General features: G+C 42.4%; 1 protein-coding gene across 1 annotated transcript; it reads left to right on the top strand.

Moving 5' to 3' along the window:
• The first annotated feature begins 7,994 nt into the window (after window positions 1-7,994).
• On the top strand, window positions 7,995-55,544 carry Itgb1 (integrin subunit beta 1). The gene is made up of 16 exons (XM_059263779.1): window positions 7,995-8,181; window positions 28,814-28,880; window positions 30,797-30,882; window positions 33,083-33,305; window positions 36,212-36,382; window positions 36,925-37,163; window positions 39,362-39,517; window positions 40,448-40,543; window positions 40,830-40,919; window positions 42,848-42,988; window positions 43,376-43,575; window positions 45,078-45,316; window positions 45,519-45,741; window positions 47,324-47,556; window positions 48,811-48,977; window positions 54,387-55,544. The coding sequence occupies exons 2-16, from the start codon at window positions 28,814-28,816 to the stop codon at window positions 54,450-54,452; spliced, it is 2,397 nt and encodes a 798-aa protein (XP_059119762.1). The 5' UTR covers window positions 7,995-8,181; the 3' UTR covers window positions 54,453-55,544.
• Window positions 55,545-56,752: the final 1,208 nt, after the last annotated feature.

Raw genomic sequence — 56,752 nt, 5'->3', positions numbered from 1 at the left:
ACAAAGTTCTCTTCAGAGTATATCCAGAGTGGAACCTGTGGGTCCTGTTTCTATTTTCAATTATTCAAGGAACAACTGTCTTTCAGAGCAGTTGCCCTGTCTTCGTGCCCGCCAACCACACAATGACCCCAGTTTCCTTGCATCTTTGTCCTACTTGCTATGTTCTGGGGGTTTGTTTTGTCCTAATAACACTCATCTTCATGGAAAAGAGTTGTGACTTTACAGTAAGTGTAGAGAGAACTAATATAATTGTAGGCATAAAATTATGTTAGACACATAAGGGATGGTCACTGCCCTTGAGAAAGTTGGTACATATAAGGTCTCTAATAAATGTATGGAACTACAAAATCTGGAATGATTAGGCTGGATAATCTTCATGATGGTTGTATATCCTTTTACAGTGATATGTAACAATTATAACATTGTCCTTTACATGTTTTTAGGGTCCAAGTCCTAGCAGCATGCTCATGTCCTCAGTTCTTCAGAGAAACACTGAGATGGGTAAGGCGTGAGGAAACAGGAACTCGTTCTCTTGAGACTGAAGATTTCATAGAGGTAAGAACTTGTGGCTGCCTTGTTTTATTCCTCTGATCTTTCAGCTTTCACCCCAATATCTGGCTCCGGGTTTTTTATTAATAAGACTGTTTAGCAATTTGTATTACACTGAAACAGGAACTCGCTCTCTTGAGACTGGGGATTTCATAGAGGTAAGAACTTGTGGCAGGCTGTTCTGCTTCTCTGATCTTTCAGCTTTCACCCCAATATCTGGCTCTGGGTTTTTTATTATAAGACCTTTTAAAATTCATGTTACAGATGGGGATATTACATCATTTTTACTGCAAATGCTGATCCTGGAAACTGGGCTTACTCATACTGATAAATTGTCTTTTCATTCTTTCTCCCTGGAGAATGGCCAGGCTGGCCTCCACAGTGGTGCTGGAGCAGAGCAGACATTGTTTCTGCAAAGTTATCCAGAGGATCAGAGGAGGTAAGTGCCCTTAATAAGCATGTGAACTCTGGAGTCAGGTTGTCTGGGTTCTGATTTCAGTAACTTAGTATTGCTCTCTTGTCTCTTTTTTCCTGACTGATAAAACGCAGGTCATTCTAGTCCTATATCACTGCAGGGCATTTTCTCTATCTTGTTACACTTTAATAATTTCATTTTTGAATTCGAGACAGTTGGCCCAGCATGATGATACGTTTGAAATCCCAGCCCATAGGAAGCTGAGGCAAGAAGATTGTGAGTTCCAAACTAACTTGGGCCTCTCCATAAAAAAAACAAAACAAAACAAAACAAAAAACAGGCTGAGGATGTGCTCAGTTATATAGTGCTTGACTAGCCTGCATGATGCCGGAGTTTGATCCCTAACACCTCAGAAGATGGGCATGTGGTATACTAGGATCAGGAGTTCAAGGTCATCCTCAGCTACATAGCAACTTTGACACCAGGCTACATTACATGAGACCCTGTGTCAAATAAAACAACAAAAAAGTGGTTAATTTTTCAAGTTATTGAATCCATTCAATCAATTGCAAGAGCATGTTTTAAAAATACAAGATTCAGGGTAGAGAGATGGCTCAACAGTTAGGAGCACTTGCTGCTCTTCCAGAGGATCTGGGTTCAGTTCTCAGCACTCATATTGGAGGCTGGCAACAACTTGCAGCTTCAACCTCAAGGGATCTATGCCCTTTTCTGGCCTCCAACCACAACACACACACACACACACACACACACACACACACACACACACACACACACGCAGCAGGCATACATCTATACACATAAATAAAAATAATAAATAACTTTTACTTATGGTTCAGGACTGTCGAGAGAGCCTAACAGGTAAAGGCACTTGCTATGCAAGCCTGAAGATCTGAGTTTGATTCCTGGGGCCCATGTAAATGTAGAAGAAAACTGATTCCATAAGGTTGTCCTCTGTTCCACCTAGGCACCATGACACTGATGTACCATTCCCATATCACACACAATAATATACAAAGTTTAAAAAAGTATAAACTTTAGTTCTTTTAATTCTATGAAGTGGGTATTGTACATCAGCATGAAATTTTGATTGAAGAGTTTTTATTTCAGTAGCCAAACTCCAAAGTAAAGAGAAAAAAACAGTTTAATTGATATTTCAGTCACACGGGGTAATTATAGACAATGGAAGGTTTATCTTTTATTTTATTTTTTTTAAAAGATTTATTTATTTATTGTGTATACAGCATGTATGACTGCAGGTCAGAAGAGGGCACCAGATCATTACAGGTGGTTGTGAGCCACCATGTGGTTGCTGGGAATTGAATTCAGGACCTCTGCAAGAGCAGCCAGTGCTCTTAACCTCTGAGCCATCTCTCCAGCCCCAGTTTATCTTTTATTATAAATGGAGAATAGTGATAGAGGATTTTAGTATAAATGCAGGTAAACAAGGGCGAGTCAGGTATATGAAAATAGTCAAGAGCTGAACAGATCAAGAATTTTAGGCTGAGACCATTTCATCCTAGCTCAGGAAAACCACACACAGAGCCAAATTCTCTCCATTTAAAACCCCCCAGCTGCCTGTGCAGCAGTACTAACCAGGGCATTCTGGTGAATGAAGAGGGAGAGGCTGGTGACATCAGCCACTAGCCACACAGCAATCTTAAAGCAGACTGTCTCAGAGCCTGTGGTGCCAAGGACCGAGTGAAAATGCTAGGGCATTTATCCTTAAAAGTCTAATAAGTGACTTCTGCTCTTTTTTGTTTTAACTTTTTGTATCCATGTGTTGTGTGTGCGCGCGCGTGTGCGTGCACATACCTGTTCGTGCACATACCTGTTCATATATGTAGGATTTTGTGGCCCTGCTCTATCAAGTCTTCGCCTTGTTCCTTTGAGACAGACCTTTTCACTGAGCCTGGAGCTAGGCTAGCAATCCACAGTTATCTTCATGTCTCCATCTTCCACAGTCCTAGGGTGACAGGCTGGTGGGCAGGGCAGGCCCAGTATTTTGTTTGGGTGGTGGGATCTGAACTTGGGACCTTATGCTTGGATAGCGAGTGCTCTTGCCTACCGAGCCATCTCTCCAGTTCTTACTCTTTTTTATTTTTTACTTCTCTTTTGGTAGTGCTGGGACTGGAGCTTGGGGCCTCTCACTTGCTAGGCAAGTGCTCTACTGAGCCATGCACTGCAGCCCTCAATCTGGATCATTTTTAGATAGAATTTGTTGAAGGCATTTCACTTCTATTGTCTAAAATGACGACTTTGTTTTCAGTGCCTGAGACTGAACCCTGGACCTTGTGCATACTAAGAAGTTGCTCTACCATTGAGCCACACCCATGGCCCTTAAACTGAAAATCTGAAATAAAAAGCTCTAGTTTCCTTTTGAAGTTTTTTTTTTTTCTTTTTTAACTTTGGAAAAAAAAAAAGAAGCACAAACATCTCCTCAGTTATGTAGTTTGATCAGAGGTCAGTTCAATTTCTACATATAAATAATATGCAATGAAACTCTTATTATAAAGAAGTATTTGGAAGACCTAGCTAATGTATTGAAACTTTTCTCAGGTACCATTAATGGATATATATATAGCTCAAAGTCCCAGGGCAGTAGCAAAGATGTTTATTTAAGCACCTTGTTTATAGAAGCGACTATTTATATTTGTGCTTAAAATAATGTTTCTTAATATTTTGAAGCTAACATGTAGCTGAAATCAAAATAATGAAGATATGTATGTATATATGAAATTCTGCTTACAAATTTTGAGGCTTCAGTGGTATTTTATTTATTGGTCTGAAACAAGGACTTAGTGGGACAAGAATTCTCACTAATGTAAGATGTAAGGATTAATTTGGGGGCAGTGAATGCAGGGAGATGTTCCTAACAAATATATTTTTCTTTAGGAAAAGCAAGCCTTCCTACTTCTACTGAATCTATCCTAAAAAGAAGCCGTTTCTAATTCAGGATTGTAACTGCTCCATTTCTCCCAGATAATGTTAAGTTAAAAGAAGGAAGAAAGGACGTTGTCTCACAGTCAGTAGCCCTCTCTGCAGTCCTCATTTCCTGTAATGAGTGACCCTGGCTCCCAAAATAACTTCAGTGCTGTTCAAGTGCTCATGTTTGGCATATTCCTTCTTATTTAGGAAGGCACATTCCCTTCTACAGCTGGACAAACTCAGTGTTTGCAGAGAGCTGCCCCCAAACACTGCTCCCTCTAGGCCCTTAAAAATGTTCAGCATCTGAGTGCTGGCAAGGAATGCTCACACCCAGTGGAAACAAACCTCTGTGGCCCGAGCCAAGGAAAAGCAGGGATGCTATATATGGAGTGCAGGAAGCAGGGCCAGAGCTGACAGCCTTACTCATATGCCACCCGTACGCAAAGCCTTGCTTGAGTCAGGCACTACTAACTTACCTGGAAAGGGGGAAGACTTACTGATTAGCTGAAGCTGCAAGGATTGGAGCAGTCGTCTGCCGCTTCCCAGCATGCTCTTCGGTGTTCAGAGAAATGAAGGGCTGCCTAGTGCCTTAAGGCATGAGCAAGGCCTTGGGCTCTATCTCCACAATGGAAAACAAACAAAAACAAAATGAAACAAATACCACCACCACCAAATAAATAAACGGAAAGTTTAAAAAGTTAGCCAAGTACCCTGACACATAGGATGCATGCCCCACAGGTGGTTGTACAGCAGACGATCCACAGTTCCTCTTGTCGACCGTCTCCATCACTCAATGGAGACCTTCAAGCCCAAGTCAAAAACTTGCCAAATCAAGAAACTTCCAGTTTCTGTGCATTATATGACTTTTTGTATGTTATTTACTTATTCAGAGACAGAAAAAGCAGGAACTGAGAGGACTGTTTCACCTTTTTTAGTTTTGTGAAATGTCAGTAATTCCCAGAGCTGTTTTATCAGTGTGTGCGCGCGCGGTGGCTTCATAGTTGTTTTCATTTTTTTCCTCAGTGCTGGGTATGGACCCCACGGTGCTATTCTATAGAGCTATGCTCGACTCTCACAGTTTTAAAAAAGGGATTGTACTCTGGAGACAGGAGGATTAGGAGTTTAAGGCCAGCCATGGCTGCATAATGAGTTCAGGGCCAACGTGGACTACATGAGACCTTGACTCAAAAACAAAAAAGTGGTGGCGGGGGCCGGAGAGATGGTTCAGCGGTTAAGAGCACTTGTTGCTCTTCCAGCGGACCTGGGTTTGAGTCCTAGCACCCAATGGCACTCACTGTAACTCCAGTTCCAGAAGATCTGATACCTTCTGGAGACCCCAGGCACTAGGCATGCATGTGGTACACAGACACACATGCAGGCAAAAGAGCCATGCACACACATGCACATTTTTTTTAATAAAGAAAAAAGTGCTATATTTAGGACAGAGCAACCTGTTTCCATTTTGCAAATTTGTACACACATACAGAGGTGACCAAAGAGTAATTTTGTCTTCTTTACAAGAAAATAAAGTGTTCTTCATCTTAATAGAGATGGAGACATCGAGACACTCTGTGCATACAAGCAAGATGACTTTTGCATTTCCCCTGTACCCTGGCTTTCAGGATGGAGCATTAGTCTACCATGCTGGTTGTATGGGAGATTCTGGTGCTAGACATCACACTGGGTCCCAGTAGAGGGATGCTGGGTACAGCGACTAAAGAAGGACTATCCCTTATCTGAAAAATGTGGATTGTTTCTGACTGGAATTCAACAAGAAAGGGAACCTGTGGTTTGGAAAATACTGGCATGTCTCATCTGTGACCACCTCAAATAGAAACTGTCTGATAATTCCAAATCCCACCACTGCTCAGACACCACAGTCCATGAGCTGGATACAAAGACAGCAAAGACGTCCAGCAAAACACGACTGAGAGATCACTTCAAACCTTTGCAGGGTGAGAACGTGTCCAAGCTTGGACTCGCTCACCTTCCTAGCCCGAGGCTGGGCCTGTGCCTGCCAGTAGAAATCCTGATGACTTGGAAGAGAGTACTCTAGCACCTAGAGAAATGCAACCAATGAAGGATGCTGGGCAGGACAGGGACTGTTCTTTTATTTATTTATTTGGTTTTTTTCGAGACAGGGTTTCTCCGTGTTGTTTTGGTGCCTGTCCTGGATCTCTCTCTGTAGACCAGGCTGGCCTCCAACTCACAAAGATCCGCCTGCCTCTGCCTCCTGAGTGCTGGGATTAAAGGCGTGCGCCACCACTGCCCGGCTGGGACTGTTCTTTAAAATATAAAAAAAATAAATAAAAAAATAATACAATATATTTTGAAATTGTAGGACAGGAACTTTTGATGGCCCACATCACTGTTTCTTGTACATCACTCTTCACTAAAAGAATTGTGTCTCCACCCTTGAATTATTACTAAATAGGTGCCTCAGCTATTGCTGAAAATGACCAACACCACAGTAAGGCTTATACCTTGAAAAGGCCAGAGGCAGTTTGTATTTCCTGCCCAGGTAGCTTCAGTCCCCCAGGCACAGGGTAAATGGCCGTGGGTGTAACATGACCTCAAGCTTCTGCCACCACAACCCACAATTTCCCTGCCAAAGATGGACTGTGCCCTGGAACTGTGAGCTAAAATAAATTCTTCCATTGAATAGCTTTTGTCAGGTATTGCCCCAATAAAAGACAAGAAACTAGAACAATGCTCGTGCATTTTCGATAGCTAAGTAACTGTCCGCTTCTTAACATCTGTATGAATTCAAGGCCAGCTCCATTTCTGAGCAACTGTTGCGTTTATCAGTTTCTCCCTTCTTCAAAGCTCACGGCTTCCGCAATGGACATTGGACTCCTTCAGTTTAGGCTGACGCCCGGGGGAGCAGAACAAGACACATTTACTTCTGTGTCTCCTAAGTAGCTGTTGATAGCCGTGCTTGAGGAACTGATTTTTAGAGCTGCCTGTGAAGCCTGCTTAGGATCTTGTGGTAGATTGTTACCGCCTCCCCAAATCAAACACCCACGCAGTACAGGCCAAGCATGGATGAAATATGTTTATATAGTAGTTTCCTGTGCAGAGACCGGGCGAATGGTTTAACTCTGAAGTGGTAAAATCAATACCTTTAAAGGCAAGGGCATGGAGCTTTACCACTGGGCTGATGATGCAGAAGTAGCCTCTAAGCTCCGTCATTTACTAATTAGGAAAAAGGATGCTCATTTCTTGAGAGTTTAGTTCAACAATACATTTGATTGGCTGATGATGGGCAATATGTAACTTTTCCATAGTGATCATTTTCTATTGCATTTATTTGGGCAGCTCATTTCTTTTACTCTTCCAGAACAGAAACACTACTTCTCGGCTTCATAAACCTGGCAATGAGAGCTGTCTCTGCGGCAGGGCGCCCTGCTCCTGGCAGCTCACGCTGTTCGGGTAAGCTGCTGGCACCTGCCTGCCACACGGCTTTCGGTATGATGTGGCAAGACCCAAGCTTCAAGCTTCTCATTTAGATTCTGAGACTGGCCGGCTCCTTCTCAATGCTATTTTTTTTTTTTCCAGAGAAGGGAAAATGAATCCGTAAACACAAACATTTTTCCTTTTTCATACAAATGCACAAGCAGCTCCCAGGCGGGCAGGGTGGCAGAGCAGGGGTGGAGCGGGAGGGAGGCTGCACCCGCAGGGTGCCCGGGAGGCTCGAGAGCCGCCTGCAGAGCGCTACCACTCCATCCTCCTGGGCCCTCAGCGCACCCACAGGTCAGGCCCGGGGTCCCTGGCGACGGGACGCCGGCTTCGGCTGGGCCCTCCCGCCGGGCAGCCGGCGCCCTCGCTGCGGCATCGCCATGCCCTCTGCAGAGAGGGCCAGGCGGCCGGGCTCCTTTGTCTGCACCCAGCCCCACCTCCCTTCTTCCTGCCTCCTCCCCCTCCTCCGGGCGCGGCTGACGCGGCGCGGAGGAATGCGTTTCCGGAGGGAGAGAAAGGCCTGGCGGCCGGCCTGGGAGAAGGATCTCCGCGGCGGGGGCGGGGCCGGGCCGGCTTCCTGAGGGAGTCGGCGGGCCGAGACTCCGCCCACGCGCTGAAGAGCCGCGGAGACCCGCCGGAGCGGCCGAGCCCCGCCGACACCGCCCGAGACCATCCGAGAAGCCGAACCCCTCCGACACCGGCCCGAGACCCTCCGAAGGGCCGAGGCCCGCCGACACCCGCCCGAGACCCCCCGAGAGGCGGAACGCGGCGGAGCCCGGGCCGCGCGCGTGCCGGGCGGGCGCTGCGGAAAGGTAAGGCCGCGGGCGGGCGGACAGGCGGACGTGCGGGCGTGGGCTCCGGGCAGCCAGGGCTGGCCCGGCGTGTCTCATCGCGGCCTGGGCCGGGCGGAGTCCGGTCTCGGGGACTCGGCCGCTCGCCGCCACGTCCGGCTGCAGCTCTCCGCCCCGCCCGGCCTTGCCTAAGGGAGGGTCTCTCGGAGGGAGGGTCGCGAGCCCCGCCTGTCACCCCGGGGCGTGGCGGGGCAAGGGTGGCTAGGACCGGGGTGGCGGTGCCCAGGGACCCCTGCGGGGTTCTGCCCGCCGGGCCCCCCAGCGGGCGCCTTTCCCGAGCGAGCGCGGCGCGGGACCCCGGGAACCAGGCCGCGGCGTCCGAGGTCCGCGAGGCGGTGCCCGCCCGGAGCCTCGTGTCGTGTGGCTGCCTACCCTTTCTCATGCCTCCTAGTGACAGGCTGGGCTCATGACCGCCCTGATCCCGAACGCCACAGTGAATTTGAACTTTTAATTTGAAACCTAGCACTCGGTGGTAAAAATGAGTAAATAAATTGTACTGTTTCCGTTTCCTCGTCTGTAAAAGAGAGAAGGAGCTCCCGCACTAATGATAGTAATAATGGTGATACTAGTGACAGGGTCAGACCCAGCTTCCATGTACTGACCTCACTGCAGAGACCCCGATCCGTGGTGGTATCGGGACTGCTTATCTCCTTTTGCAAATGCAGAAACTGAGGTGCGTGCAGGAGTTTTAAGTAGTTGGGAGAGTTCATGGGTTCACCTCCAGAGCCCATGCTTGAACTTGAAGTAACCTCCTCACCTAATGTAAAATAAAGTAGGCATGGTATAGGACAAAAGGATTCCAGAGTAGTGCCAGTGTGGACTTAAAAAAAAAAAATACAAGACACAGTAAGTAAAATGTAAAACCTCAAGCTTAGACAATAATGCTCCGTGTGCACTGGTTCCTTTTCGTTGTTCCTTGGTACATTAAAAAGGTCTACAAACTTCTTAGAATGTTTTGGTAACATTAGGAAGGTTTCCTGGCTCAGCTATTCCGCGTGGATATGAAGAGGGTAGTATGACTAAGTTTATTTTTATTTTTTTTATTTTTGTTGTTGGTGCTCACAGAGTACAGAAATAAATGTTAGATGAATTTTGGTTAGAGTTCTTTTTTAACCCACACACAGCCATTGCAATAGGTCATATCTAGATAACCTGTGGGAAAGGCTAAGAAATTTCAGTTGAAAGTTAACTATTACACATCTATGTACACTAAGGCCAGAAGGGAAGACTTTCCGTATGATATTCATATTTATGAGCGATTATGTTACTCGTATTTATATATTATATATTCATATTTAGAACATATTATATATTTATTTACGAGTGATTATGACTTAATCTCAGTATGATATTCATGTTTATGAGTGATTGTGATTCATCAAGGATAAATGATTGAAGATGATAGAATGACAAATGTAAAACAGATGAAACGCTGGTAATGTGGTATATAAAAGCACTTGGGGAGAGTAGAACACACTGGAATGACAGTTTCTTATGTGAGTAGAAGGCAAATTCTAGCTTATCTGTATTGAATTCACAGGACTACTGTAGAAGAATCTGTGTTGTGGAAGTCTTTTTAAAAGGATGTGAAGTTGTGCACTGAGATGGTTTCTTTAATTTATAATTATTTTTGTGTGGGGGTGTAGTGACACTCAGGGGTGGAGGTCAGAGGATACATTTGTGAGATTTGTTCTTTTTTGTCCACCAAACATGGATTCCAGGGATTGAATTCAGATTGCCTGGCTCGGGAAAACGCTTTCATGTCCTGGGCCATCTCATTGGCCCAGGTTGTTACCTTTTTAAAAGTTTTCAATTTTATGTGGGTGGGCGTTTGCTTGCATGGAAGTTTGCCCTGGGCGTTGCAGCACCTGTGGAGGACAGGAGAGGGAGTCAGATCCCCTGGACCTGGACCACAGATGGTTCTCAGTCACTTTGTGGGTACTAGGAACAGAACCAGGCCCTCTGGAATAGCAGCTAGTGCTCTTAACCATGGAGCATCTGTTTTTCCAGCCCCCCTCCACTTTAATCTTCAGAATTCTGTACATGCAGAGTACAAGTACAGAATTAACAAAGTTGAAAAAGCACAGATTTAGTGCTTTTTTTTTTTTCTTTTTTTTTTGGGGGTTTTCAAGACAGGGTTTCTTTGTGTAGACTTGGCTATCCTGGAACTTGCTCTGTAGACCAGGCTGGCCTTGAACAAGTCTCAGAGATCCACCTGCCTCTGCTTCCCTAGTGCTGGGATCAGAGGCATTCTTCACCACCACTGGGCCCTGGATTTAGTGCTTTTAACAGCACCTGCCAACTGTCTTTTTAATTTTCTGATCAGCCTAATTTGAATCTGTCCTTAATCAACATCACTGAAATGAAAATGTAGTTCTGTGTTGATTAAATGTAGTTCTGTGTCTCATCACCTCTCATCACTATTTATTACAAGGAAAATTAATTGGTTTGACAGATTATCTTGAAAATTAATAAGTTTGTCCAGAATGCTTGCTGCCTAATGTAATTCCTTTACTATTTGGCTTTTTGTTAATAAAACCAGCCCTGGCTTATGGGCGGAGAGGGAGGTGTATAACACAGCATGTTGTCTGAAGAAAATATTTTTACTAGTGTTCTGTGAATGTCTTGCTCTTAACTATGCTGCCAGAGTGGTGAGATAAACATGTTTTGACTGGTGAGAGTTTCAGAGGATTTTTTTTCCCTCATGATTTAAATGTAAAATTCTTGATGTGTAAGAAGCCCAGCTGATTTGAAGATTCGTTGTGGGTGGGATCCACGATTATATTCTGTGAATATGTTAAAATAAGCATTTACCATTTATCTGCACATTAGTGAGTTTGAGAATGATTATATTCGTGTTTTCTGTTATATTACTATTTATCGTGACTTTAGTTATATGTTTTCAGAGTTTGTTTATTGTGTGTCAATTAGGTGGTAGTCAAGGATGTGAGGATAAGGGGAGGAAAGAGTAAGTGAGTTTTCTGGATCAGATCTGGAGTGGTAGCAATATCCAGTGTCAGAAAGCGCGGAGGTTAAGGGACAGTCCACGGAATACTGACAGGTTAGAGACTGCAGTAGGGAGGTGAGAAGAGCAGTGTACCTCGCTTTCAGGAGCTGCATGAAAAAGAACAAAGCTGTACTTTGTAAATTTCACACAGTTCGAAAACTTTACTTTTGGTGTGTGGCTTTAGAAGATAATAATTATCTTTACCAATGCATATGATCATGAAATGTGTACATGAGAAAAGAGGCTCTTTGAAATTTGAGGTGAGAAGAGCAGTGTACCTCACTTTCAGGAGCTGCATGAAAAAGAACAAAGCTGTACTTTGTAAATTTCACACAGTTCGAAAACTTTACTTTTGGTGTGTGGCTTTAGAAGATAATAATTATCTTTACCAATGCATATGATCATGAAATGTGTACATGAGAAAAGAGGCTCTTTGAAATTTACATGTAAGCAGACTGTCTTAGATGGAGTTTCAATTGCTGTGACTAAACACCATGACCAAAAAGCAAGTAGGGGAGGAAAGGGTTTATTTGGCTTACACTTCCATATTGCTGCTAATTATGGAAGGAAGTCAGGACAGGAACTCAAACAGGGCAGGAAGCTGGAGGCAGGAGCTGATATAGAAACCATGAAGGGGTGCTCCTTACTAGCTTGCTTCCCATGGCTTGCTCAGCCTGCTTTCTTACAGAACCCAGGACCATCAGCCCAGGGATGATACCACCCACCATGGGCTGGGCCCTTCACCACTGATCACTAATTGGTAAAATGCCTTACAGCTAGATCTCTTGGAGGCCTTTCCTCAACTGAGGCTCCTTCCTCTCTGACTCGAGCTTGTGTCAAGTTGACACACAGAACCAGCCAGTACACAGACATACACGCATGCATATCTGTATGATATACATGCATGTGCATATTATATATTGTAAGAATTTTTATAAATATAAGAATATATGGGTATGTATACATACATTTCTTACAGGACCAGTCTCATTATACCAAGGCTTCAAAATACAGGTTTTTAACCCCAGGGATATGCAAAATGACTCATTGGACTGTAAGGAAGAACATTTTAGACAATCTGTTTATAGCTTCTAAATGTTCAAAGTGTTTGATTGTGTTATTGTATTGCTATAGAAATAGGTGTATTTTAATTTAATGGGCATGTAGATACTCCTAATTTTTTTTGGTGACAAAGGAAGATTGAAAACTTAGCGATCCCAAGTGGTCGCAGGTGGGGAAACAAGAATTACACTGTTTAGGACGGAGAATTGGTGAGATGGGTTCATGTTGACAGAAACAGAAAGGGCAATGGCTAGGGGTGCCTTTGCCCAGGGACACAGTGGACCACAGGAGGGTAGGCTCTACAATGCTGAGCTTTTTAGAGGTGACCCCAGGGCATAGGTAGAGGTATGTAGTTTGGGACTGGGAATTATTCATCTGCCAATACTGGTTGACAGTGTAGGCTGCGGATAAAAGCACCAGAGTGTAGAGTAGGAAAGGGGCCCCTGAGAGGGAATCGGGACTCTTTGGGGTGGCTGGGGGAAGAGGAATAGGGAAAGCAGTTCACTCTCCCAGTTTCTTCTCTGAACTTTTGCTTCCTTTGCCAGCCATTTTAGAGAGTATATAGGGATTTGTGGGGTGTTCCAACAATTAGCGTGTTTAAATTAAAGGCTATCCTATTTCCTTTTTTTTTTATAAAGATTTTTTTATTATATATACAGTATTCTGCCTGCATGTATGCCTGTGTACCAGAAAAGGGCACCAGATCTCATTACAGATGGTTGTGAGCCACCATGTGGTTGCTGGGAATTGAACTCATGACCACTGGAAGAACAACCAGTGCTCTTAACCTCTGAGCCATCTCTCCAGCCCCAACTATCCTATTTCTACATCCCTTCCCCAGAGCAGTGACCAGAGCCCCAGTTTGACTTAGGAGAGGCTTCTCCCTGGGAAACCTGGGTTCAGAGAAGTCTCTGCCCTGGATTTCTGTGACGTTGGTGCAGCACTCCTGAAGGCTTTGGTTTCACATCTGCACTCTGCTCTCACTCTGAGATGAGAGGTAGTTGTTGACTGATCGAAGCACTGCAGAATACAGTTTTTTGTTCTTTCATGAGAAACCATTTTCTTTAAATTTTTTAAAAATTATTTTTAATTCTATGTAGATGTGTGTGTCTGCATATGAATTTGTACACATGAGTGCGAGCTCCTTCAGAGAGAGGCCAGAGGCTTTAGATTCCCTGGAGCTGGAGTTACAGATGGTTGTGAGCCACCTGATGTGAACTCGGAACTGAACTTGGGTTGTCTGGAAGAGCAGCAGTGATCTCGACTGTTGAGCCATCTCCAGCCCCGGGCAACCATAAGAAAGTGTAACTGTGGTGCAGATGATCCTGGGAGGAATCTGCCAGGGCTGATTAGTCAAATCTATTGCGAGCAGCCGTTTGTCTGGGTGTCTTTACTTGTGCATTTTAGTGTACTGAGACTGAGAGCATTGTACTCAGTGAGTGCAAATCAAGAGGTCTGCATGTCTTTGATTTTGAGTGAATTCCCTAGTTGGGACAGTTCTGTTCCACTCAGGAAAGCATGACAAAACCAAAGAGTTGTTTATACAGTCAGTGTACCATGCCAGATGATACTCTCGGTTTTTGACTAAAAGGTCAGCCGTGGCTTAGGTGGTTTTGGAAGGTTTGGTGGAGAAGATGAGGTCTAACTGAGGAATGGGCTGAGCTAAGGTATGGATGACATAAATGATGTGTTTAAAAGAGACCAAAAGACAGTGTAGCTGGGAGGCAGAGTCCTGCCTAATTTGACAAATGTTACTTGCATGTGACTGTGTGTATATCATAGAAACGTAAAACAAAGGCCTGAGTTCTTTTCAAGGTATGACACATGCATGAATGCAATTAGTTAAAATATAGTAAAAATAACAACACATTATTGAGTGTCACTGGAAGTTGGCCATTTTTTTTCTGTGCTAGGCAACATTAAGATTGTTTTTTAAGCCGGAGGCAACATTAAGATTGTTTTTTAAGCCGGGCGGTGGTGGCGCACGCCTTTAATCCCAGCACTCGGGAGGCAGAGCCAGGCGGATCTCTGTGAGTTCGAGGCCAGCCTGGACTACCAAGTGAGTTCCAGGAAAGGCACAAAGCTACACAGAGAAACCCTGTCTCGAAAAACCAAAAAAAAAAAAAAAAAAAAAAGATTGTTTTTTAAAGAAAAGAATAAATTCTGTTTATTGTGGCTGTTGAAGATTAATGGCCCAAATAAAATAAAACAAAACAAAAAATAAGTAAAAGTCATAAAGGTAGAAAATTCACATTGCATTTGCTTAAGGAATGTAGTTTCAGTGGAGGGGTGAAAATGTTTTTTTTCATCTTTTTTTTTTTTTTTTTTTTTTCGAGACAGGGTTTCTCTGTATAGCTTTGGAGCCTGTCCTGGAACTCACTCTGTAGCCCAGGCTGGCCTCAAACTCACTGAGATCCACCTGGCTCTGCCTCCCAAGTGCTGGGATTAAAGGCATGCACCACTACCACCCAGCTTCAGTTTTTTTTTTTTTTGTTTTGTTTTGTTTTCCTCCTATGATCACTAAATACTTGGCAGCAATAAGAAAATCAGTGCAAAGATACTTGTTGCTAAAACTTTTCCGTCAGGGTCATGCTTATCCTTTCCAAAATTCTGAAATAGGTGTTACTCATTCCCAGCCTGCTCTTGAGTAATGTGAGAAATGAAGTGATTTCTGTCATTTGGTTTTGAACACTTGCTGCATAGAGTATGTCTCAGTTGTGCTTGCTCCATCCACTGCAGGGAGAGAGAAAGAAGATAGGATAAAAGGTGATGGTCAGAATGAATTTGATCAAGAAAAAATTATGGAATAATCTGTTTAAACCAGTAGCTAGATTATGCAATGTAGAAATGTATTGAATTGAAATTCTTTCTAATTGAATTACACATAGAATGAAAATGCTGTTGTTACCACTGACAGGTAGTTAACTTTCTTTTTTAAAGATTTATTTATTTTTATGTTTATGGGTCTGCATGTGTGCATGTGTACCACGTGTATGTTGCTGCCAGCAGAGGCTAGAAGAGGGCGTTGGGTTCTCCTGGTCCTGGAATTATAGATGGTCTTAAGCTACCAGGTGTGGATGCTGGGATGCTGGGATGCTGGGAACAGGACCTGAGTTCTCTGCAAGAGCAACAAGTGCTCTTAAGCACTGAGCCTTTCTCTCCAGCCCTCAGGTAGTTAAATTTTGTCAAGATCTCTTCACACTTACATTTCGGAACAAAAATAAATTTTGCCAACTGAAACATTTGATAATTCATGTTTTCCTCATTCATAGGGAAAAACAAAACAATAACAACAACAAAGCAGAAAGAAGGAAAATGTGCATATATAGAAAGTATAAAGGACAGCTTACTAGGTTAGTTTGGAAAGTCTCACTTGCTAGGTAATAGAGTCTTGGTGGCAGATGGGGCTGGGAAGGAAGGCAGTCTTTCTCTTCCTGTGGACTGTCTGTTCATATTTTGGCATAATAGCTCTGCTTAAAATGTTTTATTTTCAAAGTCCATCCTTTGGCAGTCAGTGGGTTTACTTTTAGTGTCTGATTTGAACTGAGCTATCCAACATGGGGCTGCCCTTTTGGGTGAGGATGGTGGGGAGGGATGTCAGTTGTCTGTTGAGTCAGCACACCATCAGCACACCGGCGCGTTTGCGCTTCCTTTCCTTTGCTGGCTTCTGTTTTGGGGGACATCTCAGGTTTGATCTTGTTTTGTTGATCATATTCCTGGAGTTGATGATTTCAGAAGCGGATGTCTACTCTCATTTTCCTTGGGACGGTGGAATCATTACTAATTGTGTATTTCAGCTTGTACTTGTTTCTTAAGGCATCTATTTGTGTTGTGAGTGAACTGTTTTCAGATTCCTTTGTGAGCTTTGGATCAAACACATACTATTATTATTATTATTACTATTCTCCTCCTCCTCCTCCTCCTCCTCCTCCTCCTCCTCCTCCTCCTCCTCTTCCTCCTCCTCCTCCTTATATTGTAGTGTAACCAACCCGGAACTCACTGTATAGAACAAACTAGCCTCAAACTACAGAAATCCCCTTAGCTCAGCCGCACACAACAGCCTTCATTGTTAGAGTTTATTAGGCTCAGACAAATGTTTTATTGGTTAGAAAGGGTTTTCATTGAGTGCTTCAGAAGTCTTTTTTCTGCAGTCAGGGTAGAGTTGTGGCTGGTTTTTAGGAGGCTGTCTATTGAGACTATTGTGTACTTGTAGGGCAGCAGGCTACAGTGAGGTGCTACCAGTATTCCCATTTTGGATTACTTAGCCCCTTTTTTCTATCCTTGTTTTCTTCTTCTGTGTGCTTTTTGATAATTTTTTGTTTGCTTGTTTGGGAATGGGTTTCTCTTTGTAGTTCTGGCTGTCTTGGCGCTTGCTTTGTAGAACAGGCTGGTCTCAAACTCACAGAGATCCACTTGCTTCTGCCTCCTGAGTGCTGGAATTAAAGGTGTGTGCCACCACACCTGGCTCTTCTTGCTAAATTTTGTTAATATTTAATTTGTTCTTGTTATTAATATTTGGGCCAATGACTGACTAGTCATCACCACACCTCTTCCTGTTAGATAGAAAAAGTTGAGTATTAATTGTTCTTCCTGTAAGAGAAAGGTGATCTCGCCAGGATCTGACTTCATCTCTATATCTCACCCTCAGATGATGCAGAGCTCAAAAGGTTAGTTTCTTCTTTTCAAGGTCTTTCTGTTTTATTATTGCTCATGAGTGACAGTAGAAGGAGCCATTTGTTAATTCCTAGAGTCTTTTAGTTTCCTATGTTATTTTTCTTGAATACTGATTTTTATGTATTAAAATCTCTTATTGACCTATTTATTTCCCTCCCCTCCATCCATCCATCCATCCATCCATCCATCATTTATTTGTTTATTTTGGAGAGATAGTGCCTCCCTGTGTAGCTCTAGCTGGTCTGGAACTCCTTATGTAGTCCAGGTTGACCTCAAACTCAGAGATTCATGTGCCTCTGCTTCCCGACACTGGGGTTAAAGATGCCCAGCTCTTTTGCCCTCGTTAAAAAGCAGATACAGGGAATGGTGATAAAGCATTTAGGGCATATTTATGATATACCTAAATATAAGTAGCATATTTTCTACTGTTAAGGTAAAAACGTTTAAAAATGCTATGATATAACAAAGGAAGTATTAGAATGATGTAAATCTTTAGCCTTTCTTATTGGAAATCTAATTTTGTTAAGACCTTGCTTGGGCTTTGGGATTTGGCCTGAGGTTTTGTTTTTGGGGCCTTTTTATTTATGAGCCCAGCATACACTAGGTATGCACTGTTTTCTCCCTTGGTTAATTCGTTGGAAACAGTGCAGATGTATCCATATTACACAAATATATTCTTGTAAAAAATAATCTGGTGGATACTTGTTTGTTATAGTGGGGATTGAATACAGCGTCTTGCGCATGCCACGCTAGTGCTTTATCACTGAATTTCATCTCTAGCTGTTGGGTACTTCATTTTGTATGACTTGGTTTACATATACCTGTGGAGGCCACAGGTTGACAGAGGGTATTTTCTTCAATTGTTCTCTACCTTATTCTGTAGAGACAGGATCTCTCACTGAACTTGGAGCTCAGGTTTGGCTGTGTTGCCTAAACAGCAACCCCCCGGGATCCCCTTGTCTCTGCCTGCCCACTCCCCATGTTAGGATTATGGGCACACACTGTTGATAGGCAGCTTTTTACATGGGCTCCAGGAATTTGAATTGAGGTCCTCATACACACAGCAAGTAACTTTGCTGACTGAGATATTTCCTTATTTTTAAAGTAATTTTTCCCAAAAGAATAATGAATTTCTACAAAGGTAGTATGGGTTGAGCATCCTTCATCTGAACATCTTTAATGGTCCAAGATGAAAATCTCTGAATGTCATCATGGCACAAATGGCAAGTTCTGCACCTAGTGTCCCTTAAGGGGTCAGTGGTATGCAGGTACACGTACTACTCAACAGAACTACCGTCAGGCATGTGTGTAAGGCACATGTTAAGCATAAGGGGTTTTATGTTTAGGCCCTACAAAGCAAGCTACAGGATATTTCTAAGATATTTCACTATGCAGCTATTTCAACGTCTGAAAAAAGGCCAACACTTTTGGACCCCATGCAGTTTGAATAAGGGGTACTCAGTCTGTATATGTCAAGCTTTAAAAGATTTCATTTGTAGATATAAAAGGAGTGTACATCTTTAACCCCAGACCTTGGGAGGCAAAAGAAAACAGATCTCTATGAGTCTGAGGCCAGCCTGATCTACACAGAGAGTTCCAGGCTGCATAGTGAGACCCTGTCTTTAAAAAAAAGTAAAAGGAAATACCAACTGAGTTATTTACATTTTATTAAAAATTTAGTAAATAGTGTTTAAAGAGTCAGAAAGGCTTAATTTTGAATAAAGAGAAGTGTACTCCAAAGAATAAAACAGTTGCATAAATGTGGGCTGATTCTTACTAAATGGATTATTTGTAAGCTATCCTTAATGTTTTGCTCAGGAATGAATTATGCCACCTTAGATAAAATTGAATATGGTTAAAAAAATCTAAGCTTGAGATGTTTTTGTGGGAACAGGATACAAAACCTGCTATCTGTTTGGAGATGAAAATAACATGTTGGCTTCCATTCACTTTGAATGTTTAATAAATAAACTCATAGAACAACATCATAAGCTTTTTCCATTTGTGTGCTCTGAATCAGTTCTAACTCTAGACGGATGTTCATTCTTTTAAAATAGTAGCTAAGTAGGTCTTCAAAGATTATACTTCATGAAGCACAGAGTCAGGTCATAGCTTCTGAGTCCAGGCGGTCAGGTGACAGTTCTATCTATGTAGTTATTTAACCTCTCTGGGGTTTGGATTCCTCATCTGTAAAACGGAGATGGTCTCATTTCTTTCTGAGTTCATGAATAATGTCAGAGAACAAGGTCATATAATTTGATATAGTCCAGCAAAACATTTTGAGCATTATCTTTTCTTCAATATTATAATATAATTACAGCATTTTCCCCTTCCTCCAAACCCTCCCATATATCCCTTTTCGCTCTCCTTCAAATTCATGGCTTCTTTTTATTGATTATTATTGCATACATATGTGTATAATATATATATATATTCCTAAATATAACCTGTCCAACCTGTATAATGTTACATGTATGTATATTCAGGACTGATTGTTTGGCACTGAACAGCCAATGGATGTGCCCTTCCTTGGGGAAGACCATCTCTCCTGCTCCCAGCTTTCCTCACTTGCTTGTAGTTCTGGGATTTTCTCCATCCAGTTTGGCATGTCCATTGGTGTCATCCTTGTTCAGCTCATGCTTGAGCATGCATGTTGGAGAGGCTTCATGTGTGTAGCTTTTGATGTTACTAGGAGACACAGTCTGACAGCAACTCTGATATTCTGGCTCTTACTCTCTTTCTGCTGTCTCTTCCTCCATGGTCCTTGAACTTTATGTGTGAGTGTTTTGTAGATGTATCCATTGAGACTGGGCTCTGCAACTCTATATTTTGTTTTGTTTTCTGTAGTGGTCTCAGAAGTGTAGAAGTTTCCTTGGTGAGGGGTGAAGACTACACTTATCTGTGGGTGTAAGGACAGATGTTTATAGATTGTTCGTAGGAGTTATGTAGGTTTAGTAAATTAGAGGTTGTAAGTTCTCCAATAACTCTGTGCTAGTGAATGACTTCACTAGGACTGAGTAGTTTGCTTGGTTTCCTGTGCTAGGCATGGTTTCCCTCTTGTTGAAGTGTTAAGTTCAATTAGAGAGCTGCTGGTTACTGCCAAGGTATGTATGCCACTACTGTGCTGGAGTTACTGTGCCATGCTGGTTATTGTTATGTTTCTTAGGCACCATAGCTGGGTAGGACTGTTGGTTGCCTCCCTCTTTTGGAAGCTTGCATGGTGCCTTTTGGTACCATGAAAGGTAGTCCTCAGGGTGGGGACATTCAGGTTGAGCATTATCTTTGAGCCAAGTCCTTCTGGTGCTGCATCTGTGGATAAGACACTAAGATCTTGTTCTCTTGGGGCCCCAGATCATTGGGGAAGATCAGGGATTAAAGTAGTTACAGATGAGCAAAATGTCAGAATGTGCCTTTATAAATTAGGGTGTACAGTGGCTGCTGGGCCCATAGCTCTGCTCCATAATGCTATTGACCATTTCCTGTGTCCTCAGTTGTCTTGGTTTCCAACTTGAGAAGGAATTGATGGAGCAGTGGCTCTGCTGTGGCAAAGACTAATGCCCATATTCAGGGTGGTCCATTCATATAGTCTGAGTGACTGCTCTGCTGCAGGGAGGCCTGCTTTATCTTCTGTCTCTTCCCTTTCCATGTCTTTGCCCCTTTAAGTCTGCCCTCAGCCCCCCCCCCCCTTTTTCCTGGGTTTTCATTTCATCATAATTTCAGTTACCACCTGCATGAGGATCTCTAGTGTGACTATCTAACCCAACCTTGTAGCAGGCTTTCTTTTGGCCTCCAACCAGCTCCCAAATCATGACAAGGAGACTTACTATTAACTGTGAATGCTCCGCCTAACTTATACTTGTCCCACTAGCTCCTATAACTTAAATTGACCTGTTTCTCTTCCTCTGTGCTTTGCCTTGGGACCTTTTACTTTTCTTTCTGTGTGCCCTACTTTCACTGCCTCTTGTCTATGGCTGGCGGCTGTCTGGCAGCTGGCCCTGGGCATCTCCCTCTCTTTCTTCCTCATTCTCTCTTGGTCTCAAGCCTAGATTTCTTCTCCTACTTATTCTCTCTGTCCACCAGCCCTGCCTGTCCCTGTACTGCCAAGCTATTGGCCATTCAGCTTTTGATTAGACCATCAGGTGCTCTAGGCAGGCAAGGGGAAACAGCAACACATCTTTACATAGTTAAATGCAGCATAAACAAATGTAACACATCTTTGCCTAGTTAAAGTAATATTCCACAACACAACCTATCTCCTGAGATCTGTATCTGTGTCTTTCCTCCCTAGAGGTTGCTTTCCTAGGTCATCTAGACCTTTTACATTCCACATTTCTAAAACAAGTGTATCACTTCCTCCCCCAGCTCTGTTCCCATTGTTGACCCAGTTATTTTAGAAGTGAAGTCTTCTTTCTCCCACTTTCCTTAACTAAGCAAATATCAGAGCCTGTAAGTAACCACCTAGTTGTAGACTTGCTTGTGTTTCCTCTATTGTTATTGTATACATTTGGACACATTGTACTTTTTAACTTACAGACTCACCATATATTCTGTGCTGGCCTTTGATTCGCATTCTTCTTGCCTCAATTTTTCTGAGTGTTGGGATTATAGGCAGGATGCACCACATACCTGTACTGTGTAGTAAACTCTGCCTGTCTGTGACGCATCTATATTGCCCCCATCCTGGTCCTGACTAATTTCCTGCTGTGTTTATATAATCATGTTCTATCTTATCCCAGGTTTTTCTGTTTGTCTTCTATGACAGTAAACAGAGTTTATCCTCTTGTAATCTGGCTCCTGCCTGCATGGTTGCTCTTACTCAGTTCCTGCTATTGTCAGCTCCTAATTCAACTCTCAAGTACTTTCAGATTTTAAAATACAATGTATGTTTATGGTAAAGACTTGTGGTGGTTTGAATGAAAATGCCCCTCATAGGCTTCTAGGGAGTGGCACAATTAGGAGGTGTGGCCTTGTTGCAGTAGGTGTGGCCTTGTTGGAGGAAGTGTGTCATTGAGGGTGGGCTTTGAGGTTTCATGAGCTCAAGCTTAAGCCAGGCCCAGTGTCATTCTCTTCCTGCTGCCTGCTGATCCAGATGTGGAACTCTGCTACCTCTCCAGCGCCATGTCTGTCTGTGTGTCACCAATCTCACCATGATGAAAACGGACTAAACCCCTGAACCTGTATGCAAGTCCAAATTAAATTCCTTCTTTTATAGGAGTTTCTGTGATCATAGTGTCTCTTCACAGCAATAGAAACCCTAAGACAACCTTTAAAAATAAAATAATAGTGGGGTTGGGGATTTAGCTCAGTGGTAGAGCGCATGCCTAGCAAGCACAAGGCCCTGAGTTTGGTCCTCAGCTCCGGAAAAAAAAAATAAAAAAATAAATAAAAATAAATAATCTCACCAACAACATGTAACAACAAACCATAAATACATGGAGAAAAAGTGACAATTCCAGTGTAAGGGAGACATCCCAGCATACATGCTTAGACCTAATATTGGGAAAAGATTGTATGGATTTTCCCCAGGCCTCCCAGCATTGCATGTGCAGGCTTGCTGAAATGTCTTCTCACCATTCATCTTCTGCACATCTCCCTTAGCCTCCATTCTAGCTGAAACCCTGCCATCTCCATGTAGTTAGACAGTTACCTGTGCTCTGTGCATCATGTCCTGTGTTGATGTAAAACATAACTTTTACCTCAAAAAGGATAGTGTATTCTAATCAAATACAAGTGACCATGACCTGGGAACATAGATTTTAGGTTATTCTGGATTCTATGTTCCAGTGTGATAATAGTTTTATGTAACAGAACAAAGAAAACCATAAATCAAGATAGTTTCAAAGTATAGTGGTTGAAACATTAGAGAGATGGGTTATAGCAAAGCAGGGAAATCTCAGCTGGCCTCAGATGCTAGCTGGTGATTCTTCTAGCTTTTGAGTTGGTGGAAGCTAGTCATCTGCTAAGTCAATACATTCTAAAAGATAACTTTGGAGGACTGTAGCGGTTACTTTGCTGTTGCTGTGATAAAATGCCATGACCAATATAAGTTAAGGAAGAGTTTGTTTTGGCTCATGGTTTCAGGAGAGTAAGAGTCATCAAGCCAGAGCGGCATGGCAGTAAATAGTAGGCATGGTAGTTTGAATAAAAAAGCTGAGAACTTATATCCTCAACCACAAACACGAAGCTGAGAGTGAACCGGAAGTGGTGGAAGTCTTTCAATCTCAAAGCCCTCCCTCAGTGATGCATTTTCTCCAGCAAGACTAAAAGTTCCTTAACATTTCCACCATGTGGGGTCCAAGTGTCCTGAGCCTGTGGGGGGCATTTCTGCAGCAAACCACCATAAGGGCGATAGATGCTGTTAAGAGGGCTAAAGATGGCACAAGATACTTTGGCTCTGAACTTGCAGCATTCCAGACTCTCCGTAGTCACTGAAGTTCTAATCAGTTAATCAGCCTCACAGATGATTCAGTTTGAAGTGCAGTTTCTTTTGGAGTCTATGACTTACAGTTCCTCTTCTTGGGCAGGCATCACATTTTGTATATGTGGTAGCCACATTTTATTTATTAAATATTATTCACATTTCCCATCTTTAGGAAAGGCTTGATAGAATCTGATGTAGATCAAGTTGATTAGTAGGCAGGTGAGCAGTCTTCAGGGGAGAGGAATGGTTGGTGTCATAGCTTCAGCTGTCAACTTGACATAAACCTAGAGTCATCTGGAAAGAGGGAACTTCAATCAGGAATATGCTCCATCGGATTAGCTTTTGGGTGTGTTTCAGGGCACTTTCTTGATTGCTAACTGATGTAGGTGGGCCCAGCCCACTGTCTACTGTGCTATCCTTAGGTTAGTAAACCTGGGCTACATAAGAAAGTTAGCTGAGCAAGCGAGAGGAAGCAGCCTAGCTCTGGTTCTACTTCAGTTCCTACCTCCAGGTTCCCATATGAGTGAGCTCCTGTGCTGACTTCCTCCAGGGTTGGACCTGGAAATGTAAGCCAACCCTTCCTCCCCAGATTGGTTTTGGTCAGTGTTTTGTCATAGCAACAGGAAGCAAATCAGACACCTGGTAAAGCCATTAAGAAAAAAAAAAAAAATCTAGATTAATTATATCATCAAAATCTACTAGCCATTATGATCCATATCCCCTCCGCCCCCCGCAAAAAGACAGGATTTTTCTGTGTAGCCCTGGCTTTCCTGGATCCTGCTCTGTAGACCACCAGGTTGGCCTGGAACTCAGAGGTCTGCCTGCTTCTGCCTCCCAAGTGTTGGGATTAAAGGTATGCACCCCCACACCCAGCAAAAGTTCAAACTTAACTTTTCTTTCTTTTTTTTTTCAAGACAGGGTTTCTCTGTGTAGTCTTGGCTGTCCTGGAACTTGATCTGTGGACCAGACTAGCCTTGAACTCACAGAGATCTTCCTGCTTCTGTCTTCCAAGTGTTGGGATTAAAGGTGTACACCACCACCTCTTAGCAAATGACCATTTTTTTTTCTTTGAATGTTGTATCTTACATAGGCTATGATAGAGACCTTGAAAAACCTTTTTGTTGTTATTGAGAGGAAGTGCTGGTAAAAAATACCCTTAATGTGTGTATGTGTATGCTTACAATATTATGTGTATACACATACACACTTTAAATCTAAAGTACATGGATAAATCACCCTCTTAATCCTTTGAATAAAGAGTTGAGCATCGCAAAGGAGGACAGTTGTCTGATAGGAAGAATTATAACTTCTGTTTTGCCATCATGAACTATAACCCTCTGCAATCCTAAGCTCCAAGTAAAGTTGCCTTGGTCATGGTATTTTATTACAACAGTAGAAAAGTAACGGATACAACACTTAGTTTTTGGGCTTGTTGAAGTAGTCTGCTAAGTAAATTCATTCTAAAAGATAATAGTGCCCTCTTTCTCCATTCAGAAGGATTTACCTAATGGTCACAAAACTATCATGTATAGAGGAAGGCGTTCTGGTGCTTTTTGTCAATTTGACACAAACCTAGACATACCTAGGAAGAGGGAATCTCAATGGGATGAATGCTCCCATCAGATTGGTGCCCCACCTGGGGGCTTTTCCTTGATTAGTGATTAATGTGGGTAGGTGTAGCCCACTGTGTGTGGGGTGCCACCCCTGGGCAGGTGATCATGGGGTGTATAAGAAACCAGGCTGAGCAAGCTACAGAGAGCAAGCCAGTGAACGGCACTCTTCCAATGTTTCTGCTTCAGTCCCTGTCGAGTTCTTGATGATGGACTATAACCTGTAAGCTAAATAAACCCTTTTCTCCTTAAGTTGCTTTTGGTCATGGTCTTTTTATTTATTTATTTTGGTTTTTATTTATTTATTTGGGTTTCTCTGTGTAGCTTTGGAGTCTGTCCTGGAACTCACTTTGTAGACCAAACTGGCCTTGGACAGAGATCCACCTGCCTCTGCCTCCCAAGTGCTGGGATTAAACAGGTGTGCCATCACCACCCGGCTTTGGTCATGGTCTTTAACACAGCAATAGAAAGCTAAGTAGAATATCGGGCAATAAATGACTATTACAGGGAAAAAGTTGGCTCCAGATAATTTGGCTTTTCTGAACTTGCAACATTCCAAACCCTCCACAGTTGTTAAAGTTCTAATCAGCATTGCAAAGGGTTCATTTTGAAATGCAGCTCTGTCTGGAGACTTTATCCATACTCATCCTCTTCACAGAAGTGATCATACTGTATTGTAATTGTTTGTGTTTTTGTCTGTGAACTGTTGTTCCTTGGGGATTTGTATTTTAGAGATGACGCAAAGCCTGACGTGACCATCTGAAGAAGGACCTTCAGACAGTAAGAGAATGAGCGAGTAGAGTCCAGGGAGAAGAGTTGTTGCCATGGAGGCTGGAAAGGATTGTTCTGTTTACTTTTCTGTTGCTGAGATAAAACACTGACCAAAAGCAGTCTGGGGAAGGGTGTACCTTATAGTCAAGTTTATAAGTGAACTTTGGTTGTAGACTCTAAGATAAGGCCTGAGAAGATGTCTTTTTCAGGATTAGTCCACGTGTGATAAGGATTATCTGTCAGCTGTAGTAGTTTCAGGAGATGAAATGCAGACCAGACCAGTTAACAACCTTTGTCTAAGAAAAGCAGACCAAGGATTAGGACCACGTCTCATGGCATTTTCTCTTGTCCCCTCTGATGATGATTTGTCTTCAATGAGATGCCATTGATAGGGTACCTTTAATCCCCTTTTCTCAGCATAAGGGTCACCTGCTGAGCAGGCCTTGCTACCCCAAGGTTATGGGGTAGGTTTAGGCTTGGGAAGGACACCTAGGTGAACTGGGACAGCCTTTCTCAAGCCTTCCCCCACTCTGCCTCATGCAGAAGCCAGTGTGCTGCCTCCCTCAGGGTGACTCTCAAGTGTGGTCTCAGCCTCAGGCTCCCAGCACATGCTCTTTCTAGTTACTGTCATTGTCCTCAGAACCTGTTGGATTCCTAACTCCTTCCCGTCCCTAAAACCCAGCATTCATGGGTGCCGCCAAGCAACAGCAGCACCTCTGCCAGCTTACAGACCCTTACAGGAGAGTTGACGACTGTCTCCAAGCTGTGTCCAGAGCTGCCCGTGTTCTCTCAGCTGTTCTTGAGCACTGGAACTTGGTTTTGTCTGCCTCTGGGCTTGGCACACTTCCAGAGGGCCTTAGTAGTTTCTTTGACCTATCAGCTTACAGTAATGGCTTAAAGTGCAGTATATTGGGAAACATCATTTTCATTGGATCATAGTGTGTCTCTCTGCCTTGTATGGTATTTTGAAAGATTTCTCAAGGCTGATCAGCAAGTATCAAAGTAGCCTGAAGGAATGTGTTTATTCTCATGCAGATACTGTGATCATCTGCTTCCTCAGGAGTGGCATGTTCTCTGTTCTTAGTCATCAGTGGCAGTATTTGAGTTGTTGAGAATTACATTGATCTTAGACAAACCTTAGAACATCATGCTTTTGTGACACTCAGGTTTTAGTCACCACTTGGATGCAGTCCCAAGCCATCTGCAGCAACCTGTCAGCTCCAAGAAGGACTCATTTCTTGGAGTAAGCCTGATTGCAGGTGGATGGCTCCTAGAGCTACCCCTTTCATGTCTCTGGGAAGTCTGCATGAGCAGAGGAGCAAAAGTGTTCATCCCAGGATTAGGACCATGTCTCATGGCACAGTAATATGCCTGTCTTTACTCTTCATATGAAAGGGGCCTATGACCAGAACAGAAAGTTTTCTGTGGTTTGGGAAGAGCTATTTGAGATATAAGGGCTTGAAGATGAAAAGCTTTAAAAGAAATAATCAGTGTTAACATGGAATTTAAAGAACTTTTCTTTTTTAGACAAGGTCTTGAACTTGCTATGTAGGGAAGGATGATGACCTTGTACTTCTGATCCTCCTGCTGATCCTCCTGCCTCCACCTTGGGTGTTCTCTCTTTTTCTGTCTCTCAAGACTGTGATTTTGCTGTGTAGACCATACTGGCCTTGAACTCATGGTAATCCTCCTGTCTCTGCCTCTTAGGTTTTGGGACTATGCTCATGCCAACATTCCTTGCTCCCTTTTCATTCTCTGGTTGAGGCAGATGCATATGCATGTTTACTAGACTGGAGGTGTCCATGAGGAATAGACAGTTAAAGTGTTAGCTGACCAGTCTCTGATCTCAGCCATCTTTGAGTATATTTGATTAGGAATGAATCTTGGAACTGAAAACATTGGTCGAATAGGTAATTGGCTGTATAGGTAATTGGTCCGTATAGGTAATGGGCTGGAGAGTTGGCTCAGCAGTTAAGAGAACTGGCTGTTCTTCCAGAGGTCCTGAGTTCAATTCCCAGCAACCACATGGTGGCTCACAGCTGTCTGTAATGAGATCTGGTACCCTCTTTTGGCCTGCAGGCATACATGCAGACAGAGGACTGTACATAATAAATAAATAAATCTAAAAAAAAAAATAAAAAAAGAAGTATAGGTAATGATTAGAAGTTGCCTAGTTAGCATACCGACTAATACCTGAGTGTTGTGTCATTCCCTCCGCCCCCCCATAGAGATTCTGAAGGACACTACAGACTCTGGGTCTATAGTGAGGCCTTTCGTTGTTGTGGAAAGTTGAGGGAATCAAGCTTAATATTTTACCAATTCCATGCATAGTTGATTTTCTTGCAAAAGAAAAAAAATAACAAGAAAGCAAATTAAACAGTTGAGTCAGAGTCTTGCATATGATGTGTTTTAGCTTGAGGAGAAATAAGAACTATAGAGGAGATGTCAGTATGGAGATGACTAATTCAGTTCTGGAAAGTACCATCAGTTTTGAGGTGACTGGGCTTCTGGATGTGCCTATTGGGCTGAGAGCCCCAGGAGAGTGTGAGGATGGACAATCTACAGGATAAGCTGCCGTAGCTTTCTGCTTTTAGGAATACTAACTTGGTTCCTTTAGGACATGTATTATTATTATTATTATTATTATTATTATTATTATTATTATTATTTCCTTTGAGACAAGGTTTCTTTTTTGTAGCCTTGGATGTCCTGGAACCAGCTCTGTAGACCAGGCTAGCCTCGAACTCATAGAGATACACTTGCCTCTGCTTCCCAAGTGCTGAGATTAAAGGCATGCACCACCACCGCCTGGCTTGATGTATAATTTTGTGATATTAGTTGAATGCTAAGACATTTCACTTAGAGAGGACAGGAACACATTCTCCAAGTGTGTGAAGTGTTGGATGATGTGGGTGAAAGGTGTGGTAAGTACTTCGGGAAGAAAGGCAGATGACAGTGTAGAGAAGTTTGGAGACAAGAAAGAAGGGAAGATTGACATAATAGATCTGACATTTTCTCTCAGTAATGATACACACTTTTCTGTTATAGATGAATTTGCAACTGGCCTTCTGGATTGGATTCATCAGCTTGATTTGTTCTGTATTTGGCCAAACAGGTAAAAAATTTTGTTTTTCTTGTTATATTTTTATTTCAGCATCTTGTATCAATAGTCTTTGGTCAGTTAGATTCCTGGGGGAGTGGGGTGGGAAAACAACCCTCCATTAGATCACAGTACTCCTGAAGTTTTGTAGCAGGCTGTGTCACTGTGAGTGAGGGGCAGAGGTTTCCAAGAGGCCTGCAGGGGTTTTCACCATCTCTTAATCACCCCTCACTTCACTGTGAGGATAGTGAGATCCCAGATGACAGCATGTCATACACACAACAACACTTGGGAGAACCTGAGCGTGCTGAGGGGACCAGAATGAAGGCAGAGGCATGTAATATATTCATAAGCAAATAAGATAAACATGGACAGTGGTGGATTATGAAGTAAGTGTCCATTGGCATCTAAAACACTGAAACTAGATGGGGCATAGGGGCACATGCCTATAATCCCAGCACTTGGGAAGCAGAGACAGTCAGGAGGATCATGAGTTTTAGGCTAGCCTGGGCCAGACACAGCCACTCCCCTCCAGAGGGTTGGGGATATAGTTCAGTCAAAGCTCTAGGTTCTGAGCAGGGAGAAAACAAAAGAAAACCCAGGAGCAGTTTACTTTCTAGAAGATACTCTTGTTCTGTGATCAAGAAGTCTTGAATAATGTTAGCATATCTATAAAAGCAGGGGGCAAGCTGAAGACATTATGCATTTCTCTGGCAATCATGACCATCTACATCTGGAATAATGGATGCTTGGTTCTACTGTCTAAATCTCAAAAAAGCATAATAAATAGAATAATTAGAATGATCTGACCTCAGGATGGACATGTGAAAATGATGAAAGATACTGAATAGGAAACTTGATACATTGGATACAGAAAATCTACAACCACCCAAAACTTGTATCCCAAGGACCACACCTAAAAAAATTGTTAGAAGAATTTTCTTTTAGTGAGTAAATTGTGGGAGATCTCTAAATTTGTTTTTAATTCAAGCATAGTTTATATTCTAATCAGAAAAGATAAACTGGAGACAGTCCTACTAGTGTTTACTACAAGAAAGGTGTGCCAGTCTAGATTGAATCAAAGAAATGCAAACTCAAGGAGTGTTGTAGCTGGAGTTTCTCCAGTCCCACCTGGCCCCGTGGTCCCACAGCCGCTTATAAAATAATCAGTCAGAGGCTTATGTTAATTACAAACTGTATGGCCCATGGCTTAGTCTTATTATTAATTAGCTCTTACAACTTCATTCAACCCATTCCTATTAATCTATGTTTTGCCATGTGGCTGTGGCATTACCGGTCTGCTAGCATCTTGTTAGTTAGGGCGGTGGCTCGAGTCTCTCCCGACTCCCTTTTCTCTCTGTGTCTTTGCTTGGATTTCCCGCCTGGCTGTAAGCTTTCTTGCCATAGGCCAAACAACTTTATTTATTATCCAATGGGAGGCACACATATTCACAGCATAGAGAAAGATATCCCACAGCAGGTTTTGTATTAGATGAATATGGACTCTATGAATTATTTACATACTAAAAGTGGAGTGGAAGCCGGGAAGATTCTTATGGGTGTGGGATTATAAGTCATAGGAATAGATGAAATCTGACCTAGGTGTAAGAATACCAGGATATCTATAACTATTCAGAATGATAGATGCTGAAATTCAACAGAATGATCCACTGGTGTATAGCTAGGCTAATGGTTCCTAGTCTGTCATACAAAAGACAAGATGACTGCCCTTTTGTGACTCTCAGTGTCAAGGGAATCCCAGACCATTAGGTTTTCTTTGGACTAGGCTACTGTAGCTTAGTAACTAGATTGGAGTGTTCATATTTAACACATATGTTTATCTTCATATCATCTGTCTCTGTCTTTAATTGTGATCTATTCATTTTTTTTTATTTGAAACTTTAAAGTTGCCTTTTTTTTTTTTTTTACAGATAAAAATAGATGTTTAAAAGCAAATGCCAAATCTTGTGGAGAATGTATACAAGCAGGGCCAAATTGTGGGTGGTGTACAAATACGGTAAGGTTTCTGATACTGTTTGATTTCTTCTCTGATTTTTGAGTCTCACATTCAGAGCCTTATCCTTGGGAAGTACCTGATAAGATATACATTTGAATCAATATTTATTGAGTAGTGTGTAGTGGTCAGAACTGTGCTATTTGACACATTACCCACTAGACACTGCTAATTTTCTATTGCTGTGACAAAACACCATGATCAAGGCAACTTATAAAACAAACAAACATTTAATTTGGGGCTCAAAGGCACCAGAGTGGTAGCTGAGAGTTCACATCTTGATCCATAGTATGAGGCAGAGAGAGCTGACTGGGAATGATGTGGGCTTTTTAAACCTCAAAACATAGCTTCAGTGAAAGGAAATAAATGCAAATCTGAGTTCAGGATTTTCCGATTTGCATTTATTTCCTTTAAAAGATTTTTGTACTTTGCCTGACGTGATCCCTTAAAGAAAGCTTACTAAAACTACAGTGAGTCAGTTTGAGGTTATGCTAGGGTCATTGTGTATGTCTTCACGCGGGTGTTTGGACCCAAAAGGCCTAACTGATCAGATATCAGATACCACATGATGATGTGACAAGGTGAAAGATAAAATGAGAAGTTTTTGTTTTATTTCAGAATTGTATGCTGGGGGTGAAGTTGGGGACATTTAGGAAAGGCTAACGGAAGCTCTTGCCTTCCTTCTCCAGAAAATGAGGAACATAACTCATGCTTTACCAATTGTTGCGGTTAGAAATGGTGGATCAAAAGAGACAGATTCACGTCACAGTTTCTCTTGATCGGGCGGCTGCTGACACCATCAGCATCCATTTTATGGGCCCAGGTTTATCTGTAGTTGAAACTTAGCTAACCAAAGTTGTATACTTTCGCTTCTGAAATCTGGGGCATAACTTCTCAGTTATTAAGGTTCCTGTGGAAAGTGTTCAGTGGAATTTTATTTGGGTTTTATGAGGCTCCCTGGATTGGTTAAATACTTGGAAATGAAGAATTCCCTAGGAGCTTGTACTATGTTGGATTTTGAGGTTTGATAGTAAATAATGTATTTCAGTTTTGACCCCTTGGCCCTGGTCATGCCCTTCCAGGTGTCTCTATATTTGTGTAAATGCTCTTACTATGTTACGTTTGTCTTGTGCCATGTGTGTTTGCATTAGAGGTGAGAGGAAACAGCAGGGTGTCTTCTCTTTTCCAGCTTATTTTTTAGTGGCAAGATCTCTTTCTGAACCTGGAGCTTGCTGTTTGAGCTAGACTGGCTGAACACTGGGTCTCAGACAGTGGGTCAGAGAACCCACTGTTCTGTGCTCCACTATTGGGAGCCCGGGTTACAGATGTTCACTGCCATGTGCAGCTCTTCTGTGGATGCTGGGGATCAGAACTAAGGTTCTCACATTTGCAGAGCAAGCACTTTACCCGCTAAGCCACCTCCCTGGTCCCCACCTTAGTTTTTGTGTATTCAGTCATAGAGTATTAGGACCTTTAATTTAGAAGAGTTCAAGGTCAAACATAAAAGTTTGGAGGCTGGAGAGAGCCCTGGAGAAGAGCACTATCTGCTCTTCCAGAAGACAGACTATTCTCAGCATTCACATGGTGGTTTACAGTCAATGTGTAACTTCAGTACCAGCAGATCTGACACCTTCTGGCCTATGTGGGCACTACAATGCAGAGATGCACAGACAGGCAAAACACCTTTACAAATAAAGTAAAAGTTAAGAAAAGCAATAATCCAAAAAAAAAAAAAATCAGTCAGGAAAATTTATGCTATATTTTCTACACACACACACACACACACACACACACACACACACACACACACAAACACATGCCCATTATTGATAGGGGTATATTTAGGCTAATGTGCTTTTCCTAAATATCTAGTTGTTTAATGCTCTACTGAGAAGGTATTTCATAATATGAAAGACCTTCTAAGGACTTTTCTAAGAGAAAGTTTTAGAAAAGATTGTGGTGATGTCTGGGCTCATCATACTCTGAACTTGAAAGGGGAACGTAGTCTGGGAAAAGATAGTACTTTCTCAGAGTTGATTTTTACTTGGTTTTGTATACAAGCACTTACTACGATGTGGATAAAGGGAAAATCCTGTGAGAAAGCTAGAAATGAACGATTTTTGTAATTTGTTTACATGCAATAATAATTATATCAAAATGATTGTTACTCTTTGCTCATGTCAGTACTTTACATGTCATTTAGACATTTTTACAAGAAGGGATGCCTACTTCTGCACGTTGTGATGATTTAGAAGCTTTAAAAAAGAAGGGCTGCCAGCCAAGTGACATAGAAAACCCAAGAGGCTCCCAAACTATAAAGAAAAATAAAAACGTCACCAACCGCAGCAAAGGAATGGCAGAGAAGCTCCGGCCAGAGGACATAACTCAGATCCAACCACAGCAGCTACTTCTGAAGTTGCGCTCAGGTACCTCATCCCCCACTTGAGTCTCCATAGCAACTTCACACAAGCTTTTCCTCCAGTCTAAGATATGATACAAGTTAAAGTTTTAGCAGACATAACCTTTTTGTTTGCTTGTTTGTTTGTTTTTGTTTCTGATTTTTGAGTCAGAGTTTCTCTGTATAGTCCTGGCTGTCCTGGAACTTGTTCTGTAGACCAGGCTGGCCTCAGACTCACAGAGATCCCCCTGCCTCTGCCTTTTGAGTGCTGAGATTAAAGACATGTGCTACCACTGCCTGGCAAACTCTTGAGTTTTAAAAATATTAGCATCCATTTGTTACTGTGATTTCATAATGTAAAAGCAAAGTTTTAATGCATGCATATGTTTAGTACTATTTAAATACTGACGTCTTTATAAGTACCCGTGGCTGTCCCATATCTGAAATGAAATAGACAGCAGCATACCCTCTTTCTGCCCGTCATCCTTCCATCCTTTTCTTACTGCCTGACTAAACCTCAGCCTAGGCAGTAGACATTGTGATAGTTTGAATGGGAAATGTCCCATCCAGGCTCATGTATGAGAACATTAGTTCCTGGCTCAGTGCTGTTTTGGGAGGTTGCGGAACCTTCAGTTGGTGGGGCTTGGCTGGCAGAGCGGTCTCTGGGGGTGGGCCTTTGTCTTCCTGATTTGCTGAGGAGAGCTGCTCCCTCCTGGTCCTGCTGTTGAGGGCAGACCTGTCCGGCTTCTGTGGCCTCCCTGAAAGTGAGCCACAACAAATCCTCTTCAGTTGCTGTGTCATCGTTACGTCATAGCAAGGAGCACCCCTGTCACCTTGGAGCTGCAGACCTGCAGGACCCTTGTTAGGACAGTCATTATGTACTTGCCTAAATTGCCATTTTATTTTCATCATTATTACTTTAAAACATTTTTTAGATGTTTGTTTTGCCTGTATGAAAATATTTATGTGTACCGTGTGTGCCTGGTGCCTGTGGAGGTAGGAAGAAGTCATCAGGTCCCCTGGAACTGGAGTTAGGGGTGGTTGTGAACCACCATATGGGTGCTGGGGAACAAACCTGAGTCCTCTGCAAGAGCAGCGAGTACTCTGAACTTCTGAACCATCTCCAGCCCCACATCATCGTTATTACTATTTTTAAAGATTTATTTATTTATTATGTATACAGTGTTCTGCCTGCAAGTATCTTTGCAGGCCAGAAGAGGGCACCAGATCTCATTACAGATGGCTGTGAGCTACCATGTGCCTGCTGGGAATTGAACTCAGGACCTCTGGAAGAACAGTCAGTGCTCTTAACCTCTGAGCCATCTGTCCAGCTCCCCCCACATCATTATTACTTTCAAACATTTCTACACTATGGGGTACTTGAAAGAGGCTCTGTGCTTGGACCTCAGGAGCTCATGATGTCGCTCCTTGTTTTTCTCAGTTCCTTTCTTGGCTTCTAGTTTCCTTTTTGTGTTTTCTTCCCTTCATCCCTTTGCATTTCACTTAAGAGTTGGTTTTCCTCTCAAGTCCTTGAAACTCATTCATAGTCTGCAACAACACAGGCTTTTCAGCTTAGCTCTGCACCCCAGCTGCCTGCCAGGAGACCATGGAGAAAAGACTAACAGTTTTTTGTCCAGGCAGACTAATCTCTTTGCACCCAAGCCTTCATTTTCTCCCATGTTTGTAAGTGTTTTGTTTGTGTGCTGGAGAGAGAACTTGGGACCTCTCGTGAATGAGGAACATGGAACGTCTTTTACCTCTCACCTTCCTAGTTTTCAGTTCATCCTTCGTCTCCTGCAACTGACCTTCCTGTAGTTTCTAACTAACCTCTTTACCCCTGTAACTTTCCTTCCTTCCTTCCTTCCTTCCTTCCTTCCTTCCTTCCTTCCTTCCTTCCTTCCTTCCTTCCTTCCTTCCTTTCTTTCTTTCTTTTTCTCTCTTTTTTTCTGACAGGGTTTCTCTGGGTAGTTTTGGTTCGCTTTGTAGACTAGGCTGACCTTGAACTCACAGAGATCCACCTGGTTCTGACTCCTGAGTTCTGGGACTAAAGGCGTGTGCCACAACCACCTGGCCCCTGTAATTTATTTTTAGAACTCTAAAGTAAAACTAGATTGTGAGCGGTGTCGGTGGTACGCCTTTGATCCCAGCACTTGGGAGGCAGAGGCAGGCCTGGTCTACAGAGCGATGATCCAGGACAGGCACCAAAACTACACAGAGAAACCCTGTCTTGAAACCCCCCCCCCCCAAAAAAAGAAAAAACTAGATTGTTATTCACCTAATGTTAGCAGTGTCTTTTTACACAGAACATTCCACTCCTAATTTTAATTTCTACCTATCCATTGGACTCTATAGTGTGCTTTGCTTTCATTCTGCCAATGTTTATGGTGTTCTGTTTTCCTCATAAATTTGTGTTTGGATCAGCTTGTGATTACAGTAACAACTACTTGAGATAACTTGTAAGAAGAAAAGGCTTGTTTGGGCTCATAATTTTAGAAGTTTCCGTCTAGGGGAGTGGCCTGTTGTGCTAAGCTTGTGTTGAGGTGGTAGATATGTCGTGGTGGGGCATCGGGGAGGTGATAGTACAGCGAGGAGGTCTCCTAGACTCCAGCGCACATCACTGTAACCCAGACTTCCTGCTGGTCCCCACCTCTCAAACTTCGAACTGCCCGCTGTTGGTGCTAACACATGGGCAGATCCAAACTGCAGCAGAATTATTAGTGTCTTATGGGTTACTGGTAGGGGGTGTTGCGTTCATTTTTCCTCCCAAGTCTTGGTGTTGTGAGTAGTTTGTTAAATGAAATCAAGTGTGTGCCTGTTGAGGCTCTAACAGAATTCTTAGGGGCTAGCTCTGAACATGTAAATTGGACTTATTATTTTTCTAATTGATTTTGATTACTGGCTACCTAATCTCAATTTTTGAATCTGTTTAATTAGGAGAACCACAGAAGTTTACACTAAAGTTCAAGAGGGCTGAAGACTACCCCATTGATCTCTACTACCTTATGGATCTCTCCTACTCTATGAAAGATGATCTGGAGAATGTGAAGAGTCTTGGGACAGATCTGATGAATGAAATGAGGAGGATTACTTCAGACTTCCGAATTGGTAGGAATGTTTGGAACATAGTTTGCCTGTGTGTGTGTGTCTGTGTGTGTATGTGTGTGTGTGTGTAGGCTTCTGCATGTATATGGCGCAGGATGTTGAGTGTCTTGCTTTATCACTGTCTGTCTCCTTTCCATGAGACATGGTTTATCACTTAGCCTAGGTTGGTGGCCTGTAATCTATCTCTTCTGCAACAGTGTGGGGGTGCAGGTGTGTGTGACTGCACCTGGCCTTTTACCTGGGTGCTGGATCTGATCTCATCCTCATGCTTGTTCAGCGAGAGCTCTTGCCCATCCTGGGCTTTAGAAAAAGATGTATGTTTAGAGTTGGTAAATGGCTCAGTGGGTAAAGGTCCCTGCCTCCAAGCCTGATGACTGAGTTCAGTCTCTAAAACTAACTCCTGCAAGTTGTCCTCTAACCTCCAGATGTGCATTGTGGTCTTTGTGTGTGCGCCCTCCCCTTAAATAAATAACTAAACATCAATTTAAAGCGTTGTGAGTTTGTTGTCTGCCCATTCACCTATCCAAGTGCGTTCTTTTCTCTAGGCTTTGGCTCATTTGTGGAGAAAACTGTAATGCCGTATATTAGTACAACCCCAGCAAAGCTCAGAAACCCTTGCACGAGTGAACAGAACTGCACCAGCCCATTTAGCTACAAGAATGTGCTCAGTCTTACTGACAGAGGAGAGTATTTCAATAAGCTGGTCGGTCAGCAGCGCATATCTGGAAACTTGGACTCTCCAGAAGGTGGTTTTGATGCAATCATGCAGGTTGCAGTGTGTGGAGTAAGTGGTTGGTTTCTATAGGGGACTGTTGGCATTCTCTGCCGGGATTTATTTTAAGTGTGTTTTTACTAGTGGTAAAAAGTTAGAACAAAACGACCTTGAGCTACTGTTACACGATCGCCCTGGGGGTACTGATGTCAGCTTTTAAGTTGCCTCCGCTGCTGCTTTCTCCGCTGCCCCTAACCCCTGCATCTCTATTTGTTCCAGGTAGGGAGTTCACTCCTAAGGAGCTTTAAAGGCCAGTATTCTATTCATTCAAAACTGGAGCATAGACTTTAGCTGATTTGGGTTTTTGGAAGAGGCTGAGATGTCCTAACTTGGTGGCTCTATACTGGAGATGTCACTGATGTTGCCTGGGGTGGCTGTAGGCACTGAACATGCTGTGTGGAATAGTGCCTCACACCATGTTCCTCAGGGCGGTTTTGTGCTCTGCTTTTGCCTTGAGACATCTTCCTCTTCTGTCTTAATAATAAAAGGAAAGAACTTTCAAAGGCCTGATTGAGCTATATGACAACTTATGCTTATAATAAAAGGAGAAATGAAATGTTTGTGGTTTAATTGTAAGGTTTTCAGGATTAGTAAGCCTATTTCTATTGGACTAGGGACCACTATTTATCATCCATGGGTATTTTTGATTGATTTTGTTTTGTTTTTTTGAGACCTGGTCTTGCTGTATAACCCAGGCTACCCTTGAACTTGTAGAGATGTTTTTGTCTCTACTGCCTGAGTACTGGGATTACAGGTGTGCTCTCCCACCCCAGATCCTCAGTGATCTTTTAATGAGAACTGAGACTGAGAGTAGAAAGCATTGTTAGGTCAAGAAAGCTAGTCTGGAGTACTTTACTGTAGTAAAGGGGAAAGTGCGGGTATCCCAGATAGTAAGTAAAGCACTGTGGTAGTGTGGAGGGAGGATTTTTCTGTCCTTCCTGCTCCCGGGCAGTGACTTGGTGTCATTGGAGCTGTGTCTTCTGGAAAGGATAACGACAGCTCATAGGACAGTGGTAAGATACCATTGCAGTGATCTGTGTGAAGTCCACAGAGACACTCAGCACATAACTGACCACTGTCTTTACTTTGGCCTTACTGTGGAGTGCTTATAATTTAAAGAAATAGTATTCCAGTGTCCACTCTCTAAAAAGCTTTGTTTCTTGGTATGGAGAACATTTTCTGGGCTGCCTCTGCTTTAGCTAACAGGATGAAACTAATGCCCTCTCCACTCCCACCTCCAGCTGTGGCTCTTTCTGCAGTTGTCGTACTTCAGGGACAAAGCAGGTAACCTGCCTTTGAAAGATGATTCGAATCAGGAAAGTTTCGGCCCAGCTCTGGTGGTGGTGCACGCCTTTAATCCCAGCACTCAGGAGACAGAGGCAGGTGGATCTCTGTGAATTAGAGGCCAGCCTGGTCTACAGACCAGGACAGGCAGGGCTACACAGACAAACCCTGTCTCAAACAAACAAACAAAAAACAATTAAGAAAAAGAAGAAAGAAAGAAGAAACTTAATTTCTACCTTCAAAGAATTTACAAATGTGTTGAGTCAGTTTAAATTTAGGAAAAAATACAATTTTCCCATAATAGAAGAGGATTTTCATATTACTTAAGTTATTTGTTGAATAAGCTAATGAAATTTCATGAGCTAGAATGAAGAGATTTATAGCAGGTCAAGTTCTTTAACAGATTTTCCTGCAGTCAGAAAAGGAAGGTCGGCATGGTTGTATAAATCTATAACCCCAGCATTTGGGAGTTAGGGGTAGGGAGGTTGAAAGTTCAAGGTCATCCTCAACTAAGTAGTAAGTTTGAGGCTAGCATGGGCTGCATGAAAGCATGTTTCAGTAAGGTAAAGCCTAGTGTAGAGGAGAGGGCCGGTAAAGGAGACATACGGTATAGTGGGCAGCAGGGTACACATCAGGGTGGGCGGAGACGGGACCCGGCAGGTGTGGACTCTGTCTCTCTATGTATTCATCACATACTCAGTACCCCTAAAGGCAGGCTCTGAACTGAGATGTCATAATGGATGACCAGCAAGAGGCAGCTATAAAGTGCTGGAGGAGGATCATGGAGGCTCTGCTCTGATCGGCAGCATTAGCGTTGGACGAGAAAGACAGTGATATAGAATTAGGTTAAAAGTGCAGTTGCAGCTGAAAGGATTTATGTTGAGTTACTATGAGCAGTGTTGACAGTTGACCTCTTCTTACTTTAGTCACTGATTGGCTGGAGGAATGTAACACGACTGCTGGTGTTTTCCACGGATGCCGGCTTTCACTTTGCTGGAGATGGGAAACTTGGTGGTATTGTTTTACCAAACGATGGGCAGTGTCACCTGGAAAATAACGTATATACAATGAGCCATTACTATGTAAGTACTGAAGCCCTCACCTAGTGAGTGGGTTCTGGTGGATTTTAGTGTGTAATACTGAGCGTGTGGGACGGTGGGTTTGCAGCTTTCTTATTTTGGCAAGTGTGGGCCCTGCTGACTGCCGGGAGAGCTGCATTGCTGTTTGTGAAACTCTGGCATTGTGCTGTTCCGTCTGGGTGGCAGGGTGCTGAGACCCTTCTGGTTCCTCATTTGCATACATCATTTGTCAAGTTCCTGGTCATGTTTCTAAATGTACATTTTAATTAGGCTTACCCTCTGTATCTTATGTATATCACTTAAAAATATGCACTCTGGCTTTCATTGGAAGTAAATATAGACAAATCACCCATGGTCTAGGAGTAATCCAGTATTGGCGCTAGATAACAGGATCCTTTGTTTTTTATTCGTTAACTTCACTGTCCTCACATTTAATGTACATAGATGGTCTCACATTTAAAACCTCTTAAAATGGGTCTGGAGAGATAGCTCAGCAGTTATGTGCACTGGCCGCTCTTGTAGAGGACCCAGGTTCAATTCCTAGCACCTACATGGTAGCTCACACTTGTCTGTAACTCCAGTTGCAGGCTCTGACTGCCCCTCCCCCCACATACATGCAGGCAAAACACCAATGAACATAAAAATAAATTATATAAAATCTCTTAAAACATGGAAGTCCTCAAACATACATAAAAGAGAGGAACTTAAATAATACACATGACCCAGCTCAGCAATTATTTGATATTTGATGTTTGATATTCTTACTTAAAAGTGGTTGTATGTGAGTGATTTGGTTATGAATGCATATCAACTCAAATACTGTAATCTTAGCAGTTGGGAATCCAGCCTGGGCTGCAGAGTGAGACCTAGACAAAACCTGTCATTGATTATACAGTGTATTTATATACTAAATTATGTTACTTGATTCCTTAGGATTACCCCTCAATTGCTCACCTTGTCCAGAAACTAAGTGAAAATAACATTCAGACAATCTTTGCAGTTACTGAAGAGTTTCAGCCTGTTTACAAGGTAAAAAGAATGAAAGTTCTAGATTGTCCCTATTGTTTAGTTATTAGTAACAGAATTATGTCTTTGAAATGTAGGAAAATGCTACCAGGTAGCCAGACTAAATTTGACAAACATTGTTTATGTTCATTTTAATCTCATATTATTAGGATTGTTATCTTTTTTTGATTTGACTTTGAAAGATGCTTAGGAAATGAATAGAGACCCAGGTGTCAAAAGAATTGTTACTTTTCAGTGGATTCTACTTGGTTGAATCAATAATATTTATGTTTTACATGTTTAATTGTAGGAATTGAAGAATTTGATTCCTAAGTCAGCAGTGGGTACACTGTCTGGAAACTCAAGTAACGTGATCCAGCTGATCATTGATGCCTACAATGTGAGTGTACTCCAAACGCTGGCAGCGCCACACCGTGCCCAAGGAAACACCTGTGTATACACTGCAGCAAGCCGAAGGGGCAGGGCAAAGCCTGGAGGAAAAAACTTGATACTGTCTTAGTCTTAGGAAAGTGTAATTTAAGCAAAGCAATAATATTTAGGTAAAGGCTATGGGTAATTTCCAAGTTCTTGTTTAGGCCATTTATCTCCTAGTTGGAACAAGAGTAAAACACAACTGACATTTTGATGTACACCCACCTCCCACCCCCCACCCCCAACCCCAACCCCGCCCAGATAGGGTCTTTGTATATAGCCCTGGCTGACGTGAAACTCACTCTGTAGCCCAAACTGGCTTTGAACTCACAGAGATCCACCTGCTTCTGCCTCCCAAGTGCTGGGATGAAAGACGTGTACCACTGTGCCTGGCTAAATCCTTTTTTGATGGATGATGCCTGAGAAGGATTTTTTTTTTTTTTTTTTACTTCTTTTGCAAAAGACAAACTCCAAGGACATACTTTTCTTTTTTCAGTAGTAGTCACACACTCTCGTATGTATGTACATGCGTAGGCATACCATTTGGGGACTCAAACTAGCAGAATTCTCTCCATTTGGGAGCTTAAGTCAGAATGCCTGTGATGATTCCCAGTAAGTACCAGCCAATGATCATTTAAAATGTCCCACAGGCACCTGGAGTTTTGTGGTGACTATTATGCACTATTATATACACCATTTCCTAGATCTCCAGTCTTTGGTAGGTTAAATTTAGATTAAAAATTTTTTTGACCTAGATAGATAGATAGATAGAGAGAGAGAGAGAGAGAGAGAGAGAGAGAGAGAGAGAGAGAGAGAAAGGAGGAAGGAGGGAGGGGGAGAGAACGTGTGCGCGTGTATGTGTGTGTGTAGGTTAAAAGACAACTTGTGCGAGTTTGTGTGTGTGTGTGTGTGTAGGTCACAGGACAACTTGTGTGAGTTAGTTCTCTGCTACCATGTGGATTTGAGATCAAACTCAGGTCACAAGCTTGGTGGCAAGCTCCTTTTACACTCTGATCCATCTTGCCAGCCCTAGAATTTTTTGAGACAGTATCATGTGGCCCAGGCTGCTATGACTTCTCAGGATAGCCCAGGATCTGAACTTGTGATGTTTCTGCCTCCACCTCCCAAGTGTGTTCCATCATTCCCGGCTTTTGTGCCTAGGGTCCCAAGACATTTTGGAAAGACTTGACCCTGAGGGGTTTGGCAAAGAGAAGATTTTAGTTGTTTCACATCCTCCCATTCCAGCCTTTGTCTGTCTTGAGAGGTTGTTTTCCTCACTGCTCACTGTCCTGAGATGTCTGCTCTTGTAAAGAAGCACTGGCTGTACTCTGGCTTGTCTGCTGAGCCCAGATTTTATCCTGGTCAGTACTGAGAACCAAGCCCAGGGCCTGTGGCTGCTGGGCATTGATGACCATGGAGCTCATCTCCAATTCTTCAGGCTCTAGGGGCTGTTACCAGGTGACAAGATAAGAGTGATCCCCAGTAAACCTATGTATTCTGTTGTCTGGTCTCTAGTTAGCTGGAAGCGGGTAGGCCAGAGGAAAGCTGTGGACAGCTGTGTGAGACTGGGGACAGCAAGCTTGTGTTCTGTGTTCTTAGGATTCCTCATAATCAGGCCATTTGCTCTGAGGTCATTCTAATTTTAGCTGAATAATAAAAAGAAACACTTTTACATTGTCATATTATTTTGGAGGTTGGACCCTTTTTAGAGTCGGTTACTTTAGATCTTCTAATACCCTGTTAGATTGAATTGTATTGGAACGATAGTATTTTCATAACATCTCATTTCATCCATTGGTTTCTTCATGTGTGTTCAAGTCATAGTTTTGGTTTCTTCATGTGTGTTCAAGTCATAGTTTATTTTACCTCCCTGTTCATGGTTAGTCTTTCTTTTAGTCCCTTTCTTCAGAAGTCATTCTGGAAAACAGCAAATTGCCAGAAGGAGTAACAGTAAGTTACAAATCCTACTGCAAGAATGGGGTGAACGGGACAGGAGAAAATGGACGAAAGTGCTCCAACATCTCCATTGGAGATGAGGTATGTTGTGTAAGCATTTCCTGTGAAAAAGAAAAGATATCTGTAAAAAGACTTAATTTCGGGGCTGGAGAGATGGCTCTGTGGTTAAGAGCATTGGTTGTTCTTGCAGAAGACCAGGGTTTGATCCCCAGCATCCTTTTATGGTCATGGTGGCTCACAGCCACCTATAACTCCAGTTCCAAGGGATCTGATGCCTTCTTTTGACCTCTGTGGGCACTGTATGTACATGGTGCCAGATATGCATGCAGGCAAAACACCATACACAAAAATTAATCTTACAAAGTTAAAAAAATTAATTTTGTATATGAGAAAAATTAAACAGATAGTTTTTGAAATATTTTTTATATTCATTGTTAAGTTTGTTAATCTGTTTTTTTCCCCTTTAAGGTTCAATTTGAAATAAGTATTACTGCAAATAAATGTCCAAATAAGGAGTCTGAAACCATTAAAATTAAGCCTCTGGGCTTCACTGAAGAAGTAGAGGTTATTCTTCAGTTCATCTGCAAGTGTGATTGCCAAAGCCATGGCATCCCAGCAAGTCCCAAGTGCCACGAGGGGAACGGGACGTTCGAGTGTGGAGCCTGCAGGTGAGTGCGGCCTTGCTGCAGCAGGACAGACATCTGGGCAGCTTGACTGGGGAGCCTGTAGAAAATCAGATCATAAACCCTTGGTTCCAGTGGCTTCCTCACAAACTAGGATCTCTCTGTTCTCCACAGTGAAGCTTTAGCTAGGGAAGCCGTGTGTCCCCAGGTTCTCAGGGCAGTCTTTGGGCTTTGCTTTCCTGATGGCAGCCCCAGTTCTCTGCAGCAAAACACATCTGGGGAAAAAAAAAGACAGAACTATGTTTCCGAGAAATGGTGAAACCGGTAGGGTGACTTTCTTTTTGAATTTTGTTTTACTTTGAGAAAGGACCTTGCTTTGTATTCTAGGATGACCCCAAGTCTGTTATCCCACTGTCTTAGTACTTGGGTTATAGGCAGAGACCGCTACTGCCAGTGTTAACTGACAGTTCTGTCTGTGAATTAGTTAGCAAGGAAAAGCAGGGCTTACCTTGTACTGCATTAATTTTGTATTGCTGGAATAAAGAGAAAACAGTACTTAAAGTGTACGTTTATTTATTTGTGTGTGTGTGTGTGTGTGTACACCCACGTGTCATGGCGGGCTTGTGGAGGTGAAGATAGTTTTGGGAGTTGGTTGTCCATCTACCATGTCAATCTCAGGGATTGAATTCAGGTTGTCAGGTTTGGTGGCGAGTGCCTTTACCCCCTGAGCCCTCTCACCAGCCCCCTCGGCTACTTTTTAAATTAAAAATTAAACTGTGTTCATAATACAGCCTTTTCTTTAAAACAATAGAACATTTAAATCTAAATGTCAGTCCTACATCACCGTGGTTTTGATTATTGACCCAAGAAAAATGAACAGCTATGTTTACCATCAATTTTAAGTTGCTCCCCTCACCCCCCCCCTCACCGCCCCCCAAGATAGGGTTTCTCTGTGTAACAGCCTGGGCTATCCTGGAACTTGCTTTGTAGACCAGGCTGGCCTTGAACTCACAGAGATCTGCTTGGCTCTGCCTCCTGAGTGCTGGGATTAAAGGTATGTGCAACCATAGTCTGGCTGCCATCAATTTTTAATTGCCCATTAACTAATAATGTAAATATTGTCTTTTTCTGTGTTGTATATTTCTTTTTTGAGTCGTTCGTAGTGATGTTACACCTTTAATCCCCGCACTGGGGAGGCAGAGGCAGGCGGATCTCTGGCTTCAAAGCCAGCTGGTCTACAGAGAACCTTATTTCCTGAAAAATGAGTTTTGTTTTACTTTTCCATGTGCTTTGTTTACTTGTTTGTTGCTAGAGTGTTTTCATTTTGGTCGGAATGGTTCCTTGCTGAAGATGAGTTTCCCCGAGGCTGTGTTCCATAAGAACTTGAGTTGCTGCTGTGTGTGTGCATGTGTATGTATGTGTAAACACAGTGCGCTTCTCTCTCTCATGTCTGCATGTGTGGGGTGGCCGTCTTTACCTGATACTTGGCTAGTGTGAGGAGATTGTTACATTTTGCTTTATGTGGCTGTGTTTGGATCTTTCCACAGGTGCAACGAGGGGCGTGTTGGGAGGCACTGTGAATGTAGCACAGATGAAGTGAACAGTGAAGACATGGACGCTTACTGCAGGAAAGAGAACAGCTCAGAAATCTGCAGCAACAATGGAGAATGTGTCTGCGGACAGTGTGTGTGTAGGAAGAGAGATAATACAAATGAAATTTACTCTGGCAAATTCTGCGAGTGTGATAACTTCAACTGTGATAGGTCCAATGGCTTGATTTGTGGGGGTGAGTAAGCACCAGTAGTGGCTACACAGTGCAGGTCCCCTAGTGAGGTCAGCTATCTCCGGAGTCACCGGGTGAACACACAGAAAGGGGCAGCAGTTAGGGCAGGCCTTCCATTAGATTGGCTTTCTCTGTGGTGTGGCTTGTTTTTATATTGCAATGGTACATTTTATCATAATTTTGAAAAACGATGTTTTCGTTGCAGGAAATGGTGTTTGCAGGTGTCGTGTGTGTGAATGCTATCCCAATTACACTGGCAGTGCATGTGACTGTTCCTTGGACACTGCTCCATGTGTAGCAACAAATGGTCAGATCTGCAATGGCCGGGGCGTCTGTGAGTGTGGTGCCTGTAAGTGCACAGATCCCAAGTTTCAAGGGCCAACCTGTGAGACGTGTCAGACCTGCCTTGGTGTCTGTGCAGAGCACAAGTAAGTACTGCCTAGCTGCTTCCCATAGTTACACTCACTTTGCTGACCTTTGCATCTGTTGTTACACCACTAGAGCCAGAGGAGAGTGCCAGTACATTACACTTCAAGGAGAACATTTGCTGTTTTCATGTAGCCCATTTTTTATGTCCTAAAAATTCTTAATAGTGAGTGTGGACTGTGTAACACTGAAGTGTCATGTGAGTTGTGCTGGGTTTTTGTTTTTGATTTTAATCTGAAGTCTTTGTATGTATTTATAAGTATTGATATGATGAGTCTGTGATGTTACTTTATGTAATTGGCACTACTGTCGTTCATTTTTAAGCTTTAGTGGTAGGGATCGAGCTCTGAGCTCTACCACAGAGGCATACTCTGGCCTAGTTGCTACCTTTGCCTCAGGAGAATGGAAGGTTTTTCTCCTTAGTAAACTCTTACACCAATAATACATGGCGTAAGTTATTGTGGTTTTATGTTACGTATTTAATGTGTGACATAGGTCCAGTTTTATTACCTGTACTTTAATTTTATGCCATGGAGGTGTGTATACATACATGTGTATGTGTATGCATGGAGGTCAGACAACCTTGGGTTGTTGTTTCTCAGGAGCCCTTCTACCTTTGTTTACCACAGGTTTTTTCATTTACCTGGGACTTTGTCAAGTAGGCTAGGACAAGAATCCACCTACTCGTCTTCCCTCACTGGAATTACAAACGTGTGCCCTCATGCCTGGCCTTTTATGTGGGTTCTAGTGATCTGAACTCAGGGCCTCATGCTTGTGAGGCAGACACCTTATGAACTGAGCCATCTTTGCAGCCCCACCTTTATTTTTTTATTGTGATTTAATTATCATTTTGGAGACTAGCATTTTTTTGTAAACCTATTAATGGGAAATTTATTGTAAGAAAAATACAAGTGTTAGCATTGACTTGGAAAATGGACTCGGTTTACTTATAATTGTTATAAAGCTCAACTGCTGGTTTGTTCACTGAAACATGTTGAATTATGTTAATACTTTTTATAAAATTTACACCAGTTTAGAATGAGAGACCTTGCTATTGAGCATGGGCTGTCCTTGAACTTGAGATCCTTCTGCCTCAGCTCCCCATGCTGGACTGCTAGGACCCATGCTTGACACCACCAAGGGCTCAGACTAGATTTTTACATATGGTCCCCCATGTCTGCAGTATGCTAGTTGGTAGTCTTGGGGATACCTGTTACAGGTTTGTCATGGACATGTGGGTGTCTTTACAAAAGCAATCCACTATGCAGGCCTCCCTGGCATCTGCACAGCACCCACAGCTATGCCAGAGGCTTCTTGAGTGCTCTGCCACCAGTAGACTTGGTCCAGGGTGGGTCTGGAGAACACCTTATTTGCCCCTTCCTTTTTGACAGCAGCCTTGCCAGCCAGGATGATGCTGGCCTCAGCTTGGCTGAGGCTGCTGAAAATGGGGCTCTCTTGTGGAACACATTGCCTCTATTCCCTCTGAGCTTATGCTGCCCTCAGGTCAGTGTGGCCATTAGTTTAGCCTATGAAGTACTCTAAACACATCTTACGACATGCTAAGTGTACCGATTTCTGTCTTAGAGAATGTGTTCAGTGCAGAGCCTTCAATAAAGGAGAAAAGAAAGACACGTGTGCACAGGAGTGCTCCCACTTCAACCTCACGAAGGTGGAAAGCAGAGACAAGCTGCCCCAGCCAGTGCAGGTCTATCCCGTGACCCACTGCAAGGAGAAGGACGTTGATGACTGCTGGTTCTATTTCACCTACTCAGTGAATGGCAACAACGAAGCCATCGTGCATGTGGTGGAGACTCCAGGTAGAAGTTGAGAGATGCCTTGCTTCTGTGCTGGCTTATTGCTGGCCTCTGACATCAGAAACAGCCTGGGTTCTTACTATTTAAGCTTACATTGGGAAGTTTTCTCTCAAAGGTTAAAGTAGAATTTAGCTAATTATATCACAACTAAGGAGGAGAGATCAAGTTCGAAGTTTCCTGAGTGGAGCACTAATGCAGTAATCTGTCCATAGACACAACAATGTTGATGATACTTACTTAAATCTGAGTTCAGTTCAGCTTTAGGTATTGGGAGAGGTTTTCTTAAAGATGTGACTGATGTTGGATTTGTTCAACTTCCCCCAAATTAAGCACGTTTTACCTTTTTTTTTTCTAGTAGCCTTTGTAGATTCTTTGTCATTCTTTATTATTAGTGCATGGTTTTGTTTTTGTGTTTTTTGTTTTTTGTTTTTTTGGGGTGGACATATTTTAGAGCATATGATAAGCATCTGTTTAATGTTACAAAAACTGTCCAACTTTTTAGTTTAAAAAAAAGAAATATATTTCTTTTGTGTGTATGTGTGTGTGGGGGGGGAGGGGGGGAACTCACTTTATAGATCAGGCTGGCCTCAAACTCACAGAGATCCGCTTGGCTCTGCTTCCCGAGTGCTGGGATTAAAGGCGTGTGCCACCACTGGCCGGCAAACATAATATTCTTTTTTTTTTTTTTTTTTTTTTTGGTTTTTCAAGACAGGGTTTCTTTGTGTAGCTTTGCGCCTTTTCCTGGAACTCGCTTTGGAGACCAGGCTGGCCTCGAACTCACAAAGATCCGCCTTCCTCTGCCTCCTGAGTGCTGGGATTAAAGGCGTGCGCCACCACCGCCCGGCCAAACATAATATTCTTAATTACATATAAGCTTGTCATCATTTTTGATGCTGTTAGGATTCTTAAATTTTTCAGTCTTTAGGGAAAGAAATATATTCTATAACCCCCAAATAAATGACCTGATGGTTGTATTTCCTGCTGTCTTGTAAGCTCCCTTGTTAGAACCTTAGTAATTTGTTTGTTTGTTTGAGACAGGGTCTCACTATGTAGTTCAGGCTGGCCTCAAACTCATAGAAATCCACCTGTATCTTGAGATTAAAGGTACATGCCACCATACCGGGCCTATAACCTAGTAGCTTTTAGATAGGTTTTGGGGATAGTGTGCAGTCTCTTGAGTTTTTAGCTCTTTATGGTCACAAGAACTTTGTGTATACTCAGTCCTTGTATGCTCACCTTTAACCTTTTCATTTGCAGACTGTCCTACTGGTCCTGACATCATTCCAATTGTAGCAGGTGTGGTTGCTGGGATTGTTCTCATTGGCCTTGCCTTGCTGCTTATTTGGAAGCTTTTAATGATAATCCATGACAGAAGAGAATTTGCTAAATTTGAAAAGGAGAAAATGAATGCCAAATGGGACACGGTAAGTTATGAAACAGCTACTGAGAAGTAAGTTGGCTCATGAAGTATATGTAACTTTAACGGTGAAACTGACCTTTGAAGTCCTCTTTAATATTTCATTCCCCAAAGTTCATTATTCAGAGAGTTTGCATTTGCTGAAAACTAGAAGCTTCCTTTTGCAGTAAAACATTTATGAGGATATATATTTTATGTATGTAGTGGCCAGTGTTTTTAGTTCTTTAATAGGTCTGATTCTAAATATGCTCTGCTCATTTGTCTACTGTAAAATAGAATCTCAAGTGACTTCACCAGTGTCTCAATCTACACTAAAGAAAGAACCCCCCCACCCCCACTACATGCATCCAACATGATTCTCTTCATGTGACTTCTGGGAAATACAACCAGATCAGTGATTCTGGGGATAGAATGATGGGAGGGTGACCAGAAAGGCCCTCTTGGGCCCTTCTTGGGATGAGTTCTACAGTAGGTGTGTTTGTGCATTTGGAAATACTTGGCCTGAACTTAAGGTATATTTTGTTCTGTTCAGATTGTATGTCTGTAAAATTTACATAATAGAAACACAGGCTTTGACTGGTGTGTGCTAATTCAGGGCTTTCAGAATAGAGTCAGGTGGTTGGCTAAATGTTGGCCCTTGTATATTCACATTTTGACACAAGAAAGAGTTGATGTCTTCAGTCAATATTCTTAAGTTGTAATACAAATAGTCATGTGCCTTTTACTACAGTTAGGTTAGGTTTTTTTAAAATTTAGAAATTTCAGAAGTCTAGAAATAGAGTTTCATTTTATGGTATTTATACACACTACATACCAATTTTCTTTCTGATGAAATCACTAGAAACTATTTCTTTCACTTTAGCAAGAAAATCCGATTTACAAGAGTCCTATTAATAATTTCAAGAATCCAAACTATGGACGTAAAGCTGGTCTCTGAGTTGCCGTTCGTATTTCCTTCCACTTTCTATCCTCGCATGTGAACTTGTGTCTTCACTACTGCACCATGTGTGTTTCTCAGCATCCCTGCTGTTGTCTGGCTTCATGTATGTGGCTGTCTGTGGCTTCTCTCATATGTTAACTTAGTGCTTGGAAGGACTTTACAAAAAGTAGGTATAGAAGCAGCCTCCATGTTGGTGGAGAGAGAGAACGTTTGCAGTCAGGCAGCTTGTTCAGCCCTAGCCCTTCTGCTTAGTGAACAGAGCAGCCCTGAGCTCTGTCACCTCCCTGGGGCTGCCCTTCTTATATCTTCGGGGTGGGGGGTGGGAGGTTAATGCTGTTAACCATCACGTGGGGTGGCTGTATGAGGCAGTTGGAGTACAGTCCACCCAATCTCCGATACAGTCCTATTTTAGAAGGTTGTTACATAGTGTATCACCTCTTGGATTTGAATAGTGAAATGGAATGTGAAATCAAAATTGCAAAACCAAGGCTAAAACCATAGTATAGTGTTTGTATTGTTCACAATTACAATTCATAGAAAGATTCTGAGATTTTTTTAGTTCTTGAGTATGTGGGAATTCCACTGAGAAGCAAAATACTGCTGTATGTTTCTTACTAGTTATTAAATGGTTCTGACTTCCAAGTTTAAAACAGAAAATTTTTGTTGCTTATTTTTTATTTAATTTTTGCTTGACAATGCCTTATTATGTAGCCCTGGTTAACCTAGAACTTGTTGTATAGACAGGCAGGACTTGAATTCACAGAGATACACCCCTTTTTGCCTCTCTTAAAACTCTCCCTGGGCTGGAGAGATGGCTCAGCAGTTAGAGCACTGTCTGCTCTTCCAGAGGTCCTGAGTTCAGTTCCCAGCAACCACATGGTGGCTCACAACCATAGTGTGGTCTGATGCCCTCTTCTGGCATAAAGTCATGCATGCAAATAGAGCACTCTTAGACATAAATAAATAAATGTTAAAAAACAAAAAAAACTCTCCTGTAAAAAGGATTGCATTAGCATCAAATTCTTTTCTCACGTTGGATAGATCCAGGATTCATGTTTTCTCATCTCCACTTTGTATAGACAGTGATAGTGTTGATGATAGCTACAGGGTCTTCCTGTGTTTCAGGAATGTTTCTCAGTGCCCTGTATTCTTTGTTAGTCATAAAACAGTGGGAGCTATCTTTATTCCCATTTTATGTAAGAGAAGAGTAAGGCAGAGAAGCCAGGTTCATACAGAGGTTACTGAAAAGACTGTCGGGTTCTAATACTTATTCCTGTCCTCTGCCCTGCGCCTGTCAGCAGGTGGGCAGCCACATTCTTTGGGAGAGCGTTACCTGGTTAGGAAGGAATAGAGCACTTTACAGAGCTGCCATTTGGACTCTGTTGTGACTTGGGGCAGTGTTGCTGGGCAAGCGTCCTGGGGGAATCACTTTCCTACACAGAACTCAGCACTGCTGTTAGGATTACTTATCTGCTAGTGAACTTTGAAAGCACAATTGAAAGCACCATCCCCCAGCCCTATACTTACTCAGTTATGAATCAGTCAATTAATAAAAATGGACTTGCAGGAAACTCCAATTATGGGAATGTTTTGTATGTTTAAGGGACACAGGAAGTAGCAATAATACTAGAAATCATGACTTGCTGGATCTCTTTTATTGCTAAGAAGGATTTATTTAAGGTTTAGCTTGTTGGTAGAAAGTTATTGTTAAGCTCACATGTATTTGAAAACTTGATGTGTTCTTTCATTCTCACTTTACAGAAGTAGGAAAACTGATTAGCTAGTCAAATTACTAGGGTTTTATATATTTCTTTCCTTTATGGAAACAATCAGGTATTAACAATTTAATAGAGTTACTTCTCACAGAAGAATTTCCACTTGTTTTACTGAGGTGAATATTTGCCCTTTCTGTACATTTAATGGCACTTTGAGTAAATAATCAGTAGTTACTATTTATACTTAATGTTTATATTCTTGATTTAATTTTTAGCTATAGTATACCTTCTTCAGCTAAAATAAGGATTTCAAACAATTAAAAAAGCAAGGGTTTCTTAAATTTTATTTGCATATTATTGAAATGTAAGAAAATTTATGGCTATAGATTATATATCCTAAGATGTTTTCTTAATAAAAATTATAGTAGAAATTAACAATAAAAATTAATGAGAGTCAATCGGTCAGAAAAAAATCATACAAAACCATTTTTGTGATATGGGACCAAGACTTCTCACCAATTAATTATACCATCAGCAGACACTGTAATTGTGTGAGCATATAATGCTGCCATGTGGGGCATTGAAAAAATGGTCAGGCCTGTCCTTCCTGCCGTGGATTTCAAACCCCCAGTTTGCGTTGTACACCTCACACACCATGTACATGGCATTTCACAGCCACACTGTCAGCTGCTCCGAGTGACAGACGAGGGACGCACGGTAGAGGGTAGCCTCCACCTCAGAAGCAAACGTGCTTTGGCTTCCTGGGCAGGGGCTGTGCCCTGAGTGACTCGACTAATCTGAATTACTTTAGTTTACCTCCATTTAAACTGATGCCTAATACAAATAGTGAGTTTAATTTTATCTCTAACTTGCATGTTAAACTTTTGTGTGATTGGACTTTGAAATAATAAATATGTTTGTGTGTATGGCAAAGCAAACTTCTCCAAAGGTAAGTTTTTTTCTATATAAATTCTGCCTTAGACTCTGTGGCAATTAATAGTGAACTTCTCTTTTTTTATGTTTTGCTTTGTTTTGTTCCCTTATAATTCTTAAGCACTAAATATTAGATTATGTTAAGTGCATTAACTGAAAGGAAATGATTCTACCCACAGTGGGCATCCCACCTTAATTAACTTAATCAGTATAATCCCCCCCCAGACATGGCCTATCTCCCACATGATTTTCGATGTCATTACATTGACATTGACATTAACCATCTATTCTGGTTTGCATTGTGTTGTGTGATAAACACCATGACCCAGAGCACCCTGGAAGCAAATGACAGGGTTTACTTGGCTTACAGGTTATTATAGCCCATCATCAAGGGAAGCCAAAGTGGAACTCAGGGCAGGAACCTGGAGGCAGGAACTGAAGCAGAGACCACCAGAGGAATTGTTACTGCTGTGTACTGGCGTACTTTCCCTGGCTTGCTCAGCTACCTTTCTTATACAGCCCAGGCCTACCTACCCAGGGGTGGCACCCACCCTCACCGCCCTCCCCCAACCCCGTGGGCTGGGCTCTCCTACACTAATTAGAAATCAAGAAAATGCCCCAAAGACGTCCACAGGCCAGTATGATGGAGACAATTCCTTAATTAAGGTTCCCTCTCCCAAAAAGACCTCAGTTTGTGTCAAGTTGACAAAAACTAACCCACGTCCCAGTGCAAATCCTCCGTACTCAGTAGAGTTAGGTTTGAGGAGTGGGAGTGAGGGTCAGGTATTGCTCCTGTTCTGACTGTATTCACAGAGCTGCTGCCATCTTGTGGATGCTCACCTTGCCCTCAGGGCTGAGTCCACACTGCCTTCCTCTCTTGTCTCTGCTCCATTCCCAGCACCTCAGAACACATTGTATGTATGTTGTATGAATTGTATGTATCTACCTAGATAGGGCATTCTTTGCTCTATACCTTTGCTTTGTTTATATTTCTATTTGTTTTTAATAATTTATTTGTAGTCAGTTTCTCTGTGAAAGTATTCCAAAACTTCTCATGTTGATCTCCCTTTCTAGTACTGTTCTCATGTATATAATTCTGTTTTGAACTCTGTCAGATCACCTTCTTTCATATCTTCACACACCATATACTATACTCTCATCCAGGGTAGAGTTGTGATTTGTAATTATGATTGCTATTGCTCTGCTTAAAACACCACAGTCAGTATGTTTTTTAGTCTTGAGAAATGTTTGTGGCTTTGAGTCACTTGCTGAATTCGCAGTGGTCCTCACTCAAGACAAGAACTGTGATCTGCAGCATCCTTAGGCTGTTGAAGACTAGTAATTTCCTGAAGAATGGTAATGAGTCAACATTCTAGCATATGTTTGCACAGTGCCTTAGGTGACACTGACAGACAGGAATCAGTCAGTTCTGTAGCAGATCCCAGGAGCACAGTGCCTTCCCTGGGGACAAAGCCAGCTGCCCCGTTTGATTATCAAGTGCTCCTGTGCATTAGGCTGTGGAGTCAGGTCCTCAGTGCTTCTTCAAGTTGGGTACCAGTCCTTCCGAGGAGCCTCTGATGGCAGCTGTGGAGGCCATTTGTGATGCAGCTCTCCAGGATGGTGGACTGGAGTCAGAGCACAACATTCCAATAGCCCAGGACTCCTGGGGCAAGGGTGTCCTTTTCATTTCTGTGTCAGACAGTGTCTCTGCCACCAAAACAGTGACACTAGACATTGGAAGTGACTTCTTAAGAAAACTGCTGCTTTTGATAGTGTTTTGGGGCGCTGTGGTTTTTAGAGAGTAACTGGTGATTTTTGTTTGTTTTAGGGTGAAAATCCTATTTACAAGAGTGCCGTGACAACTGTGGTGAATCCGAAGTACGAGGGAAAATGAGTCCTCCTCAGGCCGAGTTTGCAACACCGAGCTCACAGCAGCATCGTCTTAGTCACGTAGGGTAGCTTTGGGGCTCTGTGGCCAGGGGCTTAGTCACGTGCAGGTTTGGAAAATGTACAATATGTATAATTTTTTATTTTTTATTATTTTGAAAATAATGTTATAATCCATGCCAGGGACTGACAGAAGACTTGAGAAAGGATCTTTATCCTTGTCAGCTGAGGTCACAGTGTGCCTTTTTAACCCTTCCTCCCGGATCCCTGGGATCAAGCTCTTAGTGCATTAAGTGACACTGCTAGGGCGAAGGCAGGGCAGAGTTGAATTGAAGCAGCAGCCTCACAAGAGACTGAGCTCAGCCAGGGCTGCTTGCACGGAGTCCAAAGTGCAGTCCGGCTGGCAGCTTGGGGCCTGCTTCAGCCTGCTGGCTGCCCACTGGGCATGCCCAGTGATGCATCTGAAAGACAGATATGCTGACAGTTTCCAATTAAATAATTTTGACACAGTTGATTTACAGGGGCCATTGGGAAAATTCAGAGAGGTGGAAGGAAAAACTTAGCTTTAAAACCTGTGTGCCATTATGAGTTACTTGATCTTGTAACTCTGATGCCTTCTCTTATAAATCCAAGCTTGGATAAAAGTCCTGGGAACTTCTCTGCTAAGGAGTCCCTGATTTAGCACTATTCACATAAAGGCCATAATTTTCAAAGCATTTGCTGAACGGGAACCTTTTGGATGAGTTTATTTTACTTCACCGTTTTTGTTTAATTCCTGGTGCTCCTTTATCACCTCCTCTAATCTTTTAATGTGTCTGTTTGCAGTTTGGGGTTAAGACTTTGTATCATTACCTTTTCATTTACTTGGCTGTACATTTGCCTTTTTCACAAACACTCTAAGCTGTCCTGCTGCTTGCAGGGCTACAGGACCTGGGCAGGCCCCCTCAGCAATTCAACCACTGTGCGCTTTCTGAATTCGCCTTCCCTTCTGAGCTTGCTCTGTCTCATACTAGTCACAATCTTGTTTTAAGTGCCTTTTAATTTTGACAATGCTATTAACTGAAGTTATTTATTAAAATAAAAAGGCCTAAAATACTTACGTGGTTTGTTTTGGCTCTATATTTTTGTTAGTTTTGTGTGTGTAGTTTTTATGTGTTAAAAGGGGAAACACCTCAATCTGCTTACTAAGGCGCAGTGATTCATTTTAGACATGGGGAGCAGTCGGTAGAACAAATCACAGTTTCGTGTCCCCCTGAGTTGGGAGCTGTTTCATTCTTACATTAAGCAGAACTTTTTATGAACACCATAGACTACCAGTTGCTGGAGAACTAATATTTAGGAGAGGGGTGAGATTTTTTTGTTCCTAGGAAGAACTAAGAAATCTTACTTTCATCTGGTTTTAGTTTATTTTAATGTAAAACTGTATTTCCATAAAAACACTTGTGTAAGGTTTAGAAGGACTTGGGTTGGCAAGATGGCTTAGTGGGGAAGAGTTCTTGCTGTGGAGGCTGGTGATTGGAGGTCAGTCCTTAGAACTCATGCAAGGGTGAAGTAGAGAAGCAACCCCACAGACTTACCATCTGACCTCCACACATGTGCTGTGCATGTGCCTCTCACCCCAGATGCACACACAATAATACATTTTAAAAATTTGAAATAGAAGTATCTATTTCCTTCTTGGATATGCAACAGATGTCAGGATGATATGGGAAGGAATGGTTTGAAGTTTTCACTGTGGCTCCCTGAGGTGTTAGGGTAGAGATGCTTGCTACCCAGCCTGATGCCCTGAACTTGATTCCCACGACCCACATGGTAGAAGCGGAGAGTGGAACTCTAGAAGTTGTCCTCTGTCTCATGTATGTGCTCACAAGCACACACATGTGCATCCACGAATGCACATCCTACCCCATCCCCCCCGGACACAACAAATACATAAATAAATGTAAGTTTAAAAAGCTTCAAACTCACTATTTATGGTAAGTGGTATTCTTTTTATTTATTTCTCTTAAATGTGATTCCTAGTTTTGACTAAAAACAAATTTGATGGTAGAATTTACATTCTTGCTAGTTTGTAAGATCCATGAGAAAGGTCTTGTTCATGTCTTACCCTGTGTTACTTTAGTGGATCCTGTGTTCTGCTGTTCATAACCCTGCTTAGTCTACCAAATTTCCTTGTGCTTTTATATAATAAGCACATACATATATGGTTTATACATTTTCATTTCTAGAATGCAGCTCTTAACCTCATACCATAATAATGAAGTTTGTTTTCTACAGCACCCACCCCTCCCCAACACACATGTTGGT

This window comes from Peromyscus eremicus, chromosome 5 (assembly GCF_949786415.1).
Source record: "Peromyscus eremicus chromosome 5, PerEre_H2_v1, whole genome shotgun sequence".
In the NCBI taxonomy this organism is placed as follows: Eukaryota; Metazoa; Chordata; class Mammalia; order Rodentia; family Cricetidae; genus Peromyscus; species Peromyscus eremicus.
The sequence above is the reverse complement of the archived record's forward strand: the minus strand, read 5'-3'. Positions and strand labels throughout refer to the sequence as shown.

Coding starts and splice junctions, on each gene's coding strand:
- Itgb1 (XM_059263779.1), top strand. CDS start 28,814: ATGAATTTGCAACTGGCCTTCTGGATTGGATTCATCAGCTTGATTTGT. Junction 30,883..33,082: donor GTGGGTGGTGTACAAATACG/GTAAGGTTTCTG, acceptor CATGTCATTTAG/ACATTTTTACAAGAAGGGAT. Junction 40,544..40,829: donor AGTTTCAGCCTGTTTACAAG/GTAAAAAGAATG, acceptor GTTTAATTGTAG/GAATTGAAGAATTTGATTCC.